This window comes from Larimichthys crocea, chromosome VI (genome assembly GCF_000972845.2).
Source record: "Larimichthys crocea isolate SSNF chromosome VI, L_crocea_2.0, whole genome shotgun sequence".
NCBI classification, from domain to species: domain Eukaryota; kingdom Metazoa; phylum Chordata; class Actinopteri; family Sciaenidae; genus Larimichthys; species Larimichthys crocea.
The window spans coordinates 22,916,610-22,988,407 of NC_040016.1; the positions used below are offsets into that span (position 1 = coordinate 22,916,610).

Genomic DNA, 71,798 nt, shown 5'->3' on the forward strand with positions numbered 1-71,798 from the left:
ATTTATAATTTTGTGACACACACAGAATATTAATCTGAGTCGGTCAGTGGCGAAAACAAACACTTTAATGGACGTACATTGCCAGTAGGAAATACAGAAGTTACCCTTTGACAGAATGGTTAGATCTCAAAGACATAGTCCACCAAGCGAACTCGTTAACTAGTATGTATCAGACCCAAAACATCACGTGTAAGATGAACAAACAAGAATAATCAGCTCTGTGCTGCACTGCAGAAGATACACTATCATAAACAGATTCATATTCCACCTGAGGCTTCTTTAGAGACGCATGTTAATGTGTCCAGTCAAATAAAAAGGTTTGCAATCAGAACAGTCACAGGCTGTGATCAGTATCTTTTTCATATTGATAGAAAATACAATTTGAAAGAGGTGAAACATTTCAGCAATCATTGAACGCCACTGGGTTCCTGCCAGACACCAGTGCCATATTTTATTCACCTGCATCCTCTGGATGACCAATTTAAAACCAATGTGTCAAGAGATGAAAAATGAATGTACAAATATTCTTTTCCCTTATTTGTTCAACCTCTTTCCTTACTTTCTATTTCTCCGATACCACAACTCTTTTCTTCACTAGTCCACTGCACTTAAAGGGTAACTTCGATCTACCCCCCTCCAGGTGTTTTGGGCGTTACAGCTGGTAACTGTGCTATTTCCTGGGGCGGTGTTTCACCTCTACGCAGCCTGTAAGAACATAGACCAGGAAGAGATCCTGGAACGACCCATCTACACCGTCTTCTACATCATTTCTGTTCTTCTACGCATCATTCTTGAAGTCATTGCCTTCTGGCTACAAAGCCACCTCTTTGGCTTCCAGGTCTGTACATTTCCAATGATTTCAAATGTAATGAAATTAGACATTTTCCATTTGCCTCTATTGTTGTGGAGAATTTTATTCATCATTTGGTCAGTTCAGTCAGTAAAGAGAAATCGCACAGGAGCCCAAGATGTCTTATGCTGAAAGGTTTCTTGAAGCTTGGCCAAGGAGACCAAGATTACTTGTGTCACAGCATAGTGAAAATATGTTTCCCATTAGTGGTCCGAAATTATTACCTGACATTATAGAGACTTCTAAGTTATGTACCCATCTGTTGTGTTAAGGGAGGGAGTCAGCCCTATCCTCGGACCTCATAGGTGATGAGGAATGGCTCCTGCATTCATAAACACAAACACACAGCTGCTCTGAATCTTAAGTCAGTGTCCCCAGAACAACCTAAGATTATCTCTGTCCCTACAGTAACCTCAAGATATATGATGGACCCTGTGTAACCCCCATGTGAGGCATGCAGGAATAGAAAATTCCCTCACCCCTCAGACTGTCTTTGTCATGGTGACCAAAGAGCATGAAGAGTGCCCCTTACTGTGCAACCCTTTCCCCAGCAAATGCTTCAAGTTCCTCTTAGGGGAAACCCAGCGCCGGTCCTGGCCACATTTGCGCCCTGGGCGAATTCCCCCCCCCCCCCCCCCGAGGCGAACATTTTCTCGTGTGCCCTCACGGCCGCCCGTGCGCCCCTGGATGCGCCATGCGCCCCCATCAGTCTGTCCGCCGCCCCCCTCTGTCTTGTCAACACCACGCTCCCGGGGCGCCCGCTCCGCTAACTTAATGAGCGGTATCGAAAATTACCGAGGTTTTTTTCTTTTTCGGGCGCTCGTGCGCCCCCCACGAAGACTGCGCCCTGGGCGGCCGCCCACATTGCCCATAGCTAAGACCGGCCCTGGGGAAACCAAAGGAGATGTAATTCTTCAATTTGGATGAGGGAACGCCCTTTACTGTCTCTGAATCAGATCTTCCATTCAAACCTTCAGTACAGACGTCACCAAAAGTTAAAGAAATTCCTCGTTGCCTCCTTGAAAGTTTTGAGACACGTTGCTAAGAGATGTCAGAACAATGTAACATTTAAAAATGGTGGAATAAATATAGGTAGGTTAACAGGAGAGAACCGTTGACTTCTGGAGGAGAAGAAGCTTGGTCAACCCAAGAGCTGGACCGAAGAGTCCACCATGAATCCGAGCATATGACCTGACTGGTGTCAGTGATAGCAGCTAGTGGAGGTTGAAAATGGCCACGGTCTGATCTTTTTACATGGGTATCAGCTGAATGGAGTCCCAGATGACAAAAGCTATTAGCATTTCAATGGTTCCAGGGACATGATGCGGACACAATTTTCCTCCAAGACCCCACATTATACAAACAAGTGTCTTTGTGCATGAGGTGCCAGGAAAAGTTTGCACTGTGATTGTGTTGATGAAATATCTTACTGCAGTGTCAGTGTGGATCAGGACTCCTGTGGAACATTTAAATTCAGCATCATTCAATAATCAAGCTCAGAATACATAACACAATAATGGAAGCATCACTGCCTTGTGTTTCTTTTTTTCCCAGGTCCACGCGCTCTACATGTGTGATGCCAGTGCTTTGGAAAAGGCCTTTAATGTGACTAAGTGCATGGTGCCCGAACACTTTGAAAAAACCATCTTCCTCAGTGCCATGTACACCTTCACCGTGATCACCATACTTCTCTGTGTTGCTGAGATATTCGAGATACTCTGCCGACGGCTTGGTTACCTCAACAACCAATGACCCAAAAAAACAAACACATAAAATGACTAAGGGTGAAAATATATGACACTATTTCTGGCTCTTTGTTAGCTACTTCTGGACTCTCATCAAACAGGAAGCTCACGTAAGAGCAAAGCCTCACCTGTGGTCCATCGTGAGTCAGAGAAATTTGAGAATGTGTGACAGCTTCATAGCTGGCAAGTCTGAAATATTCTCTAGGTGTTTTTTTACCTTAACTACAGAGCGATCATCCCTAGTTGTATTTCAGATATCAGTGGGTCTGTACTGGCTGTGTCTAAGGTCGTTGTATGGACTGGTGGCCAGAGAATACAGTAAATACCTCTGACTCTGAACCGCTGGGGGATGGGATAGAAAGAGAGGGTTTCTTTTTTTCCACATGATGACTGAAAGACTGGCATCAAGCTCAGGGAGCTACTACAACCTGAGATCATGGTCCAGTTAGAGCACAAGGTAAGCCTAGTCTGTCTCAAACCTGCGTTCTTGGAGTTGTACACAGGTGTACCTCAGATCTTACACAATAAACCCTGGAAGCACTAACTGCACATAGCTTTGACATGTACTTAAGTTGTGCACTGAATCCATCATATCAGTTTGGTGGATCTTCTCTGGACTTCTTATGGAGTTCCAACAATGGACCTCAACAGCTCAATTTCAGGAGATTTCTACAGTTTTGGAAAGCTTTGATTAAAACACATACAGTCCTCTTGTAATGTAATAACAGTCACCAGTGCAAATAATTTAACTAGTCACATGTTTTTGCAGAAAAGTGCACCATAGTCTGGAAGACAAACTTCCAGGTGCTGATCAAATATGACAGAGCTGGCATCGGATTATCACTGATCCAGTAACCTCACCCAGGCGAGTGAATTGCAGGTGCGACTGCTCCTGACACTCCTATGTGTGACAGTTATCGCTTCCAGTATATGTCTGCTGTTGCTTCCAGGCCATTCTGACCTTTTAATTCCATCAACATGAACTTTGTTGTGGACTTTTCGACAGGGTTGTCTGCCTTCATCAAATATGTGTTTCAGCTTGGTGGGTTGTAAACAATTTGAGACACCAATCTCACGAGCTACAAAGACTAAAACCACCCGTGAGACATGAAGGCATCTTTAAATATATTCTGATCACTAAAGATTCCTGAAATATGTTTTAACTCTCTGAAAGATCAGTGATAGATGTTGGAATGAATAAAAATGAAAGATGAAATGAAAAAAACATTTAACAGTACTACAAGTTGCGATGTATTCTGAGTACAAGAAGAAGAAATACTGCACAGTTTTCATGCTAGAAACCAGTCTCATCATTCAAAGTGAGACTGACTACTGTTAAAAAATCACTGTGTAGTATCATTCTTAACGGACACGGACACGATCTGCATAGATATTTGAAGTTTTTATAGTTCCAAGGCCCTATTGGTCACATATATAGTGTAATAATTATTATTTCTATGGATGAAAACCAAAACAAAGTCTTCATTCGGTCCGAAATGATTTCCCGATTCTATTTATCTCACCTTTTCCGAGCTTGTAGTACTACACATTATACTGGATGTGTTTTTGCCTTTGGTGTCACTGTCACTGTATTGTGAAAATGATTACCTCTCATGTTTGTAATGTGTTTTTTTTTTTAATCAGACATCCATCCAACTTTTGTTATGAAGTTTTCAGCAATCTGTTTTTCATCTCAGGTACAAAATTCATTACCAGACAAAAGTGGATCAAACCCTCATTTCGAATCCTTTTAAACCCTTTTGATCATTTCGATGATAGATTATACAGGGGCCGCTCGAATGGACCCGTCCCGAAGTCCTGCTCCAATCACAGCCGGTCATCTTCCTCCTTTCCTGTACTTATGGATGCTATGTGCTAACGCTAAAAATACAACCAAGATGGTTGAAAGACAAAAAGCGACATATTTTCTACATAGACACTTAGAGCTTGTGTTTGCACAACTACACTGTAAAACAAACTGCCAAACCAGTAACAGTAAAATATTCCATTAAATATACAGTACAGTTTTACTGTACAATAAACAGCCTCTAATATAAAATACTACTATATTTACCTTAAAATGCTGTAAAAAATAAAGGTTGTGAAATATTTCACGGTCATGGTTTGGCAGTTTTTCATGAAATCTACAGAAATTTTAAAATATGTAATAAAGCGCCAATCATAAACATAAAATCAACAGTACAAACATCCTTTACCGTAATATTAGAAAAGATTATACTGTATTTATTACGGTAAAATTCTGGCAATCTGTTTTTTACCGTTAAAAACAACAGTTTTCTTTTAACAGTGTAGCTAACTAGCGATTAATGTTGCTGACAGTTGAAGTGGATTGGCTAACTCACTAACGTGAGCTAACGTAACATGCCGATGTGTTATCTCTGTCACATAGACGGGTTAGCACATGGCGTGTCTTCGTCCTGGAAAGACGAAAGTTGACCTGACGGAGGCTCTTTCTGAACTTAAAGGGAACAGGACTTAGGACGGGTGGACAGATCCCGACCTGTAGTACCAAAGGTTAGTCTGAGGCTTTAGGAGGGTTTGAAACAGGTACGTGACTCCTTTGACGGGTCCGTCTGCGTTCTGGTATCTGTTAGTGGAGCTTGGTTCTAAATTTTGCCTCTAGAAGTTCTGTCAGCAAGATTCCGTCTTGTTTACAATGAACCAAAGTTTATGTATGCAGAGCTGTGCTGTGACTGAATGATGCTGGCCTGTTTCCAGCTGGTTAGTGAGTACACCATCACTACACCACCCAGCCTCCGTCACCATCCACTTCATGTGGATGCATGCATGAACTGGCTGTGTGGACTAAACAGTCTGAGAGCTAACCAATAATGCAAAGTTACACCTCCATATGGTTTGTATGGGCTTATGATAAAAAATGATTGGGCTGAATCTTGATGAAGAACTTTAGATCTGTACATGAAGCTGTGACTATCTGTCTTAGAATGATTCATTCAGTAATTCGGAATTTTGACAAGTTGGAGACAATTATGAATAATGAAATATCATTATCATTGATCTGGCACAAAACTTTAAGATACACCTTCTGACTTATGAAATAGTGCCACCAGATCCCGTTCTGTTGGGTTTTCACCACTAATATCAGGGTCTTTTGTGAAAGGTCATCAACGCTAACACATCATATTTGAAATTCCCCTTTTAATTTTTACTGACGTTGTTTCAGGTTAAATTTATTTCTCAGCAGCAGTTGTCTGAAAGAAAAAGAGGCAGACTTTATGACCAACGCTTTCATGATGCATTGAAACAAAACTGTTTTTCTGTTTACTTCTGTTCAGGTGATCAGTTCTTCTCCTTCTGTTTTGTCTTGAGATGATTGATTAAAAATGTCCTACAACTGCCCCAGTTTCATTTTTAATTGAGTTGCCGACCTGATGTGGAAACATTTACTGCAGAAAAGGTTTTAAAAGGAGTTTACTGAACAAAAAGTGTCATCATTAATCCACAGAAAGTGAAATGTCATTCGTTAGACACCTTTGTGTCCTAATACACAATTTAGTGTCATGAACATCACGTCATTCTGCTAACATCAGCGAGTGAGCAGGCTGAGGTTCACCAGGTTAGCCAATCAGTCAACAGGCTGATCGAGAAGGTCTCGATTTTTTTAAGTTTAAGTTAAGCAGACATAGTTTATGTCACTTATTTACCAAAAAATATTGAACCAACTTCCTAAATGTGATTATTGTAACTGACTATCGTTGGGTTTTGAACAGCTGCCAGGACGAGATAAGAAATCTGAAGATGCTACAATTCTTTGTGACGCCCATTCTTGCTCATCAGTCAAATTAGCAGTCACATGAGATGCAGCCCTGCTCAGGCCTTGACTTAATGAACTAATTACTAAGTGCTTGTAACACTGCCTCATACATACAGCAGAGGATGAGAGTCATTGAGTAAATACTCCATGTCTGCTCAGCAGTAACAAATCCCAGCTCCATTTGAACTGACAGCGCTCATAAATCAGATTACAGTAATTTATACGGAGCTTTATACAAACGAGCTTCCAAAGAAAGGACACGAGTCAGTGCAGGTGAGAAGACGGAGGCACACTTCCAGACAACATGACGGCGTTCAGTCCACATGTTTACTTTGTACTGTATATGATTATTATGACAGTCCACTTCAGGCCTCTTGTGGACTTGATGAATTGTGAATCTCGGTGCTCAATGACACGCACACGTGTTTTCAAGTGCAAGTCTGAGGTCATGAAACAAATAAAAGAATCGTTGAGTTCATATTAATGTTGCTAACTGAAGGTTGCCTTCGATTATTACTGTGCGTTCACAGCGATGTGCTGTATGAGCAGCAGTGAACGGCTTTGTTTGGCCTGTCAGGTGCATATTCTGTGGGGAACGGATAAGATAAGATAAGACGGACTTTAGTGATCCCATCACTTCAGAAATACACTAACATTACAGAAATCCACCACATTAGCTCTGGTTCTTGAAGCGGTGTAGGTACCGGACAAACTCTATCTAGATAGATAGAGAGATTCTTCTCATGTTTCATGAACGTTTCTTGCACAACAGTCCACACGCAGTTTATTGTCACTCCAAAGCTGCTGCAGATCACCAAACACAGCAAAAACCAGATCCGTCAACTCTCCGACGGACTACAGAGTTTATCTAGTTGCTATGACTACAGCCAATCACAGCTCTCCAACACACAGCGTTTATCTAACTGTGCTCCCATTCGTTGACGTCATCAGCAGACAAAGGACCCGAAGCTGATCTGGTACCTACAGCGGTTCTGTCGCTGAATGTTGTCCTAATGGTGGAATATTATTCTAAAACATTTGAACCATCTCCTGACTGTTTGTTCTTTTCCTGGGATTTATCTTCTAACAGCTCTGGCAGTGAAGTCAGCATCAGCTCAGCTCCACTGATCCAGGCAACAAATAAAAGGATAAAATCTGGTTCTGGTGCGAGCCAGAAAGTCCAAAATGAATGACCAATGAAGTGGGTGGGCTTGAGTCCTCCCAAACCCGTGACCACAACTGAAGACTCCAGTCTTCATGTGACTTTTGTTTCCAAACCACTGAACTGGGCAGTGTGAAACTAAAAGAACCACATACAATGTTTTCCACGATGGTTTGGACCAAAGAAAACACTGGCACCGAGCAGACGGGCTCACCAAAGTCATAATATGAAAACAACGTCAGACGGTTCTGGTCTTTGCCTCTCAGGTCACAGGATCACCCAACGGATCGAACTTCTCACGGGCCATAAACTGTAACGGACGGCCTCTCTGCTCCGAGCCCACCCACTTTCTGGGAAATGTAATTTTCTTTAATTTGTAGTGCTCGCTGTGATTCGCCCTGTTCACTGTGTCTTCATTTTGTTTATTGTGAAAATGTTTTGGCTGCAAACTCAATTGAAGGGCTGATGTTTCAACCTCAAACCTGAGTGGAACTTTTTAACGGGTCTCATCCAAAGTTCCACTTCTGTCTGGCTCTGAACGTGCTCGACCTGATCGGACTTCAGTGACAGACTCAGGTGATGGTTATGGTTATGTATTTATTTCCCTGTGAGACTTTTCTGCTTTAATTTCAACAGAAACATGAAAAACATCCACTGTGTCATGACTGACATGTAGAAAACAAAGTGTTATCAGGTAGGTTGATACATATTATTGAAGCTTCATAGACTCAATGTAATTATCATAATTTAGATTAGATTAGACTTTATTTATCCCACAACAGGTTTTAGACAGTCTGCGGGGACGTCACGGAGACTACGTCCAGGTTTTAGACAGTCTGCGGGGACGTCACAGAGACTACGACATGTAGAAAACAAAGTGTTATCAGGTAGGTTGATACATATTATTGAAGCTTCATAGACTCAATGTAATTATCATAATTTAGATTAGATTAGACTTTATTTATCCCACTCCAGGTTTTAGACAGTCTGCGGGGACGTCACGGAGACTAGGTCCAGATTAAACCTGTCACAGCAGCTTTTATACACAACTTTGATCAGAAATTAAATAAGAAATATATAGAAAGTCAAAGATATGTTGTTTGTGGATGAAGAAGGTAAATCTTCTTCTTTAATGGATTATTGTCCCATCTGTGCTGTCCCTGCAGGACGTGGACAGCACCAGGCTCATCAGTCCATGACATCATGAAGGACAGCACACACAGACTGACTTCTATAAATATCTTAAATCTTTATTGTGTTGTTGTGTATTTGTGTCTATTGTTGTGTCCAGGCAGACAGACTCAGACCTTCATGCTGTATAAACGTGTTTTATAACACTGTGTTTATATTTGACGTCATTACGTCATTCATTTGAACTTTGAACTTTTCAAACCACGCGCGCCTTGTGACGCCTTGTGACGCCGCTGACGTCACCCGTCCCGCGTAGGGCGGCGCTCCTATTGGCCGTGAACGCGGAAGTGAGTGGAGCACTTTTGCTAACAACAACAGTGCAGCTCTGTCTCCGTGTTCAGCACCGGCTGGAAACCAGGACCGAACAGGACCGAACAGGACCGAACACACATGGCTCTGCCGGCCCAGCTCAAAGCCATCCAGCACCACCTGCGGACGGCGCAGGAGCACGACAAGCGGGACCCGGTGGTCGCCTATTACTGTGAGTGCGAGCTAACGGCTAATGTTAGCTTAGCGTCGCTAGCTGTGACGTCACTGAACGTGGGCTAACGTTAGCTCCGTTATTAGCCGGCTAACGTTCCCTGAACGTCACATTACGTCACATTACGTCACTCTGTGGGGGCTTCCGTCACTGTTGCGTCACTGACAGCCCTGTGAGGCGTCACCTGCTCAGGTAAAGGTGTGAAGGGTCAGCTGCTCATACAGGTCAGTACCTGACAGGTGTGAGACAGACAGGCAGACAGACAGACAGGTGTGAGACAGACAGACAGACAGACAGGCAGGTGTGAGACAGACAGACAGACAGACAGGCAGGTGTGGTCTGGTCCAGCTGGTTCCTGGCTGTCATTGTCTCAGCTCTAAAGAATGAGCTCCACCCAACACCACCAGGTCATGATGTCACACTACCAGGTCATGGGTGTTTCCATGGTGATTGTAGTTCTTTAATGTGACAGGTCATGGGTGTTTCATGGTAGTTGTAGTTCTTTAAAGTGACACAGGTCATGAGTATTTCATGGTAGTTGTAGTTCTTTAAAGTGACACAGTCATGAGTGTTTCATGGTAGTTGTAGTTCTTTAAAGTGACACAGGTGAGTGTTTCATGGTAGTTGTAGTTCTTTAAAGTGACACAGGTCAGGAAGTTTCATGGTAGTTGTAGTTCTTTAAAGTGACACAGGTCATGGGTGTTCCATGGTAGTTGTAGTTCTTTAAAGTGACACAGGTCAGGAGTGTTTCATGGTAGTTGTAGTTTCATGGTAGGAAAGGAAAGGAGCTGATACTATATCATTTCACTTTCATTTTGTCTGATCGTCGCCTCTTTTTCAAACTCGTCGCAGTTATCTGACGTTTTAAAGACACATGCTGTGATAACTCTCCATGGAGCGATGTATTCAGACCAATGTGATGCTGAAGCCTGAGAGACAGTGAGCTCGAAGAAAGACCGCTTTAATCAACGTTACAGGTTACACTAACATTCTGGCTGGTGTTTGTGGTGTTGTCTGTAGAGGTTTAAAGTCTGACCACCAGCACGACTCTCTGACATCACAGCATCAGACATCAGAGGCTCCTGAGCACGTCTCCATGTGGCTTCATGTGAATCCATCGTCACTGTTTGTTGCTGCACGATCAGTCGATCTCGTAATTATCACGGCAGGCAATTCATTAATTCTACAGTCAGATGATCTGAGAAAGGTTTCTTTGAGAACTACACCGGGATGAAAAATCAATTCAAACTTTTTGTTTTGAAAGTCAACCGAGCGTCTTCAGGAGGAACTCTGGGCTGAGATCCACAGACGACCACGACCTTCATCTAGTCTTTATAATTTTACTGTTTATTGTTTTGTCTGTCAGCTGCTTAACGGACACGCGATGTGTCATCATCTTATCTCCTCCGCTCAGCAATTTTCTGAAGAGAAAGCCTCCGTCATAAAGAAACATAAATCTCTGGTTTGTTCACTTTTATTGAACAGTGACGTTCAGTTTCAGCTCCCTCATGCTGCACATGTTGTGATATTAATAATCACAAAATAATAATAATAAAATATGATTTAATCGTGAAGACATCATTCACAGCTCTATTATCAAACTGCTGTTTGTCAGTGATTCACCCAGAACGTATACAACAGATAGATCAATACTGTTTTATTGATCAGCAGCATGAGTGACTCAGCACGGACTGATCTTTGAAAAGGCTGATTTTAAACGGAGTCCAGTGCAGGGTAGTCCGGGAATATTCAAAGTATATTGGAAACTTTCCATGGGAATTAATGGGAATAAACAGGGAATTAACCAAATTGAAGGTTGGCCCTTTAACAGTGAACTTAAATATAGTTGGGAGAAATATATTTGATCATGATCTGGACTAAAACAACTTGTTTGAAACTTTAATTTAAGAAGTTTGTTTCCTCGTGACTTGTTCTTTTTGCCGTGGTCTCTGCAGACATGTCAGGTTTTTATGTTGGGATTGTATTGAAGACTCGTGATGACCTCAGATTTGTTTGATCACAATCGGCTGCGTTCCCTCGACGGGACGACAGTGAGTTTACTTTGACGCATCAGATGCTCGTCACAGCATCACGTCTCTGGTAGCTGTGGTGTATCCACAGCCTAGTTTCCCGTGAAGTAGGGCAAACTATCTGAGATGACTTCTGATTGATAATATAGAGCGAGGCTTCAATGCAGCAGGGGTCTGCAGCTGACCTAGTTGAGCTGTGACATGGTGGAGCTGCTCGAGGCGAGATGCACATGAAGAGCCAAAGAAAAGAGCTGTCACATCAAAACTGTGCGACGGAGAGACGCGACTGTTTGTGACGGCTGACTGGAAAACTTCTTCAAGTTAGAGCGAGGCCTTCTCGTCAAGTCTCCATCGAGTTCTGCTGTTAATTGTCACCATCCACCAGTCCAACAGGTCCGTCACTGCAGGTACAGACGTTGTTCCATGTTCAGGACTCAGTCCTGATGTGGGTTGAAGCTTCCTGTCTCGGGGTCTTAAACCTCGACACATTATCACGTTAAGTTGCTGTTCTTCGTCTTTGCCGTTGTCGTCATCGTCGTTATCCTCAGCTGTTCTCGTGAAGCCCCGCAGCGAGAGCGGCTTCTACATAAATCAATGAACGCTCAGAGTGACACGCTGGTCTTATGTCACAGAGCGAACAATGAAGAAGAGACGTGGAGGGACGAATGTGACTCATCTGATGAATGAGTCAGAACCAGAATCCGGTTCACCGACAGCTTTCACATCTTTACTGATCATGGACAGATTAAATAGAAAATATCAGAAAGATTAAAAAAAAAGAATGAAGATCAAAGTGACAAAAACATATGAAACATATGATGAACTCTTCTTCTTCTGTTCCTCTGATGTACGGCTGCAACGATTAGTCCAAGTAATCGATTACAACAAGGAGGCCGATGATAGTTTAATCGTTTCACAGTTTTATCGGTCACAAATGTAAATGCGTGTTCCAGCGACGATATCGATAATAATTCATGTGTCGGATATTAAATCAGTACAAATCTGTAAAGTCTATATCACACTGATACACGTCATGTCAGTGGTAATCTGTGTGTGTGCAGTGAGTGATCGTATCGTCTTTCTTCTGATTAAAGATGAAAACGGTCCCTCAGACCCGAGCAGCACACGAGGGGTAACGTCTGTCTGATGTGGGTCCGGGTCATCTGTCAGTTATTGTGTAACATGGATTAAATGAGACAGTCCTCTTCACTCTCTTCTCCTCTGCCATTATGTCCGTAAAAGCTGCTGACCGCCGGGCCTGAAATCCTCCTCTTCTTCTTCCCGGTGGTCCGAAGTTACAGAATGACATAACAGAATGAGTCAGTGTAGCATCAGACGGACACAATCATAATAAGAGGTTCATTCATGTGTCATGACACAGAATCCAAACCTTGGTTCTGGTTCTGGGTCGTTGTTCTGATCTCTCTCGGCCTGTCTGTCACATCCTGTCAGTCACTCTCCGCCCTGAATGGTTCATCCTGACTTCACAGCTGTAATTAAAAGCATTCATCTGGAGGTCTGCGGTTCATTCTTCGAGTCTTTGACGTCCCTGGAAAGTTTCATTCAGCCCTGCTGTGGAAAAAAACAGCCAATCAGAGCCTCAGCATGGCTCATTACTGACGCCTGATTGGCTGCAGATGACTGAGGGTGAGGATGACAGAGTGAAGGAGTGAAGGCAGAGGGCCAGCTGGGAAGATGAGAGCATTCATCACATGCTGCTTTGCTGTGTTTCCTTATCGATAAAACACTCTGGAGCTGAAGCAAACATAAAATCAGATTTACAGTTGGAGGACGGAGCTGGAGGTTTCCATACTGACTCTGTAAGTTGTGTTTTAAATGTTGTGACAGCGAGTTTCTCCTCAAATCATCCGAGGTTAAAAGGTTTACTCTGCAGTAAACAAGGACGGACTCTTGGCAGCACTTTAACCATTTAACGTGACCACACAGCCTCCAAACTGATGGTTGGACACTGTCCAGTTTCTTTGGTCCGATAGATTTAGTTTCCAGCCTCAGCTCTGTGGTCATGGTGCGGCTGATTGTGTGGCTGCGGTCCAATCGTCCTTGACCTCGATGGAAAACATCACGGAAAGACGATTTTATTTGACTTTACTCTGAGTTCAGCTGATAATTAAAACATTTAACCACCAGGAAAGAACAACAAAAGAAAAATATAATAAGTGCTGCCGACTGTAGCTGCTGTTAGTCTCCATGACGTCCCCGCAGACTGTCTAAAACCTGGACGTAGTCTCCGTGACGTCCCCGCAGACTGTCTAAGACCTGGATGTAGTCTCTGTGACGTCCCCACAGACTGTCTATTTGACTTTACTCTGAGTTCAGCTGATAGTTAAAACATTTAACCACCAGGAAAGAACAACAAAAGAAAAATATAATAAGTGCTGCCGACTGTAGCTGCTGTTAGCTAACGAATGAGGGAAGAGGACGCTGACGGAGGATACACTTCACTGTGTTTTGTCCTCTGGGTGCGTGAAGTGTTTCTCCTTCAGTGGATTAACGAGAATCGGGGATCAGTTTGTTTGTTTGGCTCTCAGCTGATTACAGGTTTAACTCCAAGAACTTCAAAACAAGAACAAGCTTCTCTCCTGGATGTTCTGCCTCAGGTCTGACTGACAGGTGAAGAGGAAGGTGAAGAGGGTCTGACGGGGTTGATTCAAGTTTTTTTTTGTTTTTTCTTCTCTTCTAAAAATCCTCAGAAGTGTTTCAGAGCACGAGTGCAGGGCGCAGGCTGGATGTGTCTGTTTGGCATGCAGCTGAAGTGGACCAGTGATCCAGCCAGACCACTGGAGGTCAGCAGCACCATGTGTCTGGGCCTCAGAGCCCAGCTGTGGCTCTGTGTGTGTGTGAGCCCATATGTTATCATGAGGGCAGGAAGCCGAGTCAGACTGTGTGTTTGAGAGACAACATGAAGAGAGCGGCTGAGAGTCAACGTGCTCCACAGAGAAATGAAGAAACCGACTTTAAAACATGAACGTTATGTAACTCTGGGCTCCGGGACAACAAATGTGAATTTATTTTGGGTCATACTTGTTTTGAGTAAGACGCTGTCGAGTATTTCTCCAGTTTGAGTCACATTTTCTAAGAACTTCTCTGAGCTACGAACCATCCATCCATCTCCTGTTTCTCTGCGTCGTGTTCGTCCCTCTGACTCGGCTCTACATCAGCAGGTCTCGCTGCTAATGCAGGCCCATATTTTAGCTCACCTCCACCCCCGAACAGGCCGATCAATAGCGGGTTGAGTCAAAGCCGTGATTTGTTTAGCTGTAATGACGCGGTGTAATTCAGTTTGGCTGCGAGTCAGCGGCTGTTTCACACAGATTGGATCAGTGACATTATAAATGAGCTGCACACAGGTACTGTAGATCTTTGTCTCTGGGACACACACACAGGCCTGTTTACTTTAATCTGAAGTGTTTGTATAAACCTGCACGATGGCAGCTCATGAAAGCTTCAAGTGTCTCCTGATTTGTTCAGGGCCTCTCCAGCTTTAATGGATCCATTTAACTGCAGCTGTTTGTCTTTTTGAAAGTCCATCGTTCAAAATGAGTCTCAGAATATTATGTTCTCATTACCAGTGATGATAAATAACAATACTCACCTCTCCTTCCTCTTTTGTTTGGATCATGAGCTGTAACACGCAACACGTAACACGCAATCTATTTAAATTTATTTGAGGTCTGCGTTGGAAAATCGTTTTTGTAATGGAGGGCTTCAGATTTGTCCTTGTGAAGATGTTTCTGTAAAGAGGACAAAGAGGATGGTGTCCCCCCCACAGACTCTAAAACCTGGACGTAGTCTCTGTGACGTCCCCGCAGACTGTCTAAAACCTGGATGTAGTCTCTGTGACGTCCCCGTATGTGTTTGGACGTGGTCTGTCTGCAGCCTTGTTCCTCTGCTGTCAAAGCCGTCTGTGTTGCACTTCATTGAGTGTGAACGTTGCGCTGCAAAGCACAAAGGATTCCTTTGTCCCTTGCTGACCAGCTTACAGGCTGTTTGTGTCTCTGCACCGGCTGCTCAGTTCCACATGTGTGTAGTAATATGTGTAGTGGACGTCATGCAGACAGACAGACAGACAGACAGTTAGTTAGTTTTCAGTAAAGGGGGATATGACTGCATCTCCAACCAATACCGTGCCTGACTAGGCATAACCCTGAGAGAGAGAGAGAGGAGGGAGGGGGGTCCCCCGGCAGTCTGGTCCTATGGCATCATTAACCAATCAACAGCAAAGAAAATCCACCAAACACAGCGTAGAACTGACTGTTAAACACTTCTTTATTTGCAGATTATATAATTATCATGTCAAATAAAGACAAAACTAACTGAGTGAATCCATTAAGACTCAAAGCTCATTCAAGCCAGACACACACTGGACTCTGAAACATGTTAACAACAGCAACAAAGCTAAAAGCTGATGAGTTCATCTCATGTAAATGAACCTCCTGTATTATATATTTACAGCAGTTTGGTCAGGAGCTAAGCTCTCACGCAGTTCGCGAAGTTCAGATGAGTTCATCTTGAATGAAGACGTGCGCTCAGCTGTAGCTTCAAAGCTGCTCAGCTCATCTTAAAGTCAGGACTAAATGATTTGGTCAGAAGCAAATTTAAGGAAGTTAAACGAGTTAAAAGCTGTTTCCAGTTCAGACAGTTCAAATCCAGCTGCTGTGTTCTGAACAAAAGACAAAAACTATGCATGCTCTCAAACTCTCCAGCTGAGCTGGTGTACCAGTTGTTGATGGGTGGAGTCTGATGGAGGCAGAGGTGTTGCTCAAACTCAAACAGAAGATGTGACGTTCTCGTAGTTCACTGCACCATCATCTTCATCATCAGCCGCCTGTGAAAGACATCAGGACACGATCAAAGCCGCACTCTGAAACACTCCAACGGACAACTGTCCAATCCCAGTCCCACTTCTCTGATCTGCAGGGCGGCTGTAGCTCCGCTGAAGTGTCCTCGAGCAAGATGTTGAACCCCGGTGTGTGAATGTGATTGTGCCTGAACGTATGGCTGAATGTGACGGGTGTTGTAAAAGTGCACTGAGTGCTCGCTCCATCATGATTCAGTGAACATCTGTAAAATAACGACGATTCTCTGCAAACTGCAAACTGAAATCTGAGTGAATGTAGAGTTTTGACATTTATTTGAATGATGATATTTGACTTTCATTTTACAGTGATTTGACCGTTTCTTTGTTTTGTTTCTTTACTATAAAAACTCACCATGTTTTCATCCATCTGTGTTTTTCTCCCTGAAAAGACAAGAGAAAGATTCAACTTTAGTTTCCACAGTGAAAATCCAGATTCATCAAATTTCTTGTTTCTGAGTTTCATCAGTGAAAGTTCTCACCTTTAGTTCTTGTCCACATGCTGACTGCCACCACGATTATTATGAGAGCTGCTAAACCCACAGACACGATGATGAACCTCAACAAACCTGGAAAGAGAAAGAGAACGACAACATCAAAATATTCAGCAGTTTGAAAGAGGAGAGTCAAAGAGAAGTGACAGATGTTACACATATGTTACTTTAAACAGCTCGACTTATTCTCACCTTGTTCTTACTGAGGGCTGAAGTCTGAAGGGAAACAGCTGCACTTTTTCACCATGAGTCACTTCACACGTCAGTAAGTCAGAGTTGTGTGCGAATGAAATGAGAAGTCGTAAAGGTCACCAGGCAGGCAGACAGACTGTAATGTCTGCAGATCTTTGTGATCTTCATCCACATCTTTACCCTCAAACAGCCACTTCACTGTGTGTTCACACCATAGTTCATCATATGTCGACACAGAGCAGGACCACACCACCTGATCATTGATCTTGTGTTCAGTCACTGGTGAAGATGGAGATAATGTGAGAGAAAGACAACAAGAGTCAAATTCACTTCATCATTATGATCATAATTATTGTGATGTTTCACAGTTTGAGCTGAAAATAGTATGATGGAAATACTCACTGGTAAACAACAGAACAGATGAACACAGAGATACTTATTCGTCCTGGTTTGTATTGTTCACAGTCGTATGTCCAGCATCTTCATCTGTGAGCTTCTTTATGACCAGAGAAAGTTCTGTGTAACACTCAGTCTGTCTGATTTAGAGTTCTCACAATTCTGTCCAAGTCTATCCGCCTACTGCTGCTCTCTGACTTGAATTACTGAATTCCCATGTTGTTCTGTCACAGTTTTGCTGGCGTCTATCACATCTTCACAGGCAAAGTGACTTCCTGTCCAGCTCTGACAGTGAGAGGGGGATAAGAGAAGTCCTTCAGCTTCTGTGGAAGACGAGCAGAGAAAATGAGAAAATGTCTGTTATGTTCATAGTTGTGTGACGAGTTCACTGAACTCACCACGTTGAAACAATCGAGTTTTGTCGTCTCAGTTACCACATTGAGCTCATCAAATATTTGATCAAGTGAATTAAGAGTAACAAAGTATTGTCATGAATATCTGTGATATGTGTTTCTTACCTGTACTGAAGAGCAGCGCGATAACAAACAGAGAAACTTGAATCCATCTGAAGTCAGCCATGTGGCTCGCCTCTCTTCTTCTTCTTCTGACTCTTTAGTGTTCTAAGTCGAGCTTTAGTACAGAGATGCTGCGTCTGCTTCCTGTGTTAGGGTGTGTCACTTCCCCCTTTTTTATTTTGTTTCATGTTCACACTTTAGTAAGAGGGGAGGTTGTCCGTGTGATTGTTGTTAGTCAGTAAATGTTTGCATGAGCGCAGCTTGTTTTCTTCAGTAGTTTGTTAGAAACAGACAGGATTCATGCTGATGTTTGACAGCACACATGAACAGACAGGTGAAGAGTCAAACTCCTCGTCCACCACTCTTTGACTCTTGGTGTCCATGGTGCAACATGTTGATGCTGCAGCCTCTGCCATCTTTGCGGTCTTTCTTCAGAGACCTGAACAGGAAGTGTTTTTTTAAATGTGGTTAACAAGAGCAGCAGAGCTCTGAGCGGTTAACACCGTCCAATGATGAGCAGACACACGTCAAACACATCCAAAGATGGGCAAAGATGTGGAGCGTGGGTGGAGTGAAGGAAGCCTGGTTACTCAGACCACACATGAATCAAACCGCTATGACCGAGTGTGTGTTTAATGTTTGTTATTCAACATGAATCCACACCCATATATTTAATATGATGAGCACATACTGTCAACGCTGTGATTTACAGAGTTTAGTTGGACAGTGAAGTAAAAACTGTGTAGCTGCTGTTAGCTCATTTTAGCTCAGGTCTGTTAGCTGCTATAGCTCAGTCGTTAGTCAGCTGTTAGTTATGAGCTCAGTCTTTAGCTGCTGTTAGTTCATGTTAGCTCAGTCTGTTAGCTGCTTTGCTTAGTATGTTCTGTTAGTTCTGTTAGTCAGTTTGTTAGCTGCTATTAGCTTGTTAGCTCAGTCTGTTACTGCTGTAGCTCAGTTAGCTCCTGCTAGCTGCTGTTAGCTATGTTTGTTCATTAGCTCAGTCTGTTAAATGCTATTAGCTTGTAGCTCAGTCTGCTAGCTGCTGTTAGTCATGTTAGCTCAGTTTGTTAAATGCTATTAGCTCATGTTAGTTCAGTTTGTTAGCTGTGTTAGTCATGTTAGTCAGTCTGCTAGCTGTGTATGATCATGTAGCTCAGTCGTTAGCTGCTGTAGCTCATGTTGCTCCGTCGTTAGCTCATTTTGTTAGCTATGCTGTTAGCTGTGTTAGCCTGTCGTTGCTGCTGTTAGCTCTTAGCTCCGGTCTGTTAGCTGCTGTTAGCTCATGTTAGCTCAGTCTGTTTGTTAGCTGCTGTTTAGCTCATGTTAGCTCAGCTGTTTAAATGCTATTAGCTCATGTTAGCTCAGTCTGCAACTGCTGTTAGCTCATGTAGCTCGTTCGTTAAATGCTATTAGTCATGTTAGCTCAGTTTCGTTAGCTGGTTAGCTCATGTTAGCTAGCTGCTAGCTTGCGTTAGCTATGTTAGTCAGTCTGTTGCTCCGTTAGCTCAGTCTGATAGTGCTGTTAGCTCATGTTAGCTCAGTCATGCTTTAGCTCATGTTTAGCTCAGTCTGTTAGCTCAGTCTGACTAGTAGCTGCTGTTAGCTCATGTTAGCTCAGTCTGTTAGCGAGCTGTTAGCTCATGTTAGCTCAGTCTGTAGCTGTTAGCTTATGTTAGCTCAGTCGTAGCTGCTGTTAGCTTATGTTAGCTAGTCTGTTAGCTGCGTTAGCTTATGTTTAGTCAGTCTGTTAGCTGCTGTTAGGCTGATGTGTTAGCCTCATGTCTGTTAGCTGCTGTTAGCATGTTACGTCAGTCTGTTAGCTGCTGTTGCTAGTTAGCTCAGCTCTGTTAGCTGACTGTTAGCTCATGTTTAGCTCAGTCTGTTAGCTGCTGTTAGCTTCGTGCTCCGTCTGGTTAGGCTTAGTCGTGGTTAGTCCAGTCTGTTAGAGCTGTTAGCTCATGTTAGCTCAGTCTGTTAGCTGCTGTTCGTCAGTCTTTGTTGCTGTGTTTAGCTACAGTCTTAGCTGTTTGCTGTTAGCTAAGTTAGCTTCAGTCTGTTAGCTATGTCTGCTCAGTCTGTTAGCTCAGTCTGCTGTAGCTTGCTTGTTAATCATGTTAGCTCAGTCTGTTAGTGCTGTTTAGGTCACTGTTAGCTGCTGTTAGCTCATGTTAGCTTGCTGTTAGCTATCTTGCTCGAGTCTGTCGCTGCTGTTAGCTTATGTTAGCTCAGTCTGTTAGCTGCTGTTAGCTCATGTTAGCTCAGTCTGTTAGCTGCTGTTAGCTTATGTTAGCTCAGTCTGTTAGCTGCTGTTAGCTGCTGTTAGCTCAGTCTGTTAGCTGCTGTTAGCTCAGTCTGTTAGCTGCTGTTAGCTCAGTCTGTTAGCTGCTGCTGTTTGGAATTCCCAAAATTCCCCATCATAACGTTCCGTGCAGCACTAGTTAGAGGCTGCGCTCGAACTTGGCCCGGTCCGGCTGCTGAGCCCGGTTCTGTTGTCTGCCAATGGCAGATTCAGTTAGCAGCAGTTAATTAGCTACTTCAGCAATTGTGTGATTGATTACCCGAGTAGTGGATTATTGGTTTGAACCATGAAAATATCCGTTAGTCGCAGCTCTAAAACAGAGCAGAGGAAACATGGTGTGTTTCCAGAAAGGTCCTGACTCCCGAGGCTGTAAAACACAAACACAAGAACATTTCTTTAAAGGATCCTCGTGGAACTGTTGGACTGCATGCTGGAAAGAATGAAACAAGTTCTGTCCTTATGTCAAAGTGAATGTACAGTTTTGGAAAGGGTTCCATCTGTTTGATAAATTTAAATTATGAGTTCATCATTTGTAATTTGTTAGTTTATCTGCCAAGCTGTAGTCCAACCATCAAACCAGTCAGTCGGTCAGACGGTAAGACTAACAGACTGACAGACAGTCAGATGTCCCAGCAGACCTTCTGCTGGAAAGTTTAAGGCTGTACATCATGTGAAGAGAAGAGTCTGACTGCAGAACTAATTGACAGATGAGGGATTGTGGGAGTTGGAGTTCTGACAGAGTCTTCAGGCCTGCGGTGGCTCAGGTGGAAATCTTTCCGGCTTTTTTCCTGCTGGTCCGGTGTGGCTTTGTGTTTGATCTGTTGCAGAGGAGGAGGAAGCGTCCGCAGTCTGGCCTGGGGGGGTGGTGGAGGGTCTGCCTCGACTCTTTGCTGTGAAAAATTCATCAGGACTTTGTGCTTTACTGAGCACTGAAACAATGTTTAATTCTGTTCACCTTTCAACCCCCATCTCTTTCCTGTCCTGCAGGTCGGCTCTATGCCATGCAGACCGGCATGAAGCTGGACAGCAAAACACCAGAGTGCCGAAAGTTCCTGGTCAAACTCATGGACCAGCTGGAGACGGTAAGTTCGACCTTCCTCTGTGCTGTTTGTTGCTGGGTGGGGTCCCGCGGTAAAAATATTTCCATCAATCAGTCCTGCTCATTGATCTGAACAGTATGCAGTGTTGAGGTAAGTTCAGTGAGTAACCCCGCCATATATGCTGGTGTAAGAACAGGTGGCTCATTGGTGTCGGGTTTTGTTACCTGACCCTGCTGCTGGACGGTCAGTTCACCATCTGGTTGTTCATCAGCTACTGGATGGATCAGCACCAAACTTTGTACCAACATTCAGGACCCGGTATGGATTCAGACCTTCAGCTCAGATGAATGAATGATCTGACATTTACCTATGTAGGTAGGTAGGTTGGTTGGTTGGTAGCTAGGTTGGTTGATTGGTTGGTTGGTAGGTAGGTAGGTAGGTAGGTAGGTAGGTAGCTTGGTTGGTTGGTTGGTTGGTTGGTAGGTAGGTAGGTAGGTAGGTAGGTAGGTAGGTAGGTAGGTAGGTAGATAGGTAGGTAGCTAGGTTGGTAGGTAGGTAGGTAGGTAGGTAGGTAGGTAGGTAGGTAGGTAGGTAGGTAGGTAGGTTGGTTGGTTGGTTGGTTGGTTGGTTGGTAGGTAGCTAGGTTGGTTGGTTGGTAGGTAGGTAGGTAGGTAGGTAGGTTGGTTGGTTGGTTGGTTGATTGGTTGGTAGGTAGCTAGGTTGGTTGGTTGGTAGGTAGGTAGGTAGGTAGGTAGGTAGGTAGGTAGGTTGGTTGGTTGGTTGGTTGGCATCGGACTGGTAGCTGCTGTGTGATTTTTCCCACCCTCCACCTTGTTTAAACTGATTTTTTTAACCAGGTAGGTAAGTAGGTAGGTTGGTTGGTTGGTTGGTTGGTAGGTAGGTAGGTAGGTAGGTAGGTAGGTAGGTAGGTAGGTCGGTCGGTAGCTAGGTCGGTAGGTAGGTAGGTAGGTAGGTAGGTAGGTAGGTAGGTAGGTAGGTTGGTTGGTTGGTTGGTTGGTTGGTAGGTAGGTCGGTCGGTCGGTCGGTCGGTCGGTCGGTAGGTAGGTCGGTAGGTCGGTAGGGGCAAAACTGTGTTGTGGCTGAGCGTAGAGCTGCATGGTTGAGCTCACAGCCTCATGACTGTTATCAGGATACATCAGTAAATTGAAGGTTTGGAAAATGCAGCTGGACGTCTGTCAGCTGGAACACTCCGGTCTGTAATGTCACCTTTACCGCTGAAGCACACGGATGAATGGAGCTTTTCTTAGCGAGCACACTGCACAGCTCTAATGCTGCTCCTAATGTAACAAACACACAGGAAGGGTTGAGATGTGCCCGATGTTTGTTGGGTTCCTCGAGGTTTGAGGTTTCCGTCCTTAGACATGAAGGAGTGCAGTACGCCACCTACAGGTTAGATGACAGCAGAACTGGAAGGTTATTTTCACTGGGACTCCAAATGGTTTAACAGCCAAACTGGTAAACTCAAAGTTACTTATTGTCTTTTTGTAGTAATCTATGAGTCAGACTCAGTTCTGTTGTCTGAGTAGTTTTAAGGTGTAACTGAAGAAGATTGAAGAGGATGTTGTTTTATTCAATCAGACGAGATGTGTCAGGATCTGCAGCCCAGAAGATGATTGATAGATCGATCGATCACATTTTCTTCATAATAATAAATCAGAGCAGCACATGAAAGACACTCGGAGCTAGCTCAGATCCTGGACTTTTAATCCAAGCTCAATGCTAAAATAAAATATATTTTCATATGAAATATTCCTTCCCATCCCTGGAATGTCATCTTACTGGATGTTCACAAAGGTTCGGATTGGCTCTCACACACAGGAAAGAAAGTGGGCTTTCTGTTCTGGTGTCATAAAAATCTGATTTGACACTTTCATCCATCTAGTTGTTTTATTAGTTTAAGAGTCCTGGGAGCTGAAATATTCCTCTCTGAAATCTCAAAGTTACCTTTTGGCTTTTTCTTTTTTTTTTTTTGTCATGAAGCCTCCAACTGGATGTTAAACATGTTTGACAAATAGACGACTTTCAGTGCTCGTTTATTTTCACATAAAAGTTTCTTCTTTTAAAGTTTGAAAACTTTTATTCATTAATTTTTTTCATTACAGTGTACAGCTCTGAAAACCACGCTTAAGATTTGAAATGATCTTTATTATCAGTTATCTAACAAACAGTTTATGTTACTTGTCAGGCATTTTACATATTGTCAATCACACTGCATGCAGTTTAATAGAGCCTGATACTGGATTTGTGTTTTTGCAAGGAAACCTCAAACACAAGTGAACTTTACTATACTATAAATCGAAGATCCAAATGACCTTAAGTGTCTTTTTTGCATTATGTCCTGTAACAAAATAACTTTTAATATCGGTGTTGACCTACCGATAAATAAGTCATACTTTCACTACACAGTTAAACACCATCATATTCATGGCAAAAACCTTTTTGAATGTTTTTTTATACAGCATTCATGTTAATTTCTTTTGATGGTTAAAACATGCATTAGCACAGTAAAATGTTGGATAAAACACCAACCTTAATCTACAGTGTTATTATCCTTTTACCGTAATATTAGAAGAAAGTTCTGCTGTATTTATTACGGAAAGATTCGCAGTATTTTACCATTTAAAAATAACTTGTTTTTTTTACAGTGTATGATAAAACATACGCTCTCCATTGAGTACATATTTGGTGAATGTTGGAGTCACTGAACTGAGAGCGTTCATTTGACACAGATTTACGTAAAGGAGGCTGCTTGTCAACAGGGGCCAAGCTAATTAGATTTTATAGAGTTGTCATGACGAGGAGGGGGAGGTGGGAGGAGGCGATCAGGCCCGGAGTGTCCCAATGGGGGTCAAACAAATGAGCCTTTTACCACGAGAATCAGCACGGATGGAAAACATCTCGACTCAAAGTCAGTTTGATCCTGTAGATGAAAAACAGCAAACAGATATCTTCAGTTTCTTCTTACAGAGTAAACTCTGTTAAAATGTGAAGCGCTGAGACAGGAAACAGACCAAATGTCAAACAAAGGCTTGAACAAGAGCAGGTGGGGAGTTTTTTATGAAAGAGTGGAAGAGACGGGAAGTCCCGCAGCGATGCCGGCCTCACTTTATTGATCGCTCAGAGCCAATTAAAGGCAGCAGTGGACAAGGATGAAAACATGCAAACACGCACACACAGAGCTGTCCCCTGTGAGCAGGTTTTTACTGAGGCCTCCAGGGATCTTCATTACGGTCACACAACCAGGACGCCTCTCAACAGGACTCACATCCGCCGCTTTGATGTGTGTGTGTTCTTGTTAGCCACTCGTCCTCTTGGAGTCTTGTCTTTCTGTTTGTGCACTTTTACAGGTCACTCTTGTTGTTTATTTCTTCATGTATCTGCTGCCCTTCAAAGGTCTGCGATGGTTTTTAATTGACTGATGAAATATGAAACAACGAAACAAAAATTGTTCAATTAAAAAACAGAATTTGTGTTTGTTTCAGCCTGCTAATGGTTACACCCTTACAGGCTTCTGTAAGTAATACATTTAAAAAGTATTTCTTGACTTTTAGGCATTACTCCCACAGTAGGATCTCGAGGTATATCCTGTTGGAAAATCTCTTTAAGAGCATCAAATATCTCTCCCCACCGTGTCTTTAGTTTAGGACATAACCAGAATATACGAGTGTGATTCCTCCAACATGAGCTAAAATGAGACTGGCCCATTCTAGATAATATTTCTGGTATTTCTTTTCAGTCAAGGTTTTGCAGAGAATCACTGTTATTTTGTAGATTTCCCCTGAATTATTATGATCAAGCACTTAATAGTGAGTTAGTTTCTGTAAATTAGGTTACAGGGTTTGAATGGAGAGGTACATATTCATATAAAACTGTTCCGATCTCCTGATGGTACATTCCTATTAAATATCAGCCGACAATTGATCTGGACATGCCTAATTTCCATTTCTTTAGGTAGTAGCAGTCTAATATAACAGCCCTGACCTCCTTCTGGATGTTTGAATGAATCTCATCTTCCTGTTTCTGCAAACTAATTCTGTCAGGTATTACCAAAGCTCATGGCTGTAGTTGAGTGTTGGAAAGCAGACTGACCGGTAAATCTAATGCTTCCGGTACCTGCACCGGTTGCCACTTTAACACGGTGGACTTGTTTGCGTATCATAATGATCCTGGAAGCTGTGTTGTCAGGGGAAACAGTTCCCGGTGAAAAATTGGTCCAAGACGAGACGACAAATCAAGAGGAAATCTACTCTAATGCAGCGACGAGCAAGCTACCTCACCCAGATTATGGATTCATCCCATACAGAAGTGAAACTTGGAGCAAGGGGTGGTTGGACTTATGCCCTTGTGGATCCCAAAGGACTGTCCTATTTGGGGGTCCACTATTTGAAGGCTGGACGTCAGGGTAAATGTGTCTTCAAGTGGCACCCCAACAAGAAGCCCAAACAGTCTCAGCTGGGTTTCTTTTCAACATTCTGGATGTGTGAACTCGTAACTCTTTCTCTAAAGTTGAAACTCATGTGCTTGAATCTTTGTCAGTCCTCATTTTTTCAGTTGTTACTCAAAGCTCATGACTGTAGGTGATAGTTGGAAAGTAGTCTGACCCTATAGAAGGGAAACTTTGAGTACCGGATGGCTGGGCTTTTGTCCATGTGGTCTAGTTTGGCTTTGGCATGGGTGTTGGGCCCTCCATTTGGACGCCGAGGTAAATGTGCGTTTGCCAATCGGCAGCAATCAACGAATCCACAATCCTTTGGTCGTGCCGTGTCCATTTTTCTGTCCAATGAGACACAAGACACATTTGTATATCACGTTGTCGACACACAATAAAAGCTTCCAGAGGTTCTGTTGACAGCAGTAGTTCCACCACACCTGATTATTTATTCTGGACATTTCTTCACTGTCTCGATGGAGACAGGACGACAGTTTGCTGTAAAACATTTCTTCTCAGAGCAGTGTTCTGAAGCATGGGGATACCCTGAGGTTTTATTTTAGTACGCTCTACTTCTTTATGAACTGTTGCTGGTAGTTGTGACTCATTTCTACAGCGTGAGTGAGTCAAGACACAAACCACAGCAGCTTTTCATTTCTCTTTCCCTGATGACCTGGCTCGTACATACGATACATGTTGGACTCATTAATTCTATTTTCCACCGTCATCGCCGGCTCAACTCTCTGAGGCTTCGCTCTCGCTGGGATGGTGGAAAATCGCTTGGTTAAAAAAAAATCAGTTTAAACAAGGTGGAGGGTGGGAAAAATCACACAGCAGCTACCAGTCAGATGCTGCTAAATTTAGAGGTTACAGTCTAAAAATACATTAACATGTTCTTTTAATTGCCTCTCCATGAATGCATGCCGTTACGTTTGAGATATCTGATGAAAAATGTGTGAGAACTTTTCATACTTTAAATGAACAAATAGCTGTTTGTGAAGATGTACTCTTGTTTTGGCATACCTGCTGCTAATGCAGATTGTCTTTATTAATCAGCCAGCAGGCACTAACTGCCTCACTGTCAGACACTTTGCAGAGTCTCTGCTGTGATTCATGCTGTTAATTACTTATATAACTCATAATTACTTAAAAGCAGCTGTTATGTTTGCTTTTCAGATCAGTGCAGTAACTTCAGCAAAGACAGAGCTCGTCATTCAACATTCAAACACGACTGAAGCCTGAAAGTCTTGATGTTGTCCACCCTTTGTTTCATTTAAACAACCACAGATTTACATCCCATAGAGACACTGCTCTACCCATCTACTCATGCTGTGAAATTAGTTTTCTGCTCTGATGAATATTTTTATCTAACCTGCATGATTTGAACACAAACTCCAGCCTGACCACATCAAATCACCCAAAAAACAGAGAGCGTCGATATATCTGTGCAGATAAAAGCTCTCTTAGCTTTAATAAACAAAATAAACTCACAAAAAGTCACCAGAGGAGCTCATAACATTAGATTAAAGAGTCTGGGACCATTCTGAGATATCAGACAAACATCATGATACAGCCAGAGCTTTATGATTTTCTTATATTTACTTTGAAACAAGTATTTTGATGACCTGTGTCCTCCACACCCTGGAGCACCTTTCAGAAAACCCTCCACCAGTCCACCTCAACTCTGGTCATGCCCACCATGATCCGGGTTCTGCTCGAGGTCCCTCCAAGTGTTTGTTCATGGTGGGAAGTGTTGAGTCTCTGTAAATAATAAATGATAGAGAGTACAGTCTAAACCTGCTCCGTATGGAAAGTGTCATGAGATAAAATAAGAATAGAATCAAAGGAGTCGTTCTCTAACAATAAATATTCCTAAGTAGAAATGTTGAAAAGAAGTGCATGACGTCCTTTTTGTGATGGTGAACACCCATAAATATATTTAATCAGATGTTGTAGGTTCTGTTGTAATCGTAGTTCACGCTTCATGATTTTTCACGTTTTCAAAGTTTCTTCGAGTCACTTTGAAAGTTTGTTCAACATCAGAGCAAGTGAGTCTCCTTTGATCCCAGATTCTTTCTATTCCCTGACCAGTTGTCCTTCCTCGCTCCTGCACTCAGCCCAGTGGTTTTACATTCCTCTGTATCACACACACACACACACACACACACACACACACACACACACACACACACACAGATTGATTAAGTCAGTGAACAGTGTATCTATTCAGGCTTTCAGGGTCCACCTGCTGGAGGGAAGCAGCGTGTTTGCTTTAGTGGTTTTACAAGAAACCTGAAGCCTGCTGGACCCTGAGAGGGAGAGGGAGGAGAGGAGGTATTGAGTAATGGAGAGATAGTAGAGGGGGGGATATAGGTAGAAGAGAGAGGGATGAGAGGGAGAGATAGGGAAGTGGGGGAAGAGAGGGAGGGTTAGGGAGAGTAAGAGAGGTGATTGAGTAGAGAGGGTAGGGAGAGGGAGGGGGGTGGAGAGAGGGAGGAGGGGGAGGATGAACTGAGAGAGAGGGAGGAGATGGTGAGAGAGGAGAGGAGAGGAGAGGATGAGAGAGGGAGGGAGAGGAGAGAGGATATAGAGAGGTGGAGGAGAGGGATAGCTTGATTATCTTTGAATATAAGCTGATCGTTGTAGTTCATTATTGAGATTGAATAGATACCGAGGATTGATTGGATGTAGAGTGAGTATAGAGTTATTTCTTTATTTATTTTATAAGTGAGTATCTATGTAGGGATGTCTAGGGAGTATATTTATTGATGGAGGGATAGGAGGAGAGTAGTATTATATCGTCGCTTATTTGTTTTTTTAATAATCTTGAGAAGGAGTTTTTTTGCCTATATGGAGCTATAGTAGTTAGATGGATTATATAGCGGTGGTGGTTTTATTTATTTTTTTTTTTTTTTTCCTCTCCTCCCTGCATTCTTTCACACACTTTTTTTTGTTTTTTTTGTTTGTTGGTGTGGTGTGTTTTGTTTTGTTTGTTTTTTTTTTTGTGTGTGTCTCTCTAATCTCCAGTCTTCTCCATGGACTGTGCTGACCTTTCACAATAAAAGTCTGAGATCCCCACGGTCTTTTACTTTGTAGGCTTCATGTGTGCGCTTGTTTTGCAGATGAAGAAGGAGCTCGGTGACAACGACTCCATCAATCAGGAGGTGGTCGGCAACGCCCACATCGAGAACTACGCCTTAAAGATGTTTCTGTACGCCGACAACGAGGACAGAGCGGGACGCTTCCACAAGTAAGAGCTCCTCCACGTCTCATCCAATCAGAGCAGATCACCTCCTCCAGACCAGCTATATCCTCTCCTCTCCTCTCCTCTCCTCTCCTCTCCTCTCCTCTCCTCTCTCCTCCTCTCCTCTCCTCTCCTCTCTCCTTGGTCCTCCCATCCTCATCTCCTTTCTTTTTTCGCTGTCATGCTGCACACACACACACACACAGTCTGTCTCTTAGCAACAGTGAGTCTGTAAATCCTCTGACTTCGTGAACGTGTGTTTCCGTGTGTTCATTGGGAGACTTGGAGGTCAGAGGTCAACAGTCTTGTTTAAAACAGGACATCGCCACAAGTCCCGTTTTCTTCGGCTTCTCCGTTATCGGGTCGTGGTAGCAGCAGGTTCTGCTCCTCCTGGACGATCCCAGGCCAGACAGTTATTATTTTTATGTATTTCAATTTTCTGTGCAGAATTTATTTTGGTTAAATGCCGTATCTGTACCGTATCCCAACTGGTACAATAAAACATTAGTTGAGGAATATAACGTGCATTTTTTTATTCAGTATATGAGCAACATTTAGCTTTATGTTAAAGACACCGTGAGAATGAAAAAAGGCGCTTATCAGTTAATCGTTAATCGCTCGATAAGGTCAATCAACTAACGATTAATGAATTAATCGATAATTTGCACCCCTAGTTCCCACTAAAAGTGAATGGAAGTATTAACACTGTAATGCCTTATATGTTTGAGATGTATGCATCTGGAGCTGGCCCGTCAAATTTTAAAAGTCAATGTGGCCCCTGAGCCACAAAGTTTGCCCACCCCTGTTGTGGGGTCTTATCGGGAGGGAAGAGTGACTCACAGGTCCTGATGAATCACGTGGAAATGAGCTGCAGCACTTTGCCCGGAAAAGGGGAAACCGGGCTTGGGCACAGCCCAAAAGACCTACGCGGTACCTCCACCCTGTTGACCTTGTTGACGGGACCTGTGCTAATTCCTGGCATCGCAGACCTGACCAGAAATGTCACCAACCGATGCCTGAAGTGTCGTCACGCTGAGTCTGAGAGCGTCACGTCAGCCTGACCCTGAATGTTTGCGATGCTCCCGGTGTTTTCCCAAACAGTCGAGGGGAAAAAACACACCAGAACTACTCAAAATAAATTAGAAGAACTGCCAGGTTCAGACAACTTCAGGGTCAGCGGGTCAAAGATTTGGCATCATGAGCTGGTGTGTATGGAGGTCAGGAAACCCCCTGGGTGTGTGTGTTTGAGATGAACGGTGTGATAAAACTGATGTGAGGAGTCTTTTTAATGCTTAAACAACATTTTTTTAATTCATTATCAGCACTTCCTTTTCCACAGAAAGTTCAAATTCTCTAGAAAGAGGTGCAAACATTAAAACAAAAGCGGGAAGAGTCTCATTATTTTACCTTATGAAAAAAATCAGCTTAGACACAAACTTCATCTTGAGGTTTAAAAATACTGCTTTGTATATATAAGATATGATTTATACGAGTGTTTGCAGTCATTAATGATCCCTGAGCGAGCGCTGACAGATGATTTCATGTTTGAAGAGAGATAAACCAGATTCAAGCAGCTAATTGGACAAGTTGAAATTCCTCTGGAGGATTTATGAGTTATATAAAAAATGTCCTCCCTTCCTCATTCCTTTTTGGCCACTAATCATTTTGAACATGATATGTGGAGTTTTTTAAGAGGACAGGAAATATCTGGAAATTAAATGAGACCTCACAGAAGAAAGAAGAGTTTCTAATCTGAACGTATTTGATTTGTTGCCCTCAGTTTCAGAGTGTAATCTCACTGTGGTAACTATGTTCAGCTGTACTCGAGTATTTTTACTAACAGCCAATCATCAACCAGGTCACCAGCAGCAGCTAATATTACTGACTAGTCCAACAGCAGTCAGCCCAGCTCGGCGTCTGTCTTTCAGCCTCCTTCTTCTTCTTCGACTTAGTGCCCGGAGCCCAAAGTTACATAGTGAGAGAACAGACGTACGAATGACAGAGACACCGTTCACCTGATCACAGGTCAGTGTGGATCACCTGATCACAGGTCAGTGTGGGTCACCTGATCACAGGTCAGTGTGGATCAACAGGAGGTAACTGTAAGGTAGGGACTTTGTCTGCAGTCGTGTTTTCCATGTTGCAGCTGAAGCCTCGTCCCGACTGACAGAAACCTGCTGAACATCGTGCACACATGTTTCTTCTCCGCTGCCTATTCCTCTCCTGAACTCTTGAAATGACACATTAAAGTTTCTTTGGGGATAAACAGGGAACCACAACAGGAAAATGAGTTTCCCTCCCTGTCAGTAAGCGTGAGCAGCGTGTGGACGATGAATGGATGCAGGCGTCAGGTTCTCTGGACTTGTTTGCGGTGTAAATAAGCGCTCAGAAGCTCTCTGTTTCCAGCAGGTATATTAAGAAGGATCGGGTCGGTTTTACTGTTCGGCTGAAGGGGAAAACAAACAGCCTGCGGTTTTATGAGGAGCAGTGGTCTGAGCTAACAGGACTCTGTGGTGTGTTATGGTACAAAACACACACAAATAAAAACAGGTACACACATGCTTGAATACTTCTACATGTATGTAAATACGCTTTGGCACACTCGTCATGTTGAGGTGAATGTTTATGGGAAGCTTCCTCCAACATGTCGAGGCCACCGCTCAGGAGCTCACATGCTGAGCTACAAGGAGCCCATTCATATGACTTACCTTAAGAGTGTGTGTGTGTGTGTGTGTGTGTGTGTGTGTGTGTGTGTGTGTGTGTGTGTGTGTGTGTGGTGGGAAACCCCTGACCGAGTGCTGGTAAATTCGGGCGGTGGCTGCTGAGTTTTTCTACTTTAAACTGAGGAAACTCGAGACACCACAACTCCAAAATTTAAACACTAACTACACACAGCTGTTGTTCTATCGGAGAAATGGGAAAGAAGTCAGTGTAATATTTGTACCACATTCTGGTCCGTCGTAGACCACATTCTGGTCTGTCGTAGACCACATTCTGGTCCGTCGTAGACCACATTCTGGTCCGTCGTAGACCTCACTCTGGTCCGTCGTAGACCTCACTCTGGTCCGTCGTAGAACTCACTCTGGTCCGTCGTAGACCTCACTCTGGTCCGTCGTAGACCTCACTCTGGTCCGTCGTAGAACACATTCTGGTCTGTCGTAGACCACATTCTGGTCCGTCGTAAACCACATTCTGGTCCGTTGTAGACCTCACTCTGGTCCGTCGTAGACCACATTCTGGTCCGTCGTAGACCACATTCTGGTCCGTCGTAGACCACATTCTGGTCCGTCATAGACCTCATTCTGGTCCGTCGTAGACCACATTCTGGTCCGTCGTAGACCTCATTCTGGTCTGTCATAGACCACATTCTGGTCTGTCATAGACCACATTCTGTGGCTAGTAAACAAGAATAACTTGTCATGGATCAGTTTTCGTTGTGTCAGATATGGAGGGACTTGTTGCAGATATTGATTGTCATGGTCTGCTCAGCGTGTTCAAACATTCACACTTCAAATGAAGCCTTCAGGTTCTGTTGTAGTCCTTGAATCAGCAGCAGGTCTTCAGTTTCTGTGGGCTGTGTCAGTTTGGTATTTCACTTTTGGAAACCTCTGCAAACACTGAAGTAATCTTTGTGTCTGTTTGTTTCTCCTCCCCCATCCCTTCTTTCTTTCCTTCCTCCAGGAACATGATCAAGTCTTTCTACTCAGCCAGTCTGCTGCTGGATGTCTTGTCTGTGTTCGGCGAGCTGTCAGAGGAGGTAAGATTAAAAACACTGTCGGGAGTCACAAGTTTAATCTCCACAAACTCTGTTTAGTGATGATATCCAAGCAACAAGAACAGGTTACTGTGAGTCGTCTGGAGGAGGCAGGAGGTTCGATCGACTCGGCTTCATTTTGTCATTTTAAACGCTGAGAAGAGAAAACATTCATCGTGCTAACAGCTGCTGTCAGAGACTGATGAATGACACATTATTCAGATCTGTTCACAGAGCTGTAGTACATCTTTTCATGGAGATAATGTGGCCATAAATGAAATACACCAACATTAAATGTCAATGTTTATTGAGTGTTCTGCATAGCCTTGACGTGTTTCTAATGTTACACCAACGTTTACTTCACCTAGATAGTCTTCCACTGACCTGTGGTGAGTCTGTCATGACAAACTTTGTTCAGATCCAAAGAACTTTATTTTAGATTCTGGTGGAGTTACAAAAGTTTGTCTGAAACAACACATTACATTACATTCAAATGATTCAAACCAATCCAACATATCATATCTACAATACAGTCCAATATAATTTGTGTATCCGTGTCGGACCTTTTCCATAATGTTGTCAGGCGTTAAAAAAACGAGCACTTTTAGTGGATGCAACAAGAGCCAACAAGGATTATGCTGCAGTCGGTATCGAAGCTGCCAGCTGAGGCGATGTACTGGACCAATGCCAAAACTTTTTGTACTTAAAACAAATGAACGGGCTCAGGGTCACGCTCAGCGTACTGTAACTGATACTACTTAACAAATGCCTGGATGGGAAGAACATTCCTCATTTGTAGAAACTGTCCGACGACGTGGAATCAAAGCTACTTATTTGGAAATAAAACAGGAAAGTTTCATCATTAAATGTTTGGTCTGCAGCACAGACACACACACACACACACACACACACACACACACACACCCATTCATCTCCATATGAACGTGTGACACACAGCAGATCTTTCTCCACATTGTGTCCAAGTCACCCAGAAGCCATTAAAACATCAACAGGACACTTGCGCTCATACAGTTAGCTGCTGCACTCACAGTGAGGCCTAATGGACATGCACACACACACACACACACACACACACACACACACACAGTCCACCATCAGACAATGAGTCCTCAGAGTGGCCGGTGGTGAGTGCTCTGCAGACAGACAGTCAGGAGTGATTGAGTTTCAGGCAGTAAAAAGAGGTTTTCAGCAGCTTCCCAGTCGAGCTGAGTGGAGTCAGTGATCAGGCGAGTTGGCACAGTGTTGTGTAACACCCTTATTCCCAGGCACAGCCTTCCTTCTGGAGGCTGCGGTGAGAAGAGAGGAGTAGAAACCAGGTTCAAACCTCCCAGTGTTGGACAGAATTCAGCCTACTGAAGTTTCCTGTGTAGCTGCCCCTGACCTCCCTGACAAACCTTTCTAATATCCTCTTAATCCATGTGTTATCAATACTACCCCCGTTCTCAAACGTTCAGATATTTTTTACACTTCACTGATTGAAACAGCTATACAACAATCATCAAACTTTTTTGGGCCTTTAAGTTTTAAGTAAGGATCTCAGAGAGGGCTTATGTGAGTGGCCTGGTATCTTCAGAAACGTTGTTCAAATCCTTGATGAGCCTTAATGACAAAAGCAGGACCACTTCTAGCTGTGAAGCTGTGAAAGATTCCACTTCATGCGAACGTTCTCTGACTGCCAACTCGCCAACATTTGTTTTCCGCTTCAGCTTCATTAAAGTGTCTCAAACTAAAGGATGAGAAGATGATTGTGTCGGTTAACAGCTTCTCTCTGATGCACTTTAACAAGCTACCAGGACTTGTCGAGTGAAGATGCTGCAGCATTTTGGATTCTTTACTTTAAATATGCCGGCTCCTTTGGTAGTTAAAACTCCTCTATGAATGCTAAAAGGAACCGTGCCGTTAAATCCTTTCAGTGGTTCTTAGTAAAACGTTATCAACGCTGTTTCAACACAAAGTCATATCTGCACTGTCATATCACCCAGGCTGTCAGAGCGTTGAATCACTGCAGACAAAGGCAGCGTTTACTATCTTGTCTTTCTGCCCGCAACTGTGATTATCGCTCTGGACCGTGAGTCAGTGAGCCCTGACAGGGCCAGTGTCAGGCGTTTATCGTCTTTTCACACAGCAGAGCAGCTTTTTATGTTTCACTTGACTCATGGCTCTACAGGAGGTTGTAGATAATGTAAAGAGAGACAAAAAAAACATTTCTAAGTAGCTACTCACAACAAGGTGATGATCTGGAGACTTTCACGAATATGCTCCATGATTGTGGGTCAGATGTGACGTCAAGCTGGTAGCATTACAGCTCCACCAAGTTTTATTTGGGGAGTTTCATCTTTTCCGACAGGTTAGACTGAACAGATCATGGAACTATCTTTGCATTCATGGCACCTCTACAAGCTTCCGGACAGGGACCTGCTGAAGCTGAGTGTATTGAACAGCGGCAGTCAAATGAGGTTGTACAGTTGACGTTGCTCCACTCGTCTTATTTTGATTATTTTGACTCATCATTCAGATTTACTGTTGTTGTAGGGTGAGAAAGCAGCTTTGTCCACAAACAGCCTTATCTCTGTGACTCTGCGTCTCAGATACTTTGGTTGTGTGGTTGTTCGCTTTGTTCGCTAGTGTCCTCCATTTGTGTGCCGAACAACAAACTCTGTAGTTTACTGATACAGTAGGCCAGTAGGGCGACAATAGGTCAAAGTGATGAATCAGTCAAAAACTACTTGAAACAGTGTTGTGCTGAACAGTTGAACAGGTGATTACAGATTCAAACTACATTTGAATGAATGTTTGAATTTCTTTAGAAAGTGTGCATGACATACGGTAACAAGAAATTGTAATACAGAGATTAAAAAGCATGTTCGAGGTATTTTAGAAACACATTTAATTTGACCAAATTATACAGATTATACCTGGTGTTCAAACCCAAAATGTCTTTTTAAAATAAGAATGCATAAACCTGGTTACTACTGCACTACTGTGTAGTGGAAGTAGGGTGGGCAATATATCGATATTTTAATGTATATCGATATATTTCGAGTACTGCCTTTGACTTTTGTTCCATATCGTCCAGCCCTAAGTGGCAGCACATTGAGTATATTGGTACTATTACATAAATCTTATTACTTGCTTCACATTAAGTTAATTTATATTAAATTTATGTAATTCAAATGGATGGACATTTTCTCCTGAGTTTTGGCCTAATTTTGAGTGTGGGCCATGGTTGTTTCTTCACTTTTATTTAAAATAAAGTTATGTATTTATTTCTATTAATTGATTTTTATTGATATTTGCAGGAGATAATATTAGTGTCAGTTCTGGACTTAATAAAACCAAAACCTCCCTGTCCTGAGAAGTTTCATGCTTTGTCATTAAATAGCTTCACAGTTTGTCACATTTCTCCTGTTGTGACAGTGATTAACACATTCCTGTCTTTCCATGGCATTGCATGATATCACAAATGTGTGATTAAGGTTAAACAAACGCACCCTTACCTCAGAAAACACCTCAGGACTCCAGCATGCCATTGTCTTTGAGCAGCTGCTGTTGAAAACATGGCACGTATCTGGAAGTAGCAGGAATTTCTCTATTCAGTCTTATCAGTTTCATGGCAGCGTAAATCTGCTGCCTCGCCTCTCTTTCCCTTCTTCGCGCCTTTCAAACATCCTGCCTATTCAACCCATTCTCAAGTAGCCTTACTGTTACTCCTTACCTTTGCCCCTGTTACCTCTTTCCTCTGTCCTATCTACTTATTCTGCTCCTGACGCCTAAACACCATCCTTTTTCAACCCCGGTCTCTAGCAACACCCAACTTTTAATCTCTCAACAGCTGTGCCCTAAAACTGCTTTTAATGACCCAAGAAACAAATTACCCCTGTGATTAGAGCTTTTAGACTGCTGTATGCAGAGTAACACAAGTTAATTTGATGTTCGAACACATGAAACAAGTGACGCAAAGAAAAGCTGTATGCTCAAACTTCAGTTTGCTTGGACTTCAGGTTACTAATGGTGTCATTGACACCTGCCCTGGTATTAACTTCGTTTTAGATCAAAACCACCCATGCTCTCAAGTCATTTTGAGTCCTGGTGTAGCCTGTGCGATTATTGCCCACAGTGCTGCAAGAAATACCAGAATACTCAGTGCAAGAGTTGTTGATGTTGAGTTCAGTAGCAAATATGACAAGAAATAAACTAGAATCAAGCCACCCAAAGTTCTGCCTCTGACTAACCTCTGACATTGAATAATTACCCTACCTTTAATGTACAAACATCTATTGTCCCTTGCCCAAATTATATCTCCATTTTTAAAATCATCATCCACTAATGCTGAACTCTTTCAAACCTTTCTTCTGAAACTACACGCACCTACTAATAACTCTCATCATCTAATACCGTTTCACTTATTTGTATCTCTTATTTGATCACAAAACCCCAAACTTGCACACCATAACTGCCCCTCACCCTCTGAACTTACCCCTTTATGTTAACCCTTAACTATGTCCACCTTAACTTCTGTCTCCAGTTGCTACCAATTAGTGAATTCCTCCCTTTCACAACTCACAACCCTTCGTGTTACCCCTTCCCTTACCGCTCACCAACTATCACCTACATTTTATTACCCCTGCTCCCTGAAAACCGCCTTGCAACACAACTAATAACCCCCTTTTATGTCTCTACACGCTTATTTGACCTCTACCAGAACATCCAGCACAGGAAGTATGCCCGCTGGAAGGCCACCTACATCCACAACTGTCTGAAGAACGGCGAGACGCCTCAGGCTGGACCCATTGGTATGGACGAGGACGAGGAAGCAGGTGGGACACACTGATATGGCACAAACACACACATAGCTGTGCTCTTTAAAGAACACTAAGGCCAACTTCCTTTGTTGACATGGTTTTGTCTAGGTGTGTGTTGGCTCTGTGTTGCATGTCTTATCAGATCAGGAAACCTTGCTGCAGAAACCAGAAACTTTGGGAGAAGTCCAAAGAGTTGATTAGTCGAGTAATGTCTGCAGATTGTTTATGAGAGAGAAGTCTGAACAACTTATTGGTCTTTGCTTGTGTGTCTGAAAACATTAACTCTGCTGGGCCTCCATGTGTGCGTGAGATTGACCTAGTATTTATTTTATTATTCTCCGTTCCCCTTCATATCCAGTACAGATCAAATCTCGAGTGCCTGACCTTTATCACAGTGAAAAGCTCTGGCCTCTCATGCCAGGCTTATACTATAAAACATAACCTTTAGGACAAAGAAAGCACTGGAAAACACCAGTAGATCCTGAGGAGATTGACTGAATGAACAAGACAACAAAATGGCCATTGCAGCCTTTTAAAAGTTCATTGCGTTCTAAGAAAGCATGTGGTGGGAAAAACAGGGCAGGAAACTAACCTTTTTGTTTGGCTGCCACAGGGGATGTTTCTTCCTATAGTTTGCCATTTTAGCAGCCAAGAGATTTGCAAAAGATTAGGACCTCCAAACGATGGGTTTGTTCTCAAGTGGCTGCTCGAGTGGTCCAATTTACCGAACATCCTCAGAGCTTACCAGCAGTTTTCTTTTGGCAGATGGTAATTGAGTTTGATGTCTGTCTTGCAGTCAAGTCCACACTGAAATGATGTTTCTCTTTTCTTTGTCTGACCTTTTTAATCTCTTCACTTTGATTCTGTTTTAATGAAAGTGCACTGCACCCTCATATTTCTACTCATTGTGTGAGGCTTTGTACGTGTCTTCTTTTGATACATTCTCATGGGAGCTTTTACAGGTTGTTTTTTATGCGACTATTGAACTAATGAACCGTTTGTTGACTGAGGCTCCTCTCATTGATTAATGGTTGAATTGAATTGAAGGGTAAACATTAGGAATAAAACACAGAGTCTCCCAGGAGAAGATGTTCTCCCATATTGATTTTCTTTCACAACATGAACTCCAGCTTCTGAGGATGAAGCGGAGATGAAACGAATCAGTTGTAGGGTTCCAGAAATTTACTGGAAACTTACCACCCCTTTGCAGCCCTAATCAGATGAGTTTTAATCTTCGAAACAAGTGAAATCTGAACTGCAGCTCAGTGTTGTTTGCAGAATTCTGCGATTATTCTGATAATTCCACGACTCCAGAGACGAGTAGAGTTTGTACTGGACCACCGGGACCACCCGGCAGCATCTGGACTCATTTTCAGATATTTCACTTGGTATTGCGTCAAACGCCCCTCGGGAAGACGGAGGACGTGAACACCTTTGGGCTCACACATGTTTCACTTCCCCGTTGGGGAAACTCTAAACACACTTTTCATGTCAGTGAACCCGTGTTGACGAATTCCTCGCTAAAATAGAGGCCATCTGCTCGTCCACGCCCACCAAGTCCGCGTTCATGTGGGCGTGTTTGACCCAAACATCGCCGGCTCAGCCATGACATCACCTCAACACACACACACACACACACACACACACACACACACACACACACACACACACACTGTAACGTGTGTGTCTGTGTACAGTTTCCCTCATCACTCCTTCATTGTTTTCTCTCCCAGAGTACATTTGGGTTTCTGTGTCAGTGATGTCAGTCATGACATCATGATACCTTATTCTGTGTGTGTGTGTGTGTGTGTGTGTGTGTGTGTGTGTGTGTGTGTGTGTGTGTGTGTGTGTGTGTGTCAGACAGCACATTCCTGTCCGAGATGATCACTTTAGATTGATAGTTGTTGTTGTTGTTAATGTGTGGACACAACATGGTTGTGGTAGGTGGAGCTTGTTTTTGTGGTTTTCAAAGTGGGGTCAAGGGACCAACAGGGACTCTGAGTGGATTGTAGGGGGTCCACAGAAAAACAAACACAAATAGAGTTTAGGGTTTTAGTTTAGGGTTAAGCGTAACCCTCTAACTTTAACCCATCGTGGATTTCCAGGGAGAATCAAACTGTGGGTCCGATGTGTTTCAGGTCCTCAGGTTTAACAGGTAGCACATCGTAGCTTTGAGGGACGAGACATTGAAAGTCTCGTCTAATATCCCTGCATGCTTTCTGTCAGACTGTTGTTTCACGGTATGTTGTTGTGCTGAGGTATTTTCGTACACACGCCTGATGAAATGACAAACATGTAAACAGAGCTCAATTTAGCAGATGCTACAATTATGGGTCAGCCGTGTTCCGCTTTTCATGTACACACACATGATGAAAACAAGACGGCGACTTCACAACAGCAAGAAGAAGAAGAAGTATTTTGTTTGGCTCAACAATGAAAATACCTCTGAACAAGAACCGGACCGGACCAAAACAAGTTTGTTTTTGACCAAGATGAACCAAAAGATTAGTTTTCTGACCAAGGTACCAACCAACTGCTCATCTGAAGGGAGCCTTCAGGAGCAATCTGGGGATCAGTATCTCACCCAAGGACACTTTGACATGAAGACTGAAGCAGCTGAAGATTGAACTACTGATCTTCGGATTAGTGGACGACTCGCTCTACCCTCTGAACCACAGCCGACCTGAACCTTATTCAATAAAGCAGACTGTGATGACCCAGCCAGGTGCAGATTGATATCAGAAAGTCTGGACATTGGATCCAAACCACATTTGGAGGCGTTTTGAAATGTGATTCCAGTCGGACTTCTACAGATGAGTCTCAGTCCGGACGCTCAAATTGGATTTTCAAAGTCAAATCCAGAGCGATGGAAGTTCATCAGATCAGCCGAATCGAACTGCGACGAACAGAACCGCGACTTTTGCTTCCACGTCTTCCAAGTTGCGTCACCAGCACACATAAAAACTGGTGTCTACATTGTTACCGCAGCAACCCACAAAGACAGGTCGGCGATGTGCGGACAGTCTGATCTGATCTGATTTGAGAAATCTGATTTGCCTGCAGTCTGAACAAAACCTAATTAACCCCGTCACATCGTTTTTCACTTCTCATTTCACCAAAGTGATGAATTGAAATTCTTCTCTGATTGAATCAGTTAGCTGACTTCAAGTTTGTAATGAAGCAGTGTGAGAAAACGTCGTCATCAGTTCTGGCTTCACGTCTTCAAGCTTCTGGATCCAATATGCAGAAGGACTGTGGTCGTCTTCTGTCCATCTTTATGGTCCTCTGTCAGCCACTGGACACTGCAGTGACATGAACCAGTTTAAGTAGGTTAATTAACCTCTAGAGAGCAGTATGGCTGACACACACACACACACACACACACACACACACAGTGTCTCACAGTACCACACACTTACCAACAGACATATACCAGTGGTACTTACAGAAAGACCATTGTCTCCAAGCAGCTGTACGCTGACTTTCCATTGGCTGGGAGGGGGACGTGTTTAGCAATAGGAAAGGAATGGATGGAGGGAGGGTGGAGAGAGAAAACAACTTCCAGTGCTGAGTTGTAAAAAATATAAAGGATGTGCTCTGTGACCCAGTTGTTGAGGAACCGTGTTGCAAGCACTGTGAAAACACTGCAGACAGTCGAGTTTTAATCCAAGTATCATTTAATTTAGTCACAGAGACTCAACAACGAGATGATACAGCGTGTGACCAATGCTCTGAAATGCAGCCAGCACAGGAAGTGCAGTTCCTCTAACGTCCACCTGAGGCTGGCTCCAGAAGTGAGTCAGTCTCCATAAGTCCCCATGTCCAAATGTCCAACTTCACAGCAGAAATAAACATGTTTACAGCCTGGTACAAAAAACAGTTTTGGTCTCTGTAGCTAATTTCCCCGTTCATGACAACTGTACTGATGGTGAATTTATATACAACTCACCTGTTCACATTATATTAAGGCTTAAAGTTATGCAGGATTAAGAGCGGGGACGCTTTGATTGACAGGTAGGTGTGGTTCACTAAACCAAACTAAGATTAGCTTTATTGCATTGTTAACTCGTCATTCAAACGACCATCACCAACTCTGGGTTTATATATTTGTCTGCCCCGAGGCAAAGGTCTTGTGAATATCTGACTATATATCAATACAACAGAGTGTAGCAACAAGATAGTGACGTGTGTGCTCACAAATCAGCACAGCCCAGTTAGTAAAGTAGTAAAGTTAGTCGGATAAAGTGACCGTCAGTGTTTTACAGCGTGCATCATGTTAAGATCTCTTAAAGAGCAGCTGGATATCTCCTGATATCTGCTGAGAACGTCTGTCTGACTGACTGAAAGAGCAGAACTATGCAGAGCTCAGTAACTATTGTCAAAAGTGCCCTTTGGCAAGACACCCAGCCACTAATTGTCCCATTGGAGCAGCTCAGAACAGTCGTACTGTGAATCATCCTCCCTGCTGCTGTAAACAAGGGTGTCTTCTTCTTCAGGGTGGCAGGAAATGGACCTTTTTAGTCCAAACCGGCAGCACTGTCTGCTTATTTTTAAAATTCAGCCGCCAAAGAAAGAATAGAATCCTCCAGATGTTTTTGCTTGCTAATCTAAAGAACTCTAAATAAAGGTTTGGAGTCACGTGACTCATGAACATACGGCTATCATGACTGAAGCGTGACAGGAGACGATAAAGAGACAAAACGTTTGTAATATTTTACAACTTGTTGTCTCACAATTTTAAACGCCGGCTCATGAACCGATTCAGGCGGACTCATCTGTTAACCAGCTGCTGTTAACATCTGGTCTTCATCATCTCTGCACGTGTCTGCATTGACGCCTTTCCTCTGAATGTATTTATTCTTCTCTGTGTGTATGAGTGTGTATTTGTTTGTGTCATCGTACGAACATTTCCACGTATGCTGTTTGTCCGAGCTCCTGTTGGCAGAGCCGACTGAGATTAGTTTAGCTTTAGACTGTATTTCATCATGGCACATGCTTCCCTTTGAAACTTTGACTTCCAGGGTCCAGTGTTACTCACAGCATTGTTATTATCACCAATTCAACATTAAAACATTTAACTAATATAATATGACAGAAACAAAACACTCACACTACAAAACACATCCTGATATTTTTCTAACATCTGTGTAACTTTCTTTAGTGATCAAGGAAGAAATATTTAGTTTTGCAATAAATAATAATGAATCTAAAGTTTCTAAACTCTGAAAGACACAAATATGAAATGAAATAAGACTTTATTAATCCTGAAGAAAAGGAGAAAGTTTGATAGAATAGAAAAATATTTGAAAGTACTAAAAAGTAACTATAGACCTGATGTTTGTTCTCCATGTCTAATGTTGTAACTGAAACAAATAAAATAGTTTGTTACAACTTGAATTTTATTTTCACTGTTCTGTCAATCATCAAATAAAAGTTAGTTAACGAAGTTAAACTGAAAGGTTGCGAGTTATCCCTCCACACTACACAAGAACAATCTCTAAACTGTGAAGGAGACAACATCTCGATTCAGGTCAGGAAGAACTCCCCAAGAAACCGATAAATGATGGAAGAACCTCCAGACAGGAAACTCTCCACTATGGAGACCTGGGATGACCAGCTCCGGTTCTGGAGCGACACCGACCCTGCTCCCCACGTCCTGGGCCTGTAAACCTCCTCCTCTTCACGGTGGTCCAGAAGCCTGTGGTACAAACACCAACACTCTGCCCAGCGCCGGTCCTGGCCACATTTGCGCCCTGGGCAACCCCCCCCCCCCACCGCTAACTTAATGAGCGGTATCGAAAATTATCGAGGTTTTTTGCTTTTTCGGGCGTTCGTGCGCCCACCACGGAGACTGCGCCCTGGGCGGCCGCCCACATTGCCCATAGCTAGGACCGGCCCTGACTCTGCCACTGCTCTGAGCTCCAGGCAGCCCGGCTAACAGACTGAGCTAACATGAGCTAACAGCAGTTAACATGAGCAAACAGACTAAGCTAACATGAGTTAACATGAGCTAACACACTGAGCTAAAATGAGCTAACAGCAACTAACAGACTGAGCTAACATGAGCTAACATGAGCTAACAGACTGAGCTAACATGAGCTAACAGCAGTTAACATGAGCAAACAGACTAAGCTAACATGAGTTAACATGAGCTAACACACTGAGCTAAAATGAGCTAACAGCAACTAACAGACTGAGCTAACATGAGCTAACATGAGCTAACAGACTGAGCTAACATGAGCTAACAGCAACTAACAGACTGAGCTAACATGAGCTAACATGAGCTAACAGCAGCTAACAGCAGCTAACAGACTGAGCTAACATGAGCTAACAGACTGAGCTAACATGAGCTAACAGCAGCTAACAGACTGAGCTAACATGAGCTAACAGCAGCTAACAGACTGAGCTAACATGAGCTAACAGCAGCTACAGCTGTCAGCAGTTTACTTCACTGTCCATCATAAACTCTGTAAATCACAGAGAGTTGAGGCGGAGCAGCCGGAGGACATCAGAGGGAAAACCAGAAAACATTTCCTCCATAAAATATGATCCAGTTTCTCCAAAAACAAACAGATTAAACGTATTTTTGTTTTTGTTTGAAAGTCTGAGTTTGGCTCTCCGCTCACCTTCCTGTAGCGCCGCAGGGAGATCCTCTTTTATTGTTTGTTCAACTTTTTAAACTTGGAGTGCTTCAGTAGAAAAAGGAACTCATGCTAAACAAATATTCTGCACCCTGTTTTAATCCAGTACAAAAAAGAAATGTCAGCTTTATCAACGTCTCATCCAAACAGATTTTAGCTAATGACATTTATTCAAACAAATATAAACCGTCACTCTCGTGTCATCTTACCTTCAACATCTCAGCAGGAACAGAACGTAGTCATAATGTCAGTTCCCAGATGTGAGTGCGAAAGCTCGCTTAACTTTCTCTGGATAAATAAAGTTTAATAATTTAATGAAAGACGAAAATCTTCCCTCCAACACTTGTCGAGTGTCAGATCTCCTCTTAATGCCCGCCGGCCTTCCTGCCTGAGGTTGCAGCTGAACATCGTGTCAAATCCAGCCGAGTGTTTTTAATCTGTCAAAACATCTTTGGCTGTCGAGAAATGTTTTTCTTTGCGTTAGGTGTGGTTTGCTGAGAGAGGCAACATTGTCAACGAGAGGCTCATGTTCGGACCATGAAAACACCACAGGCCATTTCTGTCTCCTCTCTCTCTGCTGGGGCATCTCTAGCTCTGACATCCTCCACTCAGGACATTCATTAACTCTTCATTTGAAACATAACATAACATTGACGTGCGTTCAGATGTGCAGACATGTGGCTGTTCTTTCTTTCATAGATATCACCTCACAGTACAAAAGAGTGCTCACCAGAAACTACTTTAACTACTCATACTTTCTCTGTATTTGCTTGTGTATTTGCTTGTATGCTGATTTTTATTTATTATTTGCATTTATTTTGTTCCCTAAATGTGAAATGTATGTTTTCAGAGTACAGTTGGAAAAGTACTTTTTAAAACTAATGTTGCACAAAGTGCACAAATTAATAATAAAATCAAAGATATAAGAATAAATTCAACATTTTTACAGTATTGTAATAATTCATAATGAATTCTTAAGTTGCAATGTATTCAACTCTCTTATATACTAAAAAGGTTTTGTCCAACATATATTGCAATAGGTCAAATGCAAATGCACCAAAGCCACTTTGTTAGGATGAAGGAAAGATCCTAGTTTAGGTTCAAATAAGCGCATTAGTCATGTCACTAAAGTTACATTAGGCGAGTTAAAGTAAGTCAACGCTGACGGGACGCGGCCAGCCGTGTCCTGGGTGAAATTCTATGTACGTTTGATTAATCCATCCCAACGTCCTCCCTACGAAGACTTTGTCTTTCTTTGACTTCCTTTCAGAAAATTACCACTACAGGTCGCCACAACAATAAACGTGTCGTATTAAGCTCCTTGTACATACGACCTGTACGGTTATTTTTCTGGTGAGACTTGATTTAGTCCAATACATGTAAATAATAATGTAGAAAACTAACGTATGACAGTGCGAAGTAAATAATTATAATAAAATAATAATAACCCTCAAGTAAGCATGGGCAACATCCGGGATCGCTCTGTCACAAACTATTTAAAGTCTCAAACTTCTTTATGCAATTAAATCTGAATATAAACAGATCTGATCTCACTTTCTAACAACTAAAGTAAACATCGTAGAAATGGTTAACTCATAATAATAATAAGTCTTTCTTCATCGATGGTAGTACCTTGTGTCGGTTGATCATTGTGCTCGCAGTGAAAATGATGAAAAAGTCTCTGCTTCATGTCATTTTCCATCCAGAGCCAGTTTCTGGTTGGTTATCTCTGAGTGTGATTTACACACTCTCTGACGGCGCAGTTTAATCTCCTCCTCATGAATTCTAATCATTTCAGCTAAACTCGTTTTTCAACCTGATGTGCTTTTGATGAAGAATCCATTTTTGGTGTGTGATTGAAACCAAGTGAGGCCAAAGAGTTTAAGCTGCTTCATTCACCGCCAATATGTTGAACGCTTCTGTAGCAGCTGAATTTAATTTCTGAAGCTTAGAAGCTGATTTCTTTTTAAGCACTGGGACGTCTGTATAATCTGAGGGTAAGCAATTAGACGGCTACATCAGGAATCTGCAATGAATGCTTGAGGGCAAACGCTGTAATTGTGTGGTTGCAAAGACTGTCACTTTCACTCCAAGTTCAACGTAAGTTTGACTTGAAAAACCTGATTAATGTCCAATATCCCGTCCAACATCTTGGACGTAATACCATTGGATATTTCGTTTCCTCCTGTCTCCTTCCTTTTTCTTACTTTGCCAATTTGTGTTTTTCCAAACATATTCATTTAACGTGCTTCCTTGGATTCCTTGGAAGCACAGTTCCTCTCTTCCTTCCTCTAGATTTAAAGGTCGCCTTTATCACAAAAGTACTTTTATTTTCCCACCAACACAAGTGGCATTAGTTCATGCTGATAGTTTTGGTTTTATAGCCTGGGTCCTAGAGCTGGATATCAGTACTAAGTTGTATCGTTCAGTTTCCCTTTTAATTAACTATGCAATGTTACAAACGTCTTATAATTTGTCTTTTTGAAGGTGCAACAATCTCAACAATCCTTCTCTCCTTCTTTCATAGGTGAGTATGGAGCTGAAGGTTTCTCAGGCCAAGGTTTCTCCTATGGAGCTTCCTTCAGAGGTGATCAGAACCAGAGTTTGGGTCCAGGTCAAGCCCCAGGGATCGGCTTTACTCCCAGTCCAGGATCAGGGCCGTCGGGTCCCCCCAACACCAACTTTAACAACATCCACATCCCACCAGGTGCCCATGCACCTGCCAACACTCCAGCCGAGCTGCCTCCACCCACAGGTACGCAGCACAGAGATTCAGTTTGTATTGATGCAATGCTTTTACCTGCAGGACTCAACTCGACGTTAGTCCACTGGTTTTGTCCAAAGTAAAGTATGGACATGTCCAACTGCCAGAGGCCCTGGGGCAGAGCCCAGAACTCACTGGACAGCTTATATAGTCCATTTGGTCTGGGAACCCCCAGAAAGTTGGAAAACTCTTCTGTGTAGAGGAACCTTTCTTAACTAGCTGCCACCACAACCTGGTACCCATCCATCAACGGACACAAGGATGGATGGATCCAGTGAAGAAGTTTTGACTTGAGTGTTGGTGTATTTGTTATGATGGCACAGGTTAGCCGCAGTGATCTGATGGAAGAAGTGCTGAGTGAGCTACAGAAGCTGAAAGGCTGGTCTGAAGTTAACAGCAGCTGAGTGGTTGACAGCAGCACCTCCTCGTTCTCAGATGAAATGAACCTGCTGTAGCACAGAGTTGGCCTAATTAGACGGACTTCAGCAGAAAGGGCAGCTGTGATGAATTTACTGGACTTTATCTGAAACTCCCTGGAAAGGGTGTGCCTGCTGTAACTGCTCGACTTCTCAAACCAAGCTGATAAGTCCGAACTGGAAATAATGTTGTGATGTTTACTGAGAGTGTTTCCATTGTTCCACTATTCTCTGATTATTATGTCTTTCTCACTAATTTCCCCTGATAAAACAGAGTACGTGACAGCCTTCAATATTCTGGCAGGTCCCAGAGAGACTCACACACACACTCACACACTCACACACTCACACACACACACACACACACACTCTTCAACAAGTGCTCGCTGCGTTCGTTGTCCCCATGAGAATATAACAATGAGGGAAAGGCTCCAGAATGAACATCTTTGGATCTGATCTCTGCTCAGATTATGTTTCTAAATTATGCAGAGTTCAGCGGTAATTGTAATTACTGAGAAGTTGACATGAAGCTGGTGTGTGTGTCTGCACACACACACACACACACACACACATGAAGACTTAATTGCACCCTTGTGGCAAATCACAGTGCCAAAAACAAAAATCTTTCCCAACTCACTGCTCACAAGTGTGTTTGTCCACGGGTGGGAGGAAGTTAAGTGGTTTCCCTCCGTACCGAGTGTGTCTGTGCTTCAACACATTTAGGGTGATTAAAGCTTCCCGCACAAAGAGCTGGCAGCGCTGAAGTCACGCTGGTGTTTAATGGCAAGTTGCTGCTGTGAGGAAGAAGTGATTAGATGTGAACACAGAAGTTGACCTTGGTGCTCGTCCAGCGTGTCCAGTGTGATCAGAGTGATATCTGCTGGTTCAGTGTGTGGGAACCGAAGCTGGGATGCTGGATTTTAGTGTTTCACTCACAGCGTGTCGTCTTTGTGTTTGAGATATTCTGTTTCCATCTTCACTCATTCTCATTCACTGGAAACATTCTGGGGTGTTGTCATTTACAGTAAACTACAAAAAACATTCACAAAACATCAGCTAAACGTCGGAACAAGCCTCCTTTTAGTGCAACGATAAAACAAAGACTCATGGTTCTTGTTCGTTACGGTTTGGATCCTGGTCTCGTCTGAAGAGAACCTGACCATCATTGCTATAAAAACACGTTCCCCGTCGTCAAAGACACTCGAGGTATCCTTTCGTGTTAATGTTGTAACATTAATTAACTTAAAACTGTAATCCAGTTTTGATTTCAAAGTCCTGTGTTTGTTTGGCCCAGACACTCGTAGACCGCTAGTGAAGGCGCGTTGGGTCAGAGCCACGACTGCGAATATTAAATTAAAATATTTACTTTGGCTGCATTTCAACTCCTCCGTTATGTTGCTCATAAAAGGATGATATATGAAGACTTGTCATGCAGCTTTTAGTCTTTATCGTAACTTGCAGTGTTTTTGTTGACCAGCAGACGCGGCGGTTAAACCAGTGCCTCTTCCCCGATCAGTGCCCACTGTTGACCCCACACTGCTCAACGCCCAGCAGCAGGGTAAGAACACACACACACTGAATAAACACTGCATACAGATCAGTCACACACCATGTCTGCATCAGCACAGGAATCCGACAGCTTCAGTTTGATCTCATGAAAACATTTCATGCATCTCAGTGATCTTCTTTATTTCTATTATTATTGTTTTTACACGATCCACCGTCAGACATTTGTGTTTGTGAACATCGGCATGAATTGAAGAATGATTTCTTTTTGTCGATCAGCCTTCATGCCGTGTCATAAATGTGCCACGCTCTGTAAAACATTAATTCATTCATTTAGACTCTTGGAACAAAAATAATAAGCCGACCAGCCGTTTGTTTGTGGGCTAATTAGTGTGAAACTTTTCTAATAATGCATCCTGGAAGAGAAAGAAAACAAGAGGAAGGAAAGATGAATAAAACTGCTCAAATAAAAATTGATGTTGTCTTCAAACACATTAATTTGGAGGCGGTGGTAGACAGCAAACTCCTTCTTGTAATGTGAAATGAGGAGTCAGCTGGTTTGAACACAGTGATCTGACGGTTGTTTCTTCTTAAACTGTTGTTCCCATTTGTCACTTTGACACAAAAATATGAGAAAATAAAAACACAGAAGTTTCCCTTCAAGGCAGATTCAAAGTGAGGCATTCACTGTCCTCTGGGAAAGTGGGATATTAGAGGTCCAGCTGCAGGATTCAACTGAAATCTAAGAACCTGCATTTGAACATTTCTCCATCGCCAACATGAGTTTAACCTTCATTAGTTTCATTAGTGCATGTTTCACCTGAAAAAGGAAGTCATGTGTTACCTGTATTTTGTTCAGTAGATGAACGGGGAAGTGGCGGACCTCGTGTTTACCTGCTGTGTTGGTGTAATGCTGCTTTTCATGCACTGAAACTCTGACCTCACCTCTGTTAGTCAGGTGGTCATAATGTTATGGCTTCGTCAGCCCGTCGTGGATACGTGATGGTGAAATCAGTTCTTTAGCTGAATATTGCCGATACAGTCGGATTTGAAATGTCTGTAGGAACTTCTCTTTACGTCAGTCTGCATGCTCAGCAGAACCTTTAACTGGAGAAAGAGATGAAATGAATAATTCAACCTCTTTCAAGATTTGGTTCAGATTTTACTGCCAACTCATTGAAAGCAGCTTTCTCTTTCTCACAGGGAGGATCCAAGCGTGCCCGATAAACTGTGTGCGACTCGGGCAATTACACTTTAGTCCGATGGCTGATACAGTTAAACTGAAAAAAGCCTGTTTGAGAAATACATTACGCCTCAGCCCATGCAGATAAACGAAGGGAAATGTTGCACTCCATTAAAACATGTCAAACAGCCCGAAAATAGAAAAGCGAATTACCCAGAAAGCATCTGTTTCCTGCACAGTGAGTGGAGGTATGAAACTTTTAATACGTCCAGTCAGCAGTCCTGCGTCAGCTCGACTTCTTCTGTGGTGATGTGACGCAGAACAGCAGAAAATACATAAACGTGACATTAATCTATTTTTGATCAGTCGACCCCTCAGATGAATTTTGGCCTAAAGTTTTTAAGCATTTGTCAAATGTAATACAGTGGTCCCTCGTTTATCGCGGGGGATACGTTCTAAAAATAACCCGCAATAAACGAAATCCGCGAAGTGAGTTTTACAATTATTATACATGTTTTAAGGCCGTAAAACCCCTAACCACACACTTTTATACAGCTTTTTACACGCATTTTGTACAGTACTCCCTTAAACAGGACGCAGAACACAATGCGCGTTCATACTGTACAGTACGCTGTAAAAAAAGCATGCAAAATGACACTGAAAAAAATCAGCGAAACAGCGAGTCCGCGAAAAGTGAACCGCGATATAGCGAGGGACGACTGTAATTAAATTGTAAACTGTAATGATTTGTAAATGCATTTCTGCTGTTCTGCTCTGGATTTTCCTCGCCACCGTCACCAAGTGTTTGCTCATGGTGGGAAGTGTTGGGTCTGACCTGCGTCATGAGCTAACTTCTGTTTTGATTTGGCACAATATACAGTTGAATGAAATCTTCCAGGACCTATATTCAGTTTAATGCAGCACAAAGACGAGATATGTAATGTTCGTGTTACACGTGACAAAGTGTCGACAGAATGAAGAAAACAAACCTGTGTGAAGTTTCCACAGGTGAACTGGTTCATTGGTAACAGGTGATAATATCAGAAAACAGTCCAACAGTTTAAGAACGATTGTGAAACAAAGGCAGGAACACTGCAGACTTCTCTGGACCTGAACTGGTTTTGGAGATGATGAGCGTTGAGTCCTCGGGGATAAATTAAAGTTTTACAAAACATCTCAACTCTTTGGAATGATTTGTTCTGATTATTCTTCTGACAGCTGATTCCTCTGTATCGTCAACTTGTGTTTTTATTTTTCTCCGATGTTAAACGATGATGTGGTCTTGTAAAAACGACCAGATCATTTTTTATCATTAGCACCTTTTTTAATGCCGTCCTCTGCGTGTGGAGCGCTGGGCTGACTTTCTCTCTTCATTTTTCCACTATTTTCCCTCCACCGCCTCCTCCTCTCAACCTCTTCCCATCCTTGAGAGTATGCAGTCAGCATATTCGGAGTCTTTTCCCAGCTTTTTGGAGGAGAAGAGAAATCAGCCAGGGGATTAGGGGCTTATGGTGCAACATTATTCAATCATTTCTTTTCCAGTTCTTCTCCAGGACGTTTTTAAGAGCAGAGGACCGTGTTTTATGAGCGTAACTAAGCCAAGAGAGACATTATCTGTTGCTCCGTTCCTTCAGTCTGCACCTCTTCTCAAACTGGGCTCGAGGGACTTCCAGAGGTTCTTTATGGGGTCCCAATGTGTTAGAATCTTTGGTGTCATTATTATTTCATGTGCTAGACATTAACTCTGAGCTGCGTGGATCTTTGAGTTTGATCCCTTCTGTTGCGTGGAATAATCACAAAGGAGATCCGAGCGATAGTTTGGTGGTAGCTTCCCACCAACCAGCTCCCTGATGTCATTATTTGGTATCTTGATCCAGTATTAACGTCTGCCAGCGCCGAAGACTTCAGTCACTCGCTGTCTTCAAGTTCTGATCTCAACCAAAACCTCAGCGACAGAAGTTCCCTCTTGTTTTCATGTGACGTTCCAAAATTACATTTTTTTCACCGCAGAAGCTCAAACGATGGAAAACATGATGGAAATATGATTTTTTTTTTTTTTAATGCGAGGAAGGTTACAGCCTCCTGATCGCTCCACTCAGATCTGATGTTTCCAGCTCTTCACTGGAAGTGACGCTTTAAAACATTTATTCAACAAAAATCTGTTTCCATTGAACTTTGTTGCATTTAAAACCGCTCAGGTTAAATTGGAAAAATGAAACCGTGCATCCAAACAGGTGATTGGAAATAGACTTGTGACACATGACGGTGTTTGTTTGGTTGTCTTCAGACATGACTGGATGTTTAGAAGATTAATGTGGCGCTCACTTCAGCTTCGAGCTTTGGAAGTGTTACAGAAATGTCGTCACGTGACGAGGTGGCAATGGGTAGATCGTAAAACTCAAACACAGCTTCTTGGTTCGTTTCATCACCTCACTGGAACCTGAAGAAACTCTCAGCTCCGTCTTTTTCCTTTTTTTCTTCGGCCTAAAGGCGCCATGCTGTATTCACGCTCAGTGAAGCTGGACGGTCTGATTTACATCACAAGCCAAAGTCATGTCATGGTTCACGTGCTGGAATTTAAAGGTGACGTAAGGTGTTAAGGTGGAGGGACATGGTGCCTGGAACCAGAAGAAACTAAACCTTTGGCAGCTCTGGGGGCTGTTTGATTGTACAAAGAAGTTTGGACTTGGTGCTCGGTTATTTCGGACCCAGAAGGTTTTGAGTACTCATACCCAGTTCTAGGTAGAGAAACATGGAGTTATTGGTCACGTTCTTCAACTTTTTCATCATTTTATGGAGCCGTGTACAAGTTAGTGGATTATCCGGAGGTTTGTTTAGTGACCTGCAGAAGCAGTAATCCTCCAACAGATGCACTCAATCATACTGTGAAACAGAGGATCATTGCTTGGAAACCTGCAGCGGAGATTTGTTTGATATGGAGAGCGTGTCCTGACCGAGTCTCTGTGCAGCGGAGGTTTGGATCGAGTCAAAGAGAGTCCTCTGGGGAGGCCGGAGTGTACGGGGGATAGAGGAGGAAAGAAAGGGATTAAGATATCGAGGAGAGAGAGATAGTACAAACAGATAAATGTTTCAAAGACGGGAACAAAAACTCTGTTCAACAAGGCAGAAATTGTATTAGTGAGATGACCCTGATAACGAGGCTTCACCTCTTCACGGATCCCTTCTCACTTTAAGGAATCCTGGCAGTCTGCAGGCAGAGCACATCAGCATTTTTATACATTACCAAAGCAAGATTTCTGTTTGAGTTTCTACTGGTTTAGCAAAAACAGAATAAAACAGCCACTGTGTAAAAGTTGAATTAAATTTAAAGGAGAGAATGAGGTCGGGAAGAAGAGACATGGCGAGGATAAAACAACGGAGGGGAAGCCCCTCGCTGTAAGGGTCGATCCCCGATCCTGCCCGACATTGGACATCTTTAGTGTTTGCATTCATGTGTTTCTAAAAGAAAGAACACCCGATCCTTCACGTGCTTTCACCTCAGACCTGCCCTGTAGTCCAGACAATCAGTCTGTGGAGATCTGGACTTCAGAGGACGGTCGGGTCCCAGCATGGGAAGAGGATGGGTGGGGTACCTTTCACCTCCTTTGGCTCTGGGCTCCAATAACAGTTGAGCAAGCCTCGGTCAACTTCGTCCTTTCCTACGTACTATATGTGATAATATTAATAGATAGAGGTCTTCAGGTGCCTTGGCTAATGTTGGTATGTTTCCATAAGTTATTAATGTTTTGTTTTGAGTTGATTGTAGTAGCTAACAAGTTGCAGAGAGAGAGCTGCACATGCTCAGTACCGCTGAGTCGTGAAAATCTAGTTACAGGAAAGGAGGTTCTGGCCGAGGCTTGCTGATCTGTGATTGGAGCACACAGTGAACTTTAATAACACAGCTGCTCTGAGCCTGTAAAATCATTTTCAATAAGCGCTGCAGACAAACGTACGCTGGGTTTCATTACGAGTCAGTAAAGACTGACAAACAAAACAGGAAACGATGTTGTTTTCTTCTTCTTCTTCTTGGATCCTCGTTGACTTTGTTCGATATCACAGTCGGCCCTCAGAGAGAGGAGGAGACAGCAGAGGGATCAAATAAGATTTACCTTTCATTGATTCACCGCAGGGGAAATTCAATTTGATGCAGCAGCACAAGGGATTGTAGCACATGAAAAATATATAAGATCAAATAAGAATATAATATATATAAATGTGTGATGTGTGTGGTGACAGCTGGAGGATGGTAAAAATCTAATAAACAAAACATCGAGGTGTTATTTCATCGACTCGGTTCTCCAGGATGGATCTTTGAGCGGCTTCACATTTTACAAGCGGAGCTTTCTGGGCTTTACACAGCCCTGCATTCCTGCAGCGCACACTGGAGTCCTGTATGTCGCTGTATAGAGTTACACCCACTATAAGATGCTGAAGTTCCTCCAGGCTCCGCTGACGTCCTCCAGGGACTCTGATGGGTGGAGGCCTGAGAGAGGAACGAGCTGCAGAGTGAAAGATACGTTTACACAAACTTTATTACGTATAAAGAAAACATCCATGCATCATCAGAATTAATCATTATGAAAAGTGATGCAACACGATGAAGCAGTGTTGAAGGAACGAGTTGTCTTCTTGTTGTTGTAAGTAAATCAGCTTTTATCTCTGACATGAACAGATTCTGACGAATTTACCCGGGAGACTCGTTAAGTGAAGCCAGACTTGGTGTTGCCTCACACACATGAACATTATGGAAACACAAAGTCCTCCTCTTCTTCTTCTTCTTCTTCTTCTTCTTCTTCTTCTTCTTCTTCTTCTTCTTCTTCTTCTTCTTCTAATTCTTCTTCTTCTTCTTCTTCTAATTCTTCTTCTTTTTCTTCTTCTTCTTCTAATTCTTCTTCTAATTCTTCTTCTTTTTCTTCTTCTTCTTCTAATTCTTCTTTTTCTTTTTCTTCTTCTTCTTCTAATTCTTCTTCTACTTCTTCTTCTTCCTCTTCTTCTTCTTTTTCTTCTTCTTCTTCTTCTTCTTCTTCTTCTAATTCTTCTTCTTCTAATTCTTCTTCTTCTTCTTCTAATTCTTCTTCTTCTTCTTCTTCTTCTTCTAATTCTTCTAATTCTTCTTCTTCTTCCTCTTCTTCTAATTCTTCTTCTTCTTCTTCTAATTATTCTTCTTCTACTTCTTCTTCTTCTACTTCTTCTTCTACTTCTTCTTCCCTCCAGTGGTCCAAAACGCCTGTGGTACAAACACTAACACTCTCCCAGTGCTCTGAATTCAACAGACTGAGCTAACAGCAGCTACCAAACTGAGCTAACATGAGCTAACAGACTGAGCTAACATGAGCTAACAGCAGCTAACTTCTTCTTCTAATTCTTCTTCTTCTTCTTCTTCTTCTTCTTCTTCTTCTTCTTCTAATTCTTCTTCTTCTTCTTCTAATTCTTCTTCTTCTTTTTCTTCTTCTTCTTCTTCTTCTAATTCTTTTTCTTCTTCTTCTTCTAATTCTTCTACTTCTTCTTCTAATTCTTCCTCTTCTTCTTCTTTCTTCTTCTTCTTCTTCTTCTAATTCTTCTTCTTCTTCTTCTAATTCTTCTTCTTCTACTTCTTCTTCTACTTCTTCTTCCCTCCAGTGGTCCAAAACGCCTGTGGTACAAACACTAACACTCTCCCAGTGCTCTGAATTCAACAGACTGAGCTAACAGCAGCTACCAAACTGAGCTAACATGAGCTAACAGACTGAGCTAACATGAGCTAACAGCAGCTAACAGACTGAGCTAACATCAGAGGGAAAACCAGAAAACATTTCCTCCATAAAATATGATCCAGTTTCACCAGAATCAGTGAAATAGTTGCTGCTGTGTGACTTAGTGCCGTAAAGCGTTACGTACTTCTCCCGACCCGGAGCCCAAAGTTACATAGAGTGAGAACAGACGTACGAATGACAGAGACACCGTTCACCTGATCACAGGTCAGTGTGGGTCACCTGATCACAGGTCAGTGTGGATCACCTGATCACAGGTCAGTGTGGGTCACCTGATCACAGGTCAGTGTGGGTTTGTCTTTATTACTCGGTGCAGTCACCAGAGTTGATCAAAGTGTATTCACACTCTCTGACAGCTCCGTCATGGGGCAGATTACTGAGCTCTGAGCTCTGCAGCAGGTATCCTCCATCATAAATTACCCACGTCCCTTTGAGTGCTGACAGCTGATGATAGGCTGGCAGCACTGACTTTCCATGACGCGGGTCAGAACCTTCAAGTGTTTGAACGGGACGATGGTACATCAATGACTGAATAATCCTGTTTATTACATCCAGCGTCTTAGATTTAGACTTTATATTGAGCACACTGCTATGAGCATCAGTGAACACAGCCGGGCCGAACAGAACCTCAGAACCAGCCGTCAGCAGCAGTCTTAACAGTGAACACAGCAGCCTCCCGGGCTGAACATTCTGACCCTGTTCTGACTGAATGTTTGGTTTGTTGGTGACATGAATAACACTGAGTGTAACTGTGGAGTTGAAGGTTTCCTGAACGTTGTTCTGGTTTCATGAGAGTTCTTCATCCTCGTCTCTGATGAACTGATCTCTCTCTTCCCGTCCCTCCCTCCCTCCAGGCGGCGTTCAGCTCTCCCCGGAGGACTTCACCAAAGCCCAGAAGTACTGCAAGTACGCCGGCAGCGCCCTTCAGTACGAGGACGTCGGCACAGCGATCCAGAACCTCCAGAAAGCCCTGAAGCTCCTCAGCACAGGCAAAGAATGAAGCCTTTGTCCTCTCTGGTCTGATCCCTCCATCCCTCCTTCCTTCCATCCCCCTCTTTTCTCCCCAGCAGCGTCGCTCTATCTGTCTGATCTGACCAATAGGAAGCCGAGGACGCGCACACACACACACATACGCACACACACACACACACACACACACACACACACACCAAGGCCGGCCTGTGAAGAGAGACGTTCAGCTCGCCGTCAGAGGACATGATGGAAATCAGTGTGTAACAATGGCTGCCTGTCTGACGCTGCGTCGCGCTGACGAACACGTCGACTGTTTTTAATTATTAGAGAAGACAAAAGATTCATTATTCTACAAAATAATCTGAAGTCGGTTATTAACCGCGCCGTGTACGACCAAATCGAAACGAAACATTCAGACGAACCCGTGAACGTTCAGATCAAAGTTCTGATCCGTCTCCTGTCTCCGCTTTCCTGTCGATTGATGGAAATCAATAAAAGTGAATGATTTCATGTCGAGCGCGAAGCTCTCGTTTACATCGCACAGCACGCCGTGTTGACGTCCGCACGCCGTGTTGACGTCGGCCTTTTCCTCCGACGTCACGCTCAGGACGGGAAGTGTAAATGGAGTTACGCCGGGACGTATTTCAAATGTAAAACAACATTTTATCACTCGCCGTGTTGCACAATACGACCGCAAAGACTTTTGACAAACGTTTTCCTGCAGACTTCATGAGTGTGCGTTGATTTATCAGCTGTGGTCTAACTGTAGGTAACTAGTTATCAAATATGTTGTTTCACCTTGAAATACGTCTGACTGATTGTCCACGTTTATACGACCCTGAACGCAGCAGTGCGACTTTTGAGCTTCCCGTCCTGAACGCGACGTGTGAACGAGATGAACAAATTAACAATTTAATGCAGGAAAATATCTCAGTGATGACTGTCGGCTCTGATTTCAGGTTAATGGACAGATCAATAATTAAATATATCAGGATCACAGGATCAATAATTCGGTACAAATATATAATCATTACATTTAATTTGTCCCCACTGCTTCCAGTCTTTATGCTAAGCTAAGCTCATTGCCACCTGGCTCAGCATGTTTCTGATGAAAACTAACGAGGACACTAAAAGACGACGAGCTGGAGCAGAGTTTAAATCTTTGAGTTCGTTTACAAGCCGCGTTTCTTTTAAACTGAACAAATTGATCTTGGTCCGTAGAGTTTCTGTCTTCTGTCTGTGAAGAACGTCTTCGAGCGTCTCGTCATGTTTAATGTAACTACACGTTCACTGGTTTTACGACATGAAACTGTCGCATCTGTTCAGAGGGAAGGAACTTTACGATCCGCTGAATCAAAGTGCTGTTGGGGTGTCGGAGTCGACTCTGACTTTTCTTCTGTTTGAATGTGGTGACGTCACTTTGTCTGAGGGGGGCGCTGTTTTCTTTTCTGCTTTCTATTTAACATTCAAGTTTCTCTGATTTTATTTTAGTGGGACTTTGAAAGTTTTCACAAAGTCGCAGCGAGATGTCGAAATGTCCGAATCAGTTTGAATAAAACATTTGAAACGATGACGAGTTGATGAGTCTGTCTGATGTTTGGTGTCACGTGATTGTGTGAAGGATTCACCGCACACTTCCCCAGACCTGAGCTCATCCGAGATGGGCTGAAGGAAAGTGGAGTGACGAGTCCATGTTTCATGGACGTCGTGTTCTTCGGGATAAATTTATGTCTCTCAAAGTGTTCCAAGTGTTCTAATCTGGCCTGTAAATTGAGTCAAAGTTTGAGCCAGCGGTCATGACGGTGTCCTCCCAAAAACATCAAATGTTTCGTCACTACAACCTGTCGTCCCCCATAAAATCATTTCCACATAAAAGCTGCCAACATTTATTTCATGAGTTATTGCAAAGCCCAAAACGAACTGTTCTCGTGAACGTTTGCTGCAGATTAATATCGGCACACTCTGCAAACATTTATTTTGAAATCCAAAGAGGTGTCAGGAGGTCCGTGTAGATTTTTGGATAAACACGTTTTTTCTTCTCGTCTTCCCGTCGACGTCTGGCTCCGTTTTCACAAAAGTTGGATCTGGATCAACCGCCGGTACGGAAACGGACCACCCGACTCAAATGAATGGAATAACTTACATGATTAAGATTAATTGAATTTGAAGATTTTCAAGATTCAGATACTTTTTTAGTTTGTTTAGTGTTTATTTTTTTTAATTTAAACGATTTCAAATATTTGTTTGTGGCACGAACCTGATGAAACAAACGGTTTATTTCAAGATATTTTTTAATCCATACCTTTCAATAATTGTATACAAATAGCCACAGCTCAAATATAAAAACATTTTTTTCCATATTATTATTAATATCTGGATATTTTGGTTTTACAGTAGTGACCTTTAGTAGTAACAAGTAATCACGGAAATCCCTCGTTAGTGTTTTGTAATTAGCAGGTTTAGACACAGAAGTTTCTCTAGGATTCAGTCCTCGTGGTCCGAACTGTCCCTGAACGAGACCCTGAAGCTCCACAAACAGAATTTTAATGTCACTTTAAATACAGGAAACTTAAAGTGAGTGGATGACGCTGGGGTCCGGGTCGGGGTCCGAGTGAGTGACATGTGGTTCCAGTTTAGTTCATAATGATGTTTTTCTGAAGGAAGCAGCCGGCGGCGCTGAGTGAGGAGGGGGTCGGACAGGAAGTTACAAACTAAAGTTCAAAGTGTCTCAACGCGTCTTAAAACGCATCGACCTCTTTACCTCCGTCTGTCACTGCACTGTAAAAAAACAGACACGGTTTCTGTCGCTTCATCTTCTTCAAACTGAAGGTTTTTTTAAGAGTTGAAAAGTTTAGAGGAAGAATCTCCGAGTTCCCACGACGCGACGGACCGCTGAGTAATTTCAGCTTCTAATGGAGCCTGATGGGAAAAGCCGTTTAAATCACACGTTTGGTTTTTCTTCAGTGCAACTGTTCGCTGACGTTCTCCAAGTACCAACAGTGTCTTCAGAATGTCGACTTCACACGGTGAAGCTTTGACGTGTTGGTCACTGCAGTCGAAACTCGACCGCGACTTTAGAAAACTCTTTCAGGTTCATGAAACAACCAATCAGAGTGCGGATGATGTCAAACACTGATGCAGAATCAAGGTGGAAATCTGCCAACATCAATGTTGAATCAACGTTGATCAACACTTAAATGTTTCATCAGGTTTTCACCCTGAGATAATGACATAAATCAATCTTATTGATGAAGTTGATTCTCAGACTTCATGGAGGGTTGGTTGCAGTCCATGATCGGGTTCACCTTGGACAGGTCTAACTCTGACGCTCACGTCCACCGATGAACCTGCGTGTCACTGAGTGAACCCAGAACCTTTCTGACTGCGAGGCGTCATGTTGACCGACTGCTACAGCAAGAAAGACGGACGCAGGACAGCAACCTGCAACGAGACGTGTGAAAGTTTCTGGGCGAAGAAACAACAGAAATATTCCCGTTCAGCTCAAACACTGTAACAACATCTGTTATTAATCTGACAGGGGAAGAAACTTTCTGATATGAAATGTGTTTTGAAGACAGCAAACTTTGATAGACAGCTGTCCGTCCGTCCGTCCTCCGTGTTCCTCCACGCTCTGTCTTTTCAATCATCTGCTTTTCAAATTAAAAGTCTTTTCCTGTCTCTGGTCTGTTCGTTTCTATGTTTAGAAGAAACGAATAAATCAGGCAGAGTTTGTGACTTCAGCCTCAGACTGTTCTGTCGTAAAACTCTTTCATCTGTCGACCTGCCAGGGACAAAATGTTTTCTTTTATGGATCTTATGCAATCCTTCAACAGATCTTCAACAAACTGAGCTGAGATGAGCTAACAGCAGCTACAGTTGGCAGCGGTTTACTTCACTGTCTGTCAGGAAATCACAGCTCTGTCTGCCACAACCTGCAGTTCCTCTAACGTCCACCTGAGGCTGGCTCCAGAAGTGAGTCAGTCTCCATAAGTCCCCATGTCCAAATGTCCAACTTCACAGCAGAAATAAACATGTTTACAGCCTGGTACAAAAAACAGTTTTGGTCTCTGTAGCTAATTTCCCCGTTCATGACAACTGTACTGAGGGTGAGTTTATATACAACTCACCTGTTCACATTATATTAAGGCTTAAAGTTATGCAGGATTAAGAGCGGGGACGCTTTGATTGACAGGTGGGCGTGGTCACAGGTGTAATCAGGTGGTTTTCATCAGGATATAAACCCTCCTGTGAAGTCACGTCAGCTGATTTTCCTTCCTGATAAAAACAATGAATGCAAATGAGACGCCTCATTGTTTCCCCCTCGCCTCGCTCCGTCCTTTGTGCTCGTCGGTTATCACCAACGTTTTTATCACCAGCCGTCATGTGACGCTCGGGGAGAATCCCAGTGTGATGAACTTACGGAGACACTCATCCATGCTGTGACACAACGTCAACACAACGTCAACACAACGCCAACAGAACATAAAAATACTCCGATTTAATTCATTTGAGACTTTTATTGTGAAAATCTTGGCAATCAACTTTTCTTCAATCAAAAGTTTTTATCCCATTTTTTTATATTTCAAATGTTTCTTTGTACTGTGGATGGTTGGAAACTGATCAAACGTCAAAATGTCAAACAACAAAACACTTTATTATTATTATTATTGTGATTATTATTATTCCACAGAAATGACATGAACAGACTCTGATGAATATCGACACTGTTCAGTCTTTAAAAACTCTAAAATCATATTTGACATCTTCGACAGCAGTGGCCCCGTTTGGACTGGTGGTCTGGTTCTGGCCTGCGGGCCATATGTTTGACACCCCAGTTCATCATATGGTCTCATCCAGAGAACCAAACAGGAAGCAGTTTGATTTTTCAGAATAAAAGCCTGGATTTTTATATTTTATATTATATATATTTTAATTCTTTCACCACATTTTAATAAATGACTTCTTTTATTTTGAAAATCCGGACCTGTATCTGTCTGGATACATTTATTTTGACAACCTAACCGGAAGTCCCTGGCTTTATTAGTTCTGGTCTGACCCGCCTCCAAACGTTCAGACTTTCAGTTGAAGCATCTTCACCCGCCGCGGCCGCCGGGGAGTCCGGATCAGCAAAGCGAACGCACCCCGACCGCAGAGTCTGTGTGTGTGTGTGTGTGTGTGTGTGTGTGTGTGTCTCTTTCTCTCTCCTCTCTCTCTCTCTCTCTCTCACTCCTTCACTCTCTCGCGCGCTCTCTCCATCTCTCCAAACTTTGGAGACTTTTGCGCGTCAGCAGCGCGCGCGGTGGATTTTGTTGATTTGGACCTTCAAAGTAAAACAGAACCGGTTTGAGGAGGACGATGATCCTGGAGGAGGACCAGCTGCCGCTCCACTGAGAACATGTGAGTCTGGTTCTGCTTTCCATGTTCAGGTTTTGTGTTTGCCTCGATCTCAGCTCCGTGTTGGCTCAGCGCGTCCGTCGGTTCTGCTCCGGGTGAAGTTGAACCGGACCGAAACATCTTCATGTTGTTGAGCTGAGCCTGTTAAAAAAACTCTGAGGAGGTCTGAGGAAACAACAGAAACGTTTGTTCTATGTTTGTTTTATGTTTGTTGTATGTTTGTTTTATGTTTGTTGTATGTTTGTTCTATGTTTGTTTTATGTCTGTTGTATGTTTGTTTTATGTTTGTATGTCTGTTGTATGTTTGTTTTATGTTTGTTTTATGTTTGTATGTCTGTTGTATGTTTGTTTTATGTTTGTTGTATGTTTGTTGTATGTTTGTTCTATGTTTGTTCTATGTTTGTTGTATGTCTGTTTTATGTCTGTTGTATGTCTGTTTTATGTTTGTTGTATGTTTGTTGTATGTTTGTTTTATGTTTGTTGTATGTCTGTTTTATGTCTGTTTTATGTTTGTTGTATGTTTGTTTTATGTTTGTTGTATGTTTTATGTTTGTTGTATGTTTGTTTTATGTTTGTTCTATGTTTGTTTTATGTTTGTTGTATGTTTGTTTTATGTTTGTTCTATGTTTGTTCTATGTTTGTTGTATGTTTGTTTTATGTTTGTTTTTGGTTCTTCGCTGGTAAAGAGTGTTTCCCGTGCTGTGATTGGCTGCAGAGTGTTTCCTGTGCTGTGATTGGCTGCAGAGTGTTTCCCGTGCTGTGATTGGCTGCAGAGTGTTTCCCGTGCTGTGATTGGCTGCAGATGTTTACAATCTGCTCACAGACTCATGAATAATGTAGAAATGTGAAACCTGCAGGAAGATTTCAAAGAAAAGATTTTTGTATTTTTCCTTCATGCAGATTAAAAACTCAGATTTAATTTGTTGGTTTGTTTGACAGACGAAGTGTTTAATTATTTAATTATTTGATTATTTAATTCTTTAATTATTTAATTAAAGGTGTCGAGTTGAGAAAAAACTTCAAATCGTCAAATTCCCAAAAAAACTGAAAAATCAGATCTCTCTTTTTTTTTAGCCCCGCCCACTCGAATATATGCAGATATAATGAAGTGAACCAGCCGAACAAACCAATCAGGAACGATTAGCGATAATCGATCGAGTTCATCGGAGCTTCATGTGAGTGTGTTCATCTGAATGTTTGTGTTTGTAAAGATCGTTGTTTTTATAACTGATTTGTCAGTTCGTTGAGAAAATGTTCTGCCGATTAATTAACAAGAAAACGATTGTTGGTTGCTCGTTAGTGTGTTGTTGCGTAAATTCATTTATTATGAGTAAAAGCTGCGTTCAAGTGTCGTCAGTAAAATGCTTGTTTGATGTGAAATATTAATCATCATTTTATTATTTATGCTTCTGTACGCCGACGACTCCGCTCGATTCATCGTGGAAGCTTTCCATGTTCAGTTTGTGACGTGTTTTATTAGACAGTCCAAGACTTCCAATCATTTACTGAGAAAAAACTTTTTTAATTTTAAAGTTTAATTAAAGGATAAACTCGTTAACAAACACAAATTAATACATAATAATAATAATAATAATAATAACAGACGTTACATCAACAGGAAGAAGAAATCAAAATAAAACTGAGACAGAAATGTTACAAATGAAAGATTTTCACTTCACGTGAGTCATAAAATGATTTATGATGAATCATAACTTCATGATGAGGTTGACTGTGACTGCCTGTACTCACCTGTCCCTCAACAGTCCGCTGTGGTTGAGCTCACAGTGTGTTATAACAGTCCGTGCAGTTATAACACACTGTGAGCTCTTACAGCTCGTCACTGAGGTGTGTACAGGTGAGGACAGTACGAGGACTCGAGTCCGGCTCTGTGAGGTCACCAGACTTCATGAGTTCAGTGTTTTCAGGTCTGTGATGTGACACATCAGTGGTTCAGATGCTGTTTAAGAGTTAAAGTCTGCTGCAGGGATGTGACTCTGCCTTTATCAAAGGACGTGTTGTTTAAGGTGGACTCGCTCGCTGCCAGCTGTTACACAACCTGTGAAGGCGATACGCCCAGAAAAAACATGTTGTGGTCCCGGCAGGTTTAACGCTCGGACAAGATGTCGCCTTAAAACGGAGACGTGAGGTGACGTCAGATAACATCCTGTTGACAGGAAGTGTGCGGTGCTGGGAGGGGAAGGAGGAGGTGGGCGGTGTTACCTGTCCTCACAGGTGAACTGAAGATGGTTCACAGGTGAAGGTTCGGCTCAACGAAATCAAAGACGAGTACTAAGAGTGGAGGCGGGCGCCGGGCGGTGCAGAGAGGAATGTGGTTTAATTAAAGTGATGGAGAAGATCTGATCCCTCCACCTCCTCGTGACATTACTCAGAGGAGAAGATGGAGGCGTTCCCCTTCAGACAATCAGCCAGGCTGGGAACCGACTAAAACTCAGCGTGAGGCGAGATCCTACGTCAGCATCCACCCGAGCTCCTGGCTAAGACACAAAGTGGAGCTGAAATAAATAAAGGTCCCAATTTAAACCCAGAAGACGTGTTTGAACAGTTCACTCATAAAAATAATGGTTCTTAAATGGTTCCTTAAAAGTCTCTGTGGTTCTACGAGGAGCCGTGAACCTCTTCATGAAGGTTCTTCATTTTTATTGGATGGTCCGTTTCCTTTGACTTCTTTCAGTTCCAAACAGGAAGTCGACCTGTGGTCAAAGCTCGTCATGACTTCATGCTTCTTGATATTTATCGTACTTCTTCGATCTGTGTTGGACGTTTTTTGTTTCCACGTTGTTTGGTTCCAGTTAGCACCTTTCACTTTGAGGTGCTGCTGGTTGGACGGGCCTTGGACCTGCTCTGCATGTTTGCCTGAGGTTGGAAACGTTGGTGGTTTTGGACACATGTTGAAAAAGTAAACAGGTTCCTGTCACAGTTGGACTTTTTCAGTGTTTCTTTAACCTTTAACCAGGTGAGCTTAACTCCACGTCCATTTATGAACTTTTTCCAGACTGTCAGCCACATCTCATGGTGTTCATCAGTGGATGGACTTTCCAGGTTTATTCAAGCTCCGATAAAGACCTGCGGTTTGGAGGGTATTGGGAGCAGTCAGGGGTCGTCTTTAGGTGGCGCTGTGGGCAGCCATCAGAGTCTGTTCAGGCACTAACTGAACTGACTCAGCTCGGGACCACAGGAACCAAACGTGGCAAGAAAACCTAGAAAAATGAAGAAGTGGGCGGAACTTCCCTTTTTCGTCGGGTCTTTAAAGTTGCGTCTCTTGCAAACATACGGTTTATTGTTCTGCATGTTTGAACAGCTTCAGAGACGACAGATTTATGTTGGAGGAACTGAGAGATGGTGACACTTTAATGAATTCCTTAAATCTTTACTTTGTCTCCACCCACAGATCTGATTAGAACATTTGAAAGCCGGACTGTTTATCAGACTCATTCATTACGTGGAGATCTCATGGACACACCAACGCAGCGCCATAAATATGGATGAAAAGTTCAAATCATGGAGATCAGGTCAGAGTCCGAGAGTTTGCAGATACCTCCTCTTCAAACACTGACTGAAGCAAACAGACACGATCGTACTTCGTTCTTCTTTAAAGCTCCTCTGGTGTGAAACCTTCAGTGTGATCGACACAAAATGTCTGACTGCCGGCTGCCGTCCAGCCCTGCGGACAACATGAATCGCTCTCTTTATGCGGCCGTGTCCGCAAAGCCTTGTTCGCTGACCTCGCTCCACTTGTCATTCACTCCCCATTTCCATGCTGGAGATGGAGGCGGGAGGAGGACAGAGGGTGGGGGGTGGAGGAAACTCGACGCATGACTTGACAAAGAGGCGCGTTTTCTTTAATGTCAGGGGCTGCATGAATTTGCAAGAGCTGGACACGACAAAGCGGGACGATGAAATTAAATCGAGTTCTGTTCTCTTTAATATTTATGATGCACACACACACACACACACACACACACACACACACACACAGTGTGTTTCCAAGTAGGACGTGTTCACTGCAAACAAAGACAGAGTAAAACACTTTAATTAACAGTTCAGGAAGTCTCAGACTTTTACTTTCTCCTTCATTTGAATAACTCATCAGGAAACGTGCAGCCGCCATTTGGACTCATTCAAATACTCGAGTAGATCGAGTCGACAAATAAAGAAAATGTGTTTCTGTCACATCAGCCTCAGAGTCATCACACTCTGCAGCAAGACAGGAAGTGAGAAGAGGAAGAAACGAATCTGATGCTCATTACCTGCAGCAGACTCACTTCCTCACCGCTACATACATTCAGAAAGTAATGATTCATTTTCCGTGACACTGATCAACCGTACAGAGTTTGTTCATGACTCATCCAGAGTCTGATTAACTTCTGCGAAATGAATCTGCTGTTAGCAGGCGGCAGAATAACGTCACAGGGCCGAAGTGATTTACAGACTGACTCAGCCCGGCAAGAAAACCACCTGATAGACTGCTGTGTTCACTGTTAGACTGGACACTGCTGGTTCAGAGGTTCTGTCGCTGTGTTCACTGTTAGACTGGACACTGCCGGTTCAGAGGTTCTGTTACTGTGTTCACTGTTAGACTGGACACTGCCGGTTCAGAGGTTCTGTTCGGTAGATGAAACACATGTTGCTTCTTCACAGTTGGACTTGATGACCTCTCTGTCAGTAGTTTGATCGTTTCATATTAGATAATCATGTCGGTGATCGTCACGATGTAAACGAGGTTATTTCAAACTGTCTCAGTCAGTCACAGCGTTCTTCTTCTCGACGCTGTGACTCTGATTCTTTGAGTTTATGTCCAACTAAATAAAGTGTCACCACGGGCCGACTCAAACACCAAACACACCGTGTAGATCTGCTTCACTCTGGGTCTGAAGGTCGGTGGTTTGGGTCAGGTCGTGGAGTAATGAGGTCATTCTTGTTTTCTAGTAACCTCTGACCTTTGACCTTATAGCTGCTGATGCTTCTTCACGCAGAGCGGAAAGGATCGAACGTCGATGCGGTTTACAGGACGTTGGACGGTCGTGATGGGTGTTTGAACCGGGCTCAGCAGCTGGACCAGACCGGGTTTGAGCACAGCCTCTGAGCTCTTTTGTTTTGGACTCTGGTTCTAACGCCGGGGTCACCGGGCGGCAGTCCTGTTCTGTGGTTCATGACCTTTTGTGTCACTTTCTCACATTTTGATCAAGTCCATGAAAATCGTTAAACAAGTTTGTCTGGAAGGGAAAGTGACACAACAACAGCTGATGACATCATGTGGGCTGATGTCATCCATGGGCAGCCAATCAGCTGCAGGCAAGTCCCGCCCACGAACCAATCAGCACCTCTTATTTGCAGACACACCTGATGTCCATCAGCCAATAGTAAATCAGAGCTGTGGACCAAACAAACAAACAAACACAGGCAGACATGAACCTGAAGGTGACCTTTGACCTGTGAAGACTTCAGAATCAGATCTACTGATCCAGGATGAATGAAGTTCTGACGTTGTGCGTTCGTACAGTAATCACTGAGGCCCGGACAGACTCGGCATGTTGACGTGACGTTCAGGTGTTTTCAGGACAGGTGAGACGAGCTGGATCCAAACTGATCGTCAACGTTCAAAGAACGTTCATGTAACTCCAATAAGACATAGACAGACAGCTGCATCTGAGCCAAAGACAGAAATAATGTGAAGACGTCTTCAAACCTCAGTGCTGATTAATATGTTGATCTTTTTAAGGATTCATTCACGTCTTCAGATGAAATCAGTGATCTTCATCTTACTTGATCTGAAGATCGTTGAACATGGATGTTAAAAAGCTTTCACACAGATCCGTCACACACATTTCTAACTCTGTTGTCACGATGCATGTTGAGATTTGATTTTAAACTTTTTCCTTTTACTCGGTTGAACCGTGGAAACCTTCCACAGTCCAATCAGGTGACTCGTCTCATCAGCAGCTCAGGTTTCTGTTTTCTCCTGATCGTTACTGATGGAGCGATTTGATTGGCTCCCTGGGGGCGTTATTCTCAGAGCTGAAGGTGTAAAATGATCCCAGGTCACTCGTTTATTCTGTGGATCTGAGCGTAACACACACACACACACACACACACACACACACACACACACGCACACACACACACACACGCACATACACACACACACACACACATGCATCGCCTGAATGTGTGTTATATTTGATCTAACTTTGAAGTTTTAAGAAGCTGTGATGACTCAAACATTGAAGTCACATGACTGATGAGCTGTCTCCTCATGGTTCTCATGGCATGATTGACATCCTGTTTCCTGTTTGTCTTTAATGACGCCGTGGTCTTCTTCTGGTTTTCTTGCTGGAGAATCGGCGCCACCTGCTGCTGGACATGAACACAGCGGTTAGTGGAGGGACACGTCCGCTCCTTCAGATTTTCTTTTGATGACTTTGGTTAAAATGAAACAGGTTTTTTGATGAGCAGCAGATCCCGTGGTCGTCGTGGTCGTCGTGGTCGTCGTGGTCGTCGTGGTCATCGTGGTCGTCGTGTTCCTTCGTCTTCACCTGCACAGACCTTTGTCACCTGTAAGAGTTTTTTCTGGGAGAGCTTCGGTGCTTCGTTGGTGGCCGTGTGGATTTTTGATGGGACTCATGAAACCTGGTGAAACGTCAGCTGTTTAGTGTTATATTGCATATTGTTCAGTGTCGGACTGACTGTTGTCTTCTGTCCCTGCAGGGAGTCGTGTACAGGCGGCAGAGGTGGAGGCGGAGGAAGGTGGAGGCTCCGTCATGTGGTCCCAGTCGTCCTGCTGTGGATGACTCTGCACAGGACTGGTAAGAAGCTGACTCAGTCACCTCGTGGTCTTTAGATCCAGAGAGAAAATCTGAATCTGACAGCAAATGAAAAACAAGTTGCTCTCACAGGCGACACCAACGAAGAAGAGTCGAGGTGTTTTGTCTCAAAGATTCAGTCAGCTCTGACTGAGACGTTGGGTCATACTGAGTGTTCGTATTTCCTCATTAAACAGATTTTTACTCTGAGATGTCGTTGGCGTCATTATAGAAACGTTAGGAAGGTGAGGATGTTCACTCGTTCACTCGTTGGTCTGTGGCCACACGACGATCAGCAGCTACACCACGAGATGCCAAACAAACTCAAACACCACCCTACACTTCCAAATATGACACAGTAGGTTCCCCCGTACTGTCTGGATCACAGACGGTCTAAAACCTGGATGTAGTCTCTGAGACGTCCCCCCAAAACACTTCAAACTGATTTGAACGTTCCTAGTACAGCTCAGTACAGTTGTCATGAACGGGGACATTAGAGACCAAAACTGTTTGTCCCAGGCTGTAAACATGTTTATTTCTGCTGTTGGACATTTGGACATGGGGACTAATGGACACTGATAAGGGGAAAGGGGGAAACAATGAGGCGTCTCATTTGCCTTCATTGTTTTTATCAGGGAGGAAAATCAGCTGACGTGATGTTCAGACGGGAGGCAGCAGGGTTTATATCCTGATGAAAAAAACTCTGAACCACCTGATTACACCTGTGACCACGCCCACCTGTCAGTCAAAGCGTCCACGCTCTTAACCCTGCATAACTTTAAGCCTTAATATAATGTGAACAGGTGAGTTGTATATAAATTCACCCTCAGTACAGTTGTCATGAACGGGGAAATTAGCTACAGAGACTAAAACTGTTTTTTGTACCAGGCTGTAAACATGTTTATTTCTGCTGTGAAGTTGGACATTTGGACATGGGGACTTATGGAGACTGACTCACTTCTGGAGCCAGCCTCAGGTGGACGTTAGAGGAACTGCAGGTTGTGGCACTTCCTGTGTTGACGCTTGCTTCTGTCAAGGATAAATAGGCAACATCTGGTCAAACTTTCAAAATAAAGCTCGCTTGGTTAACGTGAAACAGTCAAACTTGGTGACGACCTCCTGAGATGAAAGTCCTGTTTGTTTCCTCCGTACGTCACCTGACTTCAACAACACTATGAAACTGTCAGACTCTAGAGGGGAACCTACAGCGTCATATTCAAAGTGTCGACCTCTGACCACGCGGCGGTGTTTGGATGGTTTTGGGTTTGAAAGCTGATGTGATGTTTCCGTTAATCGTCACGGAGACAGAAATCAATCCTAGTTTCATTATTTCCTCTAAAACAAACGTCTGTGAGAGCAAACGAACAGAAAGTGAGAAACAGAAGAACTTTAATGATTTCATGAAGCTGCGGATGAATTATGAAGAATACCATTTAATGAATTTAGCATCCGAAGTTTTTATTATCTGAAGATACTGAGACATTTAATGAGCTAATTGAAATCGAATGAGGGCTTTTCTTAATTAAAGCGGCTCTGGCATTATGAGCCTCAGTCGTTATCTTAATTATTTTATTGCAAAAGCAGTAATATTTAATTAAAGTCATTTCCTGCGTCTGTGAGATGATTAAACTTGAGAATTACCCTTAAATAAAAGTGCTGTCTTCATTGAAATGAAAAGATTAGAAGAGCATGTTGGATCATATGAAATCATGTTTGTTTGATTTTCTTCATGTTTTCCATGTTTGTGCTGTCGGCATGAAAAATGTTGCGTCTCTGTGAAAACGTTGAAGAAGTTAAAACTCTGAGTTTTCTCAGAGACGCAGCGTTTTCATGTGACAGCAGTGATTTATATGATTTCCATCTTTATTTTGTCTTTGCTTCCATGTTTCCATCTTCCATGCACTTGTTTCCTCTTCGCTTCATCCCACTTTCTTTTTTTTTTTTTTTTTGGTGCTCATATTTTCCGTCTCCGTGCCCAAGCACGCCTCGTTTTCTTCATGTCATGTGCTTCCATTAACAAAAACCGCTTGTCATGTTGCAGAAAAAGTCACGACTCTTTCATGAAATCTGCAGTCAGACTTTATGTTTCCATCTGGTCGATTCTCTCTGATCGTCACGCTGAAACTTTTGCAGCTCATCACAAGAATCACGCTTCGGCTGCTCTGTCGTGTTGAAAAGTCTTTGTCCATTCGTTCATTCAGTGAATTGATCAAATGTTCAAACTCTTTTATCCTCTTTGGTTCATCTGTTGTGTTTTTTAAAGGTTTCAGGTCAAATATAAAGAAGCAGGAAACATTTTTCTGCTGTGACGAAGCTCGACTGTTCAAACTCTCGTGTTTCGTCTTTGGTTCATTTCTTCGTTTGATCGATTTAATTTGTTCCACAGTTTGTTTGTTCCATCAGTCAGTTGGTGATCGGATCAATCGATCATTTTCATGGTTTGTTGTCCACTAATCAGATGATTGGCGGTTCGATCCCCGGCTCCTCCAGTCTGCATGTTGAAGGCTGAACCATCAGTGTGAATGACACCGTCCGTTTAGTCGATCTTTGCTTCACTGTGGCTCAGTCGTTTGTTGGGCTGATTAATTGCTGATTTGATTATTTGGTCGATCACTGAGTTAAACGCTGGTTTAAGTTTGAGAGAAGTCTCCTCAGTGTTACATCACCTTTGTCAATGTCCACAAACTTCTGGACATGTAGTCTGTAGACACTCGTCCAACAGGAGGTGGAGACATTTCACTGTCATGCCAATAAAACTTCATTAATTTGAAAAATTAAAATTAAAATGAGAGAGAGACAGAGAGAGAGACACAGAGAGAGAGACAGAGAGAGAGAGAGACAGATTAATGTATTTTCCAAACTCACCCAGCAGCCAAACCGAGCGGTTCACACACTCGTAAAGTTCCCAGCAGCATGAACCACAAACACACACACACTGAGGTTAGTGGTATACACTCAACATAACCCATATGTGTGTGTGTGTGTGTGTGTGTGTGTGTGTGTGTGTGTGTGA

General features: G+C 42.9%; 3 protein-coding genes and 1 long non-coding RNA gene across 16 annotated transcripts in view; 3 read left to right on the top strand and 1 right to left on the bottom strand.

Moving 5' to 3' along the window:
- The window catches only part of gje1a (gap junction protein epsilon 1a), a 3,607-nt gene extending 1,005 nt beyond the window's left edge, over window positions 1–2,602 (top strand). The window contains exons 3-4 of the mRNA XM_010750765.1: window positions 641–838; window positions 2,405–2,602. Of these exons, the coding sequence (XP_010749067.1) occupies window positions 641–838; window positions 2,405–2,602 (396 nt within the window). The remainder of the gene's footprint in view (window positions 1–640; window positions 839–2,404) is intronic.
- A 6,404-nt stretch (window positions 2,603–9,006) lies between these two features.
- Window positions 9,007–58,143, top strand: vta1 (vesicle (multivesicular body) trafficking 1). Of its 4 annotated transcripts, none has more exons than XM_010750761.3 (8): window positions 9,008–9,225; window positions 21,015–21,109; window positions 28,640–28,767; window positions 32,443–32,518; window positions 37,239–37,353; window positions 46,507–46,734; window positions 48,637–48,717; window positions 56,453–58,143. In XM_010750761.3, exons 1-8 carry the CDS (start codon window positions 9,135–9,137, stop codon window positions 56,596–56,598), a joined length of 960 nt encoding a protein of 319 aa, XP_010749063.1. In that variant the 5' UTR covers window positions 9,008–9,134; the 3' UTR covers window positions 56,599–58,143. The 4 variants fall into 4 exon arrangements, with proteins under 4 accessions (XP_019110249.1, XP_010749063.1, XP_010749064.1 ...); XM_010750762.3 differs by having other exon boundaries at window positions 9,009–9,225; window positions 48,640–48,717; XM_027279415.1 differs by lacking the exon at window positions 9,008–9,225 and adding an exon at window positions 9,355–9,449.
- On the bottom strand, window positions 15,525–16,722 carry LOC113745867 (uncharacterized). The gene is made up of 3 exons (XR_003462472.1): window positions 16,614–16,722; window positions 16,487–16,515; window positions 15,525–16,101 (listed from the first exon to the last, which is right to left on the bottom strand). It is a non-coding gene; the product is annotated as an uncharacterized LOC113745867 (long non-coding RNA).
- A 3,519-nt stretch (window positions 58,144–61,662) lies between the features above and the next one.
- Window positions 61,663–71,798, top strand: part of adgrg6 (adhesion G protein-coupled receptor G6) — a 72,818-nt gene continuing 62,682 nt past the window's right edge. For 4 of the 10 annotated variants that reach the window (XM_027278797.1, XM_027278798.1, XM_027278800.1 and 1 more), the window contains exons 1-2: window positions 61,664–61,967; window positions 68,691–68,788. In XM_027278797.1, coding sequence (XP_027134598.1) covers window positions 61,966–61,967; window positions 68,691–68,788 — 100 coding nt within the window. In that variant the 5' untranslated portion in view covers window positions 61,664–61,965. Of the gene's footprint in view, window positions 61,968–68,690; window positions 68,789–71,798 lie in introns of all 10 variants that reach the window. The other 6 variants (XM_019254700.2, XM_027278802.1, XM_027278803.1 and 3 more) reach the window with 3 other exon arrangements.

Excerpts from the sequence above, each read along its gene's own strand:
- vta1 (XM_010750761.3), top strand. The coding sequence starts at position 9,135 with ATGGCTCTGCCGGCCCAGCTCAAAGCCATCCAGCACCACCTGCGGACG. Across the intron at positions 9,226-21,014 it reads CCCGGTGGTCGCCTATTACT|GTCGGCTCTATGCCATGCAG; the intron begins GTGAGTGCGAGC and ends CCTGTCCTGCAG. Across the intron at positions 37,354-46,506 it reads GGACGAGGACGAGGAAGCAG|GTGAGTATGGAGCTGAAGGT; the intron begins GTGGGACACACT and ends CTTCTTTCATAG.